The sequence below is a fragment of the Cuculus canorus genome, chromosome 4 (assembly GCF_017976375.1).
Source record: "Cuculus canorus isolate bCucCan1 chromosome 4, bCucCan1.pri, whole genome shotgun sequence".
Taxonomy (NCBI): domain Eukaryota; kingdom Metazoa; phylum Chordata; class Aves; order Cuculiformes; family Cuculidae; genus Cuculus; species Cuculus canorus.
Genome location: NC_071404.1, coordinates 19529586 through 19601674, shown reverse-complemented (window position 1 = coordinate 19601674; position 72089 = coordinate 19529586). Strand labels below are relative to the sequence as shown.

Genomic DNA, 72089 nt, shown 5'->3' with positions numbered 1-72089 from the left:
ATTCTAGTGTGAAAAGCAGGAAAGCCTGGCAAAATTAGACCACTGAGTTACAATGATGTCATTGCATTTTGAGGCCTGAGTGAAATACAGATGAGTGTACCTATGTTAGTGCACTGCTAGTTTATGCAAACAAGGAATGCTATTTTTAAAATGTATGCTTAGATCCTAGCATACTAGTATCAGACAATTTAAGTTTTTATAAGCTGAAGTGTGTTTAGGCACTTTCATGTGGTGGATGCACTCAACCACCCTTAACCAAATCATAAGCAGTTTGGCACAGGCTCCAAAGGAGGTAAAGACTTGAGCCAAGAACTCTTCTAGGAAGCACACAGGGAGCAGAGAAACACGGTGAACTCTGATAAATTGTGGGTACAAGGAGCCCCGTGCATACCTCTCTTATTGTATGCAATTTGACTATAAGCCAACCACTTTTATGCCATAAATATGATAGCCTAAAGTGGGCTGCCTTTGAGCTCTCTCTGCTGGGGAATGTGGGTGCATGGTGATGCTCCCCTCATGCTGGGACGCCTCTCCAGCGTGCTCCTCAAAGCAATAAGATCTCTAATCAACGACAGAACTCACTGGTGAGCTGCATTTGAATCCTCCCTGAATGGCAGCTGGACTGCAGGACCAGGCAGTTCTTGTCTTTAACGGGGATTAGTTGTTTAGCCTAAATAAGTAACATTTGAAATAGAATATATCGCTTAGAGTTATAACGTTGTGTGATTTAGTATGCTCTTTGCTTAGCTTTGCTTACTTAGCATGAATAGCTAGACTTGCTGAAGCACTAGGTCACAAGCTGTAAATTTCCACTTAAAACTTTCTCAAGATGTACAGCTTGCTTAGTCAAAACCAGGCCTCCAGAATCATCAAAAAACAGAAGATACAGAGGCATCAAGGACACAGATCATCAACACCAGCTGCAATGTGACAAAACAACAACCTGTCTGAAAGACAGGGAAGGAACTCAACGAGGAACACAAAGACTCTGAACCCAGATATTACTACTGGAACTAACCATCGTGTGAGGGGCAGCTAAATAATCTGAAGGGGTATAATTACCCAGAGATTTCTTTGATCCTTTCAGCTCCTCTCTCTGGAGCTGACCATACTAAATTACTTATTTTATAAAATCTGATGCCTAAGACCCTTTGTGAAACCTCAGATTCCTACTTCAGAGTGAATGCTAGATGCCCATATGGAAAGTAAGTGAATTAGGGGTAAGCATGATGAAACCTTAAGCCAAGTTACATAGAGGACTGGGTATAGACATACAATCCTTTAGTTATACATACATACAAACCTTTACATATCAACACACATAACTAGATTTTCCCTTCATATGCTTCCTCCATGTATTAAATAATAGTGTGATTGACATCAAACTGTTAAGTCACACTTTTATCTAAATATGGATTTTATCAAACCCCCTCATTTGCAACACTTTACTACTCTTTTTTTTTTTTTCTGCCTCATGAATAAACTAACTGTAATTCATGCAGCTTTGCCTCCCTATGCCTGCTGCTGTGGCCTGAAAAGGCCACCTCAACTCCTCATTTCTCTTAGGTTTTTCACCACTATTACTTTTTCACTGGGGTCTATGAGCTAGGATCATAAGTGGTGACATATTGCATTGGATCTAGTGCATTTGCCTACATGAGTTTTCTGTGTGTAGCAGTGATCAGCACAAGATGCTTCAGAAGAAGGCATACGAAGTGAGCAAATGAACTTTTTCTGTCTGAACTAATGGTTGGATAAGGCTTAGGTCCTGCGGATCAAAGCTGAAAATTTAATGTAATTAAATCTGTTCTCTCTATGCAAAATTAGGCAAAGACAGTAACTGAACAATCTCATGAGGTTCAATAAGGCCAAATGCAAGGTCCTACACCTGCAACAGGAAAATCTGCGGTTTCAATACAGGACGGGGGATGACATGATTGAGAGCAGCCCTGCAGAGAAAGACTTGGGGATTCTGATTGATGTGAAACTGAACATGAGCCGGCAATGAGCGCTTGCAGCCCAGAAGGCCAACTGTATACTGGGCTGCATCGAAAGAAGCATGGCCAGCAGGTCCAGGGAGGTAATTCTGTCCCTCTATTTCACTCTTGTGAGACCCCACTTGGAGTATCATGTCTAGTTCTGGAATCCTCAACATAAGAAGGATGTGGAACTGTTGGAATGGGTCCACAGAAGGGCTACAAAGATGATCAGATGGCTGGAGCACCTCCCGTATGAGGACAGGCTAAGAGAGTTGGGGTTGTCCAACCTGGAGAAGAGGAGGCTCAGAGGACACCTTATAGCAAACTTCCAGTACCTGAAGGGGGCCTACAAGAAAGCTGGAGAGGGACTGTTTACAAAGGCTTGTAGTGATAGGACTAAGGGGCAATGGCTATAAACTGGAGAGGGGCAGATTTAGACTAGACATAAGGAGGAAATTCTTCATGATGAGGGTGGTGAGGCACTTGCACAGGTTGCCCAGGGAAGTTGTAGATGCCCCATCCCTGGAGGTGGTCAAGGCCAGGTTGGATGGGGCCTTGGACAGCATGATCCAGTGGGAGGTGTCCCTGCCCATGGCAGGGAGAGTGGAATTAGATGATCTTTTAGGTCCCTTCCAACTCAAATCATTCTATGATTCTATGATTCTTTAACATGAAGCCATTTCGAGGAAACAGAGTCTCAACAGCAAGTCAGGAGTGATACTCTTCCTTCTGGCAGTAAATTTATGCTACAATGAAGGCTGCGATTATCTCTGTGCATTTACAGAGGTTAGAGTTCTAGCTAACTAGTTTAAGTGCTGTTAGCGGAGTTGTGCTAGCAATTGTGCTTAGCAATCTACTGAAGGTTCACATAAATATTTGCTGATAAAAAAAACTGCAGATAGAGGTTTGTTAGAAGTATCTCTCTGAAAGTAAATTATGCTGACAGTTCATTTAAAAATCTTCCAACTTTTGGCCTTTCTACTTCTCATTTTAAACTGGCGCTTGGAGAATAGTAATTATGAACAATAAGCATCTGAGCCTGAAATTTCATATACATATATATATGTAATTCAAATTTCTTCAACTTCATGGTATCACACAACCCCCATCAACTTATGCAGTCATTTTGGTGTTTTGATTTTTTTTTTGAGCAGGAGGCATTCAGAGAGGACTGTATAATTACCTTAACAGTTGTCATCTTGTTTTCCTTTCTTACTTATGTTCATGTGCTCAAATGTATTTCTACTAGGTATATCTGAAAAACACTGTAACACTCTTAGGGAACTACTTATCTGTGTATGTTTGTACATACATTCTTATACTTCAGCTTCTCAGATGAAAAAAGATTACTCTTCTACATCTTCTAGGAAATGTTCCTTATATTTTGGGCCTTCCTAAATTAAGTACTGCAGGGTTACTTTAAGACAAAATATTGTACTGCTACTTATGAATAAATCTGTTAAGTTGTGCTGTAACAAATGGGTTTAGTTCATGAGTAGAAACTTAAGTATTTATATTCATTATAATTTACAAAGAAAATGGTAAACTTTAGAGCCCGTGTATCCTTCACTGTTTGTGGCTTCAAAACACCAGTGTCTCAAACAGGCTGTCAATTTGTTGGAATGTAAAAACTGGGACATCAGTGTACCCTTCCCAAAAATTTTTTGTAGAAAGTGCCTGGCACATTAATTCCTCAGAAAGAGGTACTGGTACATATGGGCCTCCTAAGTCACAAAGTATTCAGAAATCATGGTAGATTCTGAATTGGAAGTTGAAGTTTTACACTACCCTTAACTGCCTGGTGAGGCTAATTTAACATATTTCATGCCTTCTGTTTTGACATTGCAGCATCAACTCTAACCACGGGGGTTTCTAGGAACAGCAACTTCGGAGTAATTCTTGTTTACTGTCTGATCTGCTCATTGCAAACAAAATTTCCCCTTTGTAATTTGCCTGTATTCTTCATATTGTTCTTAGCAAGCAGTATTTGCAATCTAATATATACTTGGTTTTGTAGGCTATTAAATGTTGCTTTCATTTTTTTTGCTGAAGTGAACGTGACTACCTAGAAACTGAGTTATAAGGGAAAAAAACTAAATCTATTCAATTTTATTATGTTTTGAATTCTTAAATTTATCTTAAGAGAATACTGGAATTGTACTAGTATGCATGTAACGTTCATTAAGGAGGAGAACAGAGTTACTTTATTCTTTGCATCTTTACATGAGATACTTCCTCTGAAAAAAACCTCAATGTAGTATTTTTCTATTGTTTTAAATATAAGCTCCCATTTTTGCAACCCCAATTTATCTAATGATACTTTACCCTTGACCTTTTTAAAATTAATTATTCAAGTCATATGGTACTTTGCTGAAATTAGAAGGCGCACTGCTTATGAGTGCAAAGCCATTCCTGGTGAAGTCAGAAGCTATTTTGCATTTAGTTCAACTTTAATGCAACCTGGACTATATTAAGGGTGCCAAATTGACAGTGGCAAAAGTTTTACTGTCTAGGATTTTATTTGCTGCCTATATCTTACCAGTTCTATTCATTATACTTTAAAATAAACACTACTGCAATCTATTTGGGCAGACAAAACCAACTGTTCAACAATAAATGGTATTTGCTTTTTCTTGTGCAAAACACCTTTTTACTTGCATCTGCTTATTTTCTGCACTCCACCTTTCAATATTTTTCTACAACTGATGTCTCCTTTCAACACAACATTTTTATTCTAATATCTGAAATACATTTGTTATGTTTTATGGTCAGATTTGATCAGCTCACTTTATGTTCAGGTATGTGCTACCCTTCTTAGTTGGGAAGACTGGCTTATAAGAATCAGCAAAACTAACCTGATAATCCTCCTTTAAGACTCTAAAAAACATTTCTTTCCCCTAATAGTTACAAAAAATCTTGAAAATGATGAGGCATCTGATAATAATAGCATGCATACGTGCTGTGGTAAAAACAAATGAGTAATTAAAAGAATATTTATTAGCTTTTAGAAAGGAAACAGAGCAAAATTTCCCAGAGACATGTGATGCCACTAGACATCTTTTCTCACTCAGTCACAACAAAAAACATTTCACGAATCATGCGATTTTTAGATGAATGGACAGAAATATCAGTCAACAGAAGCAATGTCAATAAATAAATTTGAGATACTCCTGCAGTAATCAAAGCTCTATTTAGATATGCTCTGGAGTATTTAACACATCTAAATAAAGAAACTCAGCTGTGTAGCAGAAAAATGATGCTGATGTCAGCTGTTCTAGTGCTGGCACAGAGCCAAAATTTCTGGCATTTTCGCTGGTCTGCTCAGTTTCTTTATTTAGGTATTTCTTACACTAGATGCTGTCTTACGAGTTTTGGGGGGTCTTTTACAAAAAAAGCAAACAAACTCTTTTCATGCCTAATCTGAGCTATGCAAGATATTTGATCATCTAAAGTGGTTTTCATCTCCTCCCAGTTTCCAGCTGAGCCGTTCATAAAACTTCTGTTTATTTACCTGTGTATTCATTTTATGCTGGTACTATCTAATCCACCTTTACTAGCTTCTTTCTGAGAATGCCATGTGCAACTAGTACCAATGTCTTACTAATATTAAGAAATTCTGTGTCTACCACTTTTTCTTTACACATTCATTATTCCATCAAAAGAAACCAATTAGCTTGGTTTCCCTTGATTTGTGCATTTTACAAATGTGTTACTGATAATTCACTGCATTTTTTTTAGGCTGTTTACATACTGATTTCTCTTGCTTTACTAATTGTTCTAGTTATTTGTCAGGTATTGAAGTTAAATTTAGTGGCCTATAATTATTCTTCATCTTTCCTCAACCCTCACTTATTCTCTTCTTTTAAACTGTAATATAATTTTAGCCTCCACTTGGTTTCCAGATGCAAAGAGATTGAAGAAGTATTAAACTAAGCAATAAACACTTGACTACTAAAATCTAGTTCAATTAACAGATGACTTTAGTGGGCAAAGGAGAATGTTCTGCTTAAAGTGTATTAGAGAAGTGCTCTCCATCTTTGGCTCACAAGACCAAGCCCTCTCTTGTTGCCTGTACTTCTTATTTCCCACAAATCTGTATTTCTTCTGAGCGAGTGGATCAGTAAGGTAAAACACTAGCACTGTTGTTTGCTTAGTAATTTTGGATTATGAATCAGCTGACATTAAAGATCATTGCTCCAGCCAAACTAGAGCTAGTGCTACAACATTAGTGTTATGGCAGTACAGTAAGAAATAGATGGCAGGAACCAGAAATTATGTAATCTCTGGCTTTATACAAGAAACAAAAACTGAGTTCTATGAAGACAAGGGCATTATTTGAAAATTGCAGAGAAACATAAAATATCTAGTTCTTAAGTAGCAGAGGACTCATCCACGAAGACATCTATTACTTAAATCTCATAAAAACTTGTATCTCAATGGTCAGCCAGAAACAGCTAAAAAAGGACAGTAAATCTGTCCATGTTACTTCTTTAGCTAATACAATTTCACTCTTTTTAAACACTTTCTATTTTATCAAACTGGAAAAGATCATTAGGTTTGCACTCTTTCATGGCAGTGACTACTATCAGATCCCTCAATAGTCAATGTGTATAGGAGAGAGGGCACAGGATGATCAAGACCCCAGAAGGAGTTGTGGAAGAGTCCCCATCAACACCATTTTATCTATGTAGAAAACACAGACTAAATTCTAATAAGATTTTAGGCAACGAACATGAAGCTAGTCAGAGAGGCTCAATGCTAGCCTGCACTTCAGGAATGTGATTTTAACAGCAATCCTTTGATTGCTCACCTGATGTGACATATCGTGGAATCATAGAATCATTAAGGTTGGAGAAGACCTCTAAGATCATCAAGTCCAACTGTGGGTCCAACATCATTAACCATATCCCAAAGTGCCACGTCTACATGTTTTTTGAACACCTCCACAGGTGGTGACTCCAGCACTTCCCTGGGCAGCCTGTTCCAGTGCTTCACCACTCTTTCAGAAAAGAAATTTTTCCTACTATCCAGTCTAAATCTCCTCTGACACAACTTGAGGCCATTAAGTCTCATCCTATCGCTAGTTACTTGAGAAAAGAGACCAACTCCTACCTTACTACAGCCTCCTTTCAGGAAGTTGTAGAGAGCGATAAGGTCTCCCAGGTCTCCCCTCATCCTCCTCGAGGCTAAACAATCCCAGTTCCCTCAGCTGCTCCTCATAAGACTTGTTCTCCAGACCCTTCACCAGCTTCACTGCCCTTCTCTGGACGTGCTCCAGCACCTCAATGTCCTTCATGTAGTGAAGGGCCCAAAACTGAACACAGCCTCATCAGCACCGAATATAGCGGCACAATCACTTCCCTACTCCTGCAGACCACACCTGATACAAGTCAAGGTGCTGTTGGCCTTCTTGGTCACTTGGACACAGTCCTGGCTCATGTTCAGCTGGATGTTAACCAACACACCCAGGTCCTTTTTTGCTGTGCAGCCTTCCAGCCACTCATCCCCAAACCTCTAGCATTGCATGGGGTTGTTGTGACCAAAGTGCAGGGTCCAGAACTTGTCCTTGATAGACCTTACACAACTGACCTTGGGCCATTTCTCCAGCCTGTCCAAGTCCCTCCATAGAACTTTCCCACCCTCAAGCAGATTGACATTCCCACCCAGTCTGGTGTCATCTGCAGACTTACTGAGGGAGCACTCAATCCCCTCATCTAGATCGTTGATAAAGATATTAAACAAGACTGGCCCTGAAACTAAGCTCTGGGGAACACCACTTGTGACCGGCTGCCAACTGAGTTTAACTCCATTCACCACAGCCCTCTGGGCTCAGATATCCATCCAGGTTTTTTACCTTGCAAAGGGTACACCTGTCTAAACCAGCCTTCACTCTGTTCTGTGACTTTGCCTGCCAATAGCAGAAAGGCAGCTGATACATCTAGCATGCAGTGCTATAGAGTGGGAGAAAAATTACAACTCGACATTGAAAACGTATGAGAACACATCCATGCTGCAAGATGCTAATCAACAAACTTAACAGCTCTGCACATGTACAGAGAAAATGCAGTTGAAAACTGCATATTTCATGTTTGGAAGTCCTGTTTCTTGTAAAAATAGCACATTTGATTTAGTCACTTCTCTGTGGCCATAGAGAATGTCATACAACAGCTATAAAGGTTGCTATTTTTGTTTTTCAGTGGTCAATTAGCTTGCAGCTGAGACTCCAAGGAGAGTCTGCTAAGCATCTCTCTTACTCAGAGACATTCAATTTAATATGTCTTGTAAAGCAGAATGAATTCCAGAGACCAGAAACATTATTACAGTTCTGCCAGTATACAAAGCATAATGACCTGTGTAAACTTTTAATCTGGAAAAGTATAGCAAAAGTCAATGCAGGATTGAATTGATCAACAGGGAAAAATTATAAATTAACATCTTTTTTTAAGTACACCTTTTAAATATATTTGAGCTCATTATTTCTTGACACAAAGTTTGAATGATTGAGGTAACTTTATATATATGATTTCTCTGAATGTTAAAAAAAAAAATACCAAACAGCATTCTGGTTTAAAGAAATCAGTGCTATCTGTTAATAATAAGACAGAAGTTCTTCAGGTTAAGCCTTAAATAGATAATACATTTAAAGACTCCTTATACTGAGATGTATGTAGTGTGTCTCATGAGAATCTCAGTTCTGGTATTATTCAACACTTTAATTTCTATTCTGGAAATAAATAATGCCACACGACAGTGATGGATAATACATACAGGGTAATAATACTGATCCTTTCAGACTGTAGCATGGCAATGTGCATGGAACTTTGTTAAGAACTTGCACAGAACCAGGTAAGGCCCGGAGCAACCTGATCTAACATAGAAGCTGGCTCTGCTTGAGCTGAACCAGATCACGTAAATTCATTCCTTTCAGTCCAAATTATACCACAATCCTAATTTGAAAATTGAAGGTTTCATTGTGGGAATGGTTTTGGGAATAAGGGCCAGAACACTGCTCTGCTGTGCTTGTGGTTTGGATGTTGGATGTTATCATAGCATCAGTATAATAGGTCTGTCAGTGGAACATCTAAAGTTTGATTTTAGAAACACGGAGTCTTTCATCCAAAACTAACATGGAATACTTGCAGCAGTCTTCTGTACTGCTTGTATTTAAAAAATTATATGCATTTTCATAATGCCACATACATAGATATATGTAGGCATGGTATCTAGATAGGACAAAGAACTCAAGGTAGATTACACACCAACAGACTGCTCCATGGGCTCCTGAGCACTGATTCTCAATGTGCAATGGCAGAAAAACAAAACATAATCAATGGAAATAAAAAAGTTATACGTCCTTGATGAGACTAGTATTGGAATACTGTATACAGTTTTGCTGACTATTTATTAGGGATACTGAGAAACTGGAGGAAGTGTAGTAGAGATCCATCAAAGGGCTGGGAAGACTTCTGTGTGACAGAGATTGTTTGGCTTTGAAAAGATTGAGAGGTGAGATGATTAGAGTGTATGGATACAATCATGAGAGTTAGATACAGGGTACTGAATAATGCTTTTACACTAAGTTTTAAAAACAACATAACTGAAGGCAAAAAAAGTTCAAACTGGTGTGCTTATTTTTAAAACTAAAGGTGAACAGTAATTGGAAATATATTACTGAAAGAAGTAATGAATTATCTAGTGCTGAATGTTCACAGAAATATCTTTCTATAGAGCTTGAATCAGATACAATTTATGGAGTCAATACAGGCTTTTGATGGTGGCTTACGGTTATATTAGATTCTATCATTCAACAGATTCTTCTGGCATTATTTTCAAGGAAACTTCCTTTCTCCAGTGAAACATCTCAGTTGTCAGATGATGTCAGTAATTGCTCATGGGTGTGTAGTCTTTATCAAATAAGAGAATCCAAGATCTTAAATTCTGTATTACTGCAGCTTCTCACACTTGTTATGCAGAGGCCTGCAGGGGATACAGTAATTTTTATTTCTTTGGTGTTCCTGATTAATTTAAAGAAGAAAAATATTTCAAAAATTTCCAATCTTACATCACACCTTGAGAACTGGTCATTTCGTAAACTCAAAACACACAAATCCCACAGCCAAATTTTGACTCACAGATTTTAATGGACCAATGGATGTCAGTTCCTTTAATCAACAAGGGTTGCTTTTCCTAAACAAATATGTGATAATTTACTATCTCCAGGTAATGCCAATTACACTGGAAGAAAATGTTAAGACACTCTTTAATATTGCCATTAGCAGAGAAGCTTGGCAGAATACCTGACTCACAGGTATTCAGAGCACCTAGTCAGTCACTACATTCTAAATGAAACAAATTTACACTGTCTTTAACACTAATATTAATAGAAAAATATGAAACAAAGATCAGATCTGCTGGGAAAATAGGTAACCTTTTAAATTAATGATCCCTGAGCCACAATTAATTTAGATTTAATAGAACAGTGAATGTATGCTATTTGAATACTGATTACTAAACATTCACCAAGGATTAAAAGTTATGTAATAGGTTGATAATTATGAAATTGATATGAACCTATTGCATGGCCCTAATACTCTGCAAATATGTTTTAGTATGAAGCTGCTATTTGTTTAATATATATTAACTGCTTAATGAAGTCTAATTTAAATGCTTAAATCTCAATTGAAATAATGTCTGGGAAGTACAAACCACAATGTGGAATACACTTACTGTGCTGTGTTTATCAAGATAAAATCATGTTGTTTTGAAAACAACAAAAGAAATAGTGAGTAGCCTGTGAGGCCTGCTTAAACAAAAAGATTTCCCTGGATAGTTTCACTGCCCAAATTTCAGTGGAAGTGCCTCAATGTCAGGATGATTAAGCACTCAGAAAGCAGGATCCAGAAATTTTGCTGATGACATCAAAACGCATTGTTTTCCCCATTTCCTTCCACCTTGAGATGCAAATCTATAATGATGTATTAATTGTTATTTATTATTACGCTTCCTATTGCTCCATTTTTTATGGCTTGTGGATGTTTACCAGACCTAAAAGTAATCCTTTGGATAAAGTGTACTGGGAGAAAAGACCACTACAAGTCGTACTACAGATTGTTTGGACCACGGTTTTATTGAGTAATTGAGGGTGACAAAGATCACTTCTTTAATGACAGGAGTGCTAGCTCTGCAACCAGACAGGCATGCTATAACCTACTGCTGTGGCTCCACCTGCTGAAAGGTATGGATTTGAGTTAGGAAGGAGCAACACAGCAAGACACTGCTTCTCCTATCCACTTACTTATCTTTATCTAGCTCTGCATGATACTGGTTATGCCTTGCGTCTACAAGCCACACAGGGTGTAGATGCATCTTGGTTGCTTAACAGCAAAGACACCAGCCTCTGTCTCAAGAGAAACCTGTTACTTGTTGTCATCAACATGTCTGTAATTCCTGCTCCATTGTCTGGCTGCAGGTAGACTGCTTGAGCCCAGATGCGCTTCTTATCACCGTCCCCTCTTGTCTGACTATTTCCCAGGCCTGGCTCTGTCCTGTAGGGTACTGTCTGAGCTATGGTCCCGTGCAGTGTGGGACTGCCGTTTGCCTCTGGCCAGTGTAGCCTTTTTTATTTTCATTAACAATCACAATAGCCTTTTCCCTTCTGAATTTTCTGCCATAGATCGAGGTACTGTGCAGGGAAGACAAAGAGAATATCTGGCTTCAGATGCCATTACACAGCCAATAAAATTGGGTCTTTTCTAGAGTTAATGTTCTGTAAAATATAGGGTTATAAGATTGGGGAGTGAAGGAAATTCTTCAAAGTACTAATGTTAAGGAAGTTTAACTTCTGAACCACTCGAATTGTTTAAGCATCAGATAGCTTTTCTTTCATATGCATTGTTCACACAACAGTGCAAATCCCCATCTATCTACGTAGACACAATCACTATCATCTTTGAATACCATCGCCTCCTTTTCAGCTATAAGCAGTGATGGGTTAGGAATGAAGTAGTTCAGCTTTTGTTTTCCCTACCAAATTTTCTCCACAACTCTATGTTTGGATCCTACTTACATTATAACATCTATTAAAGTATTTAACAAAGCATAACAAGGAGTAGAAGGAAAACTACTTTATTTCCATTTTTATTAGTAGATTATTGCTTAGAAGCCTGTGAGCTTATTAATGCTGAGTAATGCGCCTGACTGATGACAATCTTTTCAAAAGGGGATGAAAAGACAGTTACACATTTGAGCAAATATTTTAATGCAAGGTTGTATGAAAACTATATTTATCTTTTCCTCTTCCATGCAAACACATATTTCTATAGCTTTTATTTTTATTTTATAGAAAATTCACATCAGATATAGAGAAAGCCAAGCAGTTTCAAAATCATATGAAATGACTATTTGGGGGCCAAGCACTGAAAAATTTCTGATGGAATTGCAAGTCAAAAAGAAACCTTGCACAACATATTTTACATATTTTTGAGCTGTGTACACTGCTTTCTAAAATTTAGCAGTGAGACCATATTTCAAACTCAAGTGTTCCATCTACAATAATAGACTAGAACAGCAGAAGAGGAGCAAGATCCCTGTATGAGTCTGCTGAATCCACAGATTAAGTTTTTTTACCCTTCACTCATAATGAAGATAATGAAATTAAAGCATGAAAATCTTCAGGGCCTGACTGTTCTTTCTGCAGAAGTGCATTTGGTCATATTTCAAGTTGTAATATACAACATTTGAGTGTTTAATTCTGGCTTAAGTTGGGATTTTTTGATAACCAAACCTTCTAAATAAACAGCTTTCAGAGCATTCTCCTTTTAAGCGTTTCCAAAAGGCTTTCCATAAGAAGTATAAAAACTAAGCCAAGTAATGTTTGGTAATCAGCCAAAGCATTCTTGAAATATGTTTTCTTAAAGGAACAACGATGTAAAGGGAAATAGTTTTTCTACTCAGACTCCCAACTCCCAGTTACACCACTGACACGGAAAATCTCTGACCCTTGACTACAGCAGACCAGGGAGGGGGGCTTGTAGAGAACATCTCTGTGTCTGAGAACAAATGGAGGATGTCTGACATGACAAACATCAGCAAAGCACCTGGTAATACCTGTGTTTGTTACAAGCAATAGCAAAGTTTGGGGTGACTCAATGAATTACCTGATAGAGACAGGGATGTAACACAACAACATGCAATTGTGTAAGAAGCAGTTGTTGTAGAAAGATGACTCTGTGACTGCTTGGATTTAGTAGTTACCAAGAGCAAGCCAGCATGTGCCAGCAGTTATCATCACCTCCCTGTACTTGAAATAGCAAATAAACCGCAGTATTGCAGACATAGCTGAGGGCAACCAAATGCCTCCTCTTCCTTCACAATTGCTGCAGCAAACAAAGTATAACAGATGATATCCCAATCCATTAAGGGAAGAGATGAAATGTGGTAGGTAGAAGACTCTGTGGCAGAAAGGAAAAACTAAGAGAAGATATGAGGGTAGTGGCAACCCCAGGAGTCTCTTGAGAAGAGAATTAGGGAGCAATCATTTCAGTGAAAGTGATGATAGCTGAGAAAAATATGCAGGGATGTGAAACCTGAACTGATAAAGGCAAAGGACAGGACTAAGCACAGAAAAGAATCAGATTGAAAGACAGACCAAAAAAAAAAAAAAAAAAATCATTTAAAAGTTCCTATTTATCTCTCTGTCCTGAGGATATATCAAGGATTTGAAGTGCTGCCAAAGCTACTTTTGTTTACACACAAATACTGATAAGAATTTCTTTGCATTCCCTTCTTAGCCACACCTTTAACACCTTGGATACAAGAAGTCAGTAATTAGTAGACTAGAAGAGAGGAAAAAATAATTTTCAAAACTGAATGAACTAGTGGCAGATTTTATGAAGGGAAGGGAAAGAACAGTAAAGGATGAAGTATACTTGTTTGCAATCTGGAAGCAAGCACATTGAAAAAAGTTCAAGTTTCATGATTCACCTTAAGTAAAGCACCAACAAGATTACCAATACTGACAAAGAACAAAGAAATTAAGGGAAAGAAAGACTGGGTTACTTCTATTCAAAAAAAAAGAAACAAAAATTGCAGAAAGAGATAATAATTTAGAGTAGCTGCTACCTCAGCTATAGCCAGTAAGTTTTGGGAACAGCTTGCTTTCCTTTTTGCAGCTGTATCAGCTACTATAATAAAAGATATTGCTTCCCCTTACAAACCTCGTCTTTCTTGAAGTTATGTAGGATGTCTTACTTTGCTGCCCAGGTGGGAAGTTCTTTTCCCCAGCTCTTGGGCTCTTTTAACCCTTCCCTGAGTTGATTCAACCCAATAACCTGGCAGAAAACTAAACTCTAAAAAAGGTTAGTGTAGTTGTTGAGTTGAATTTGTTTACTGAACAATCAGACAACTACCACAGGAGGAGCAAGAGTGAGGGCACATAATCTAAAAGCAGGGGGGTTGTTGGAAAGCTGAGAGGAACAGGACTTTCTGGTTTTTTAAAGCAGAACAATGTAACTTTACCTTTATATCCTTAGACCACTACAACTACAATAAAGCTAGTGATCTAATAAACTTGACAAAGGCATATTGCAATTCAAAAAAACCAACAGACCGACATGACATTTTTTATGTGACTCCTGTGGGACACATGTTTTGGATTATGAGCTTTCCTGAGTCAATGTAAGAAAACACATTTTCAAATCTTTGGCACAGAACGGAAGTGGCAGCATGAAAGAGAAAAGATGTGTGAAGTGTTAAAGCGCAAGTCTTCGTGAAGAACCTTTAGCTTGAAGCCTTCAAGCGGGTGAGGAACAATAGGCCCTGTAATTAGATTCACTGCAGAAGCAGGCAAACTAAGAGAATATAAAACAACAGAAAATAACACTTCAGAGTTTCAATAGTAGCAGTTTAAATGGAGGTATAATTTAAAATTGTAGAAGCTATGCAACTGGGATCCATACTTAGACATCAGTAGGGATGGTCTCAGTGAAGAGGAAATAACAGAGCAGACAGCTCTGAAACATCAAGGACAAGTAACATACTTGAATTTATAATTCAGAAGAAAAGGAACCGGACATGACATTAAGATGAAAAGCAGTGGCACTAAATTAGTCTTGAGGATTATGGGAAAACTGAAAGTTAAGATGGTCTGTGATCACAGTCACCAGAAGCAACAGTTCACCATTTCCATCATCATCTTTAGATTGTGTAACCAGCTGGATCATGTATCTGATACAACTAGAGACTAGTGGGGTCAAAACAAATGCACTGCCACAAATGCAAGACAAAGGAGAGGAGCTAGTAGCTTCAGAAAATATGGGAATGACCCCTTCTGTAACACTCAATTGCAATCTTGATTTGGTACACTAAAACTTTGGTGATGCCAAGCTAAAATTCTGGTGGGATCAATGGTTTAAACTGCCATAAACTGTCTCCACTGCCAGAAGAGACAACTGTATGCTGTACCTCCATGTTGATCCTTAACCCAGCAGAAACTTTTTATGTAGCTGTGCAGTGAATCATATGATGTTACTGGTGTAATTGAAGGTTATGGAAAGAAAATATCAAAACAGAAGAACTGTTTAACCCAGCATTACTTGTAGAAGTATCTTGGGCCGCAATTTGATAGTCAATCTAGCTTTGAAGCTCTTGGTGCCAAATCAAAAATGATGGGGCTCCATGATACAAAGCACTGATGTAACACAAATTCACTCTGCAGTTTGAATTTGTTTAAAACAAAGCCCAAAACACAAGTATTAAAATCACTTTGATAAGCTTTACATTAATTAGATCTCTCCTCTCTTATGGTTGGCACAACAGCAACATAAGAGCACAGATGCACTGTCAACTTTGTATTTTGTGTCCAGACATAATTTAATTGAAGAGTAATAGTGGTTTCGTATTTCATGCAGACCCGGTTGGTCCTGCTGAGTAACTCAGTGACGCAACCACAATACTAAAGTTCAAGGACCTGTGTCCTCTTTGTACTCTGGTCAACAACTTCAGTATGTGGTACAGATTCCATCTTCATTTGTAAGAGGTCATCCAATTGAGGAGGGAAAACGTGATGGGGGGTAAAGAGTATCTACAGCATTCTCAGCTAATTGTGACGTTCTTACTGTAACCTTGTTCCACTTGCCCCAATCTACAATTCCTAGTATTTGCCGGTATCATTCATTAGGTCACATTTAAAACCGGGTCGCAACCTGAGTGTTCAACATTATTCAAAGACACATGAGGTTAAAGACTTTGCAAGACTCACTTAGGCAGCTGTTATTGCCAATGTGTAACACTGCATTTCTGTGTAATAACAGGTATTTTGCACAAGGTTGCCAGTGCTCTTCTGTAAGGATGAAGCATTGTGAGTGTTTGGTTAGGGACCAGAACTTCCTGCAGGTTCTGCAAAGTCTCTGTTAAAATTTTTAAAGTATGTGCTGCCAGCTCTTGTAATATGATTGCAAGTTAGGTCACAGTTATGTTATTACCCTCACACCTACCAAAGGCAAAGAATGTACTGAGAATTTCAGCTGTCATTGGCACAAAGGCTTTAGTGCCTAGCTGTCCTGGCTACAGAGAAATGCACGAAAATCACCTAACTACACCCAGAAAAGCAGTCCCAAGTGTGCAATGAAAAGACACGCTATAGGTAGTTGTTTTAGTTAACATTCAAGATGGATGATACTGAAGTAACTTTTTCCACCTTTTGGCTCTTTTGGCTGTCAAATGGGAATAACAGAGTTACTTCATTTTACTTCATTTACAAGTGATGACTTGAGGTCAAATATCTTATGAGCAAAAGATGCTTGACATTAAGAATACCAAAAGCTGTTTAGCACCTAGGCAGGTGATTATCCCCTCTCCAGGAAGCATGAATGGCAATAGTTTCTCTTGCAAGACCAAGGACTTGGACCTGGAGGCAAGAGGCAAGGCATGGAAGCATAGGACAGGGAAACAGGATAAGAAACTGATTGGATGGTTGTATTCAGAGAGTAGTGGTCAATGGCTCAATGTCTAGATGGAGATCCATGACAAGTGGTGTCCCTCAGGGGTCTGTACTGGGACCGGTGCTGTTTAATATCTTCATCAATGATATAGACAGCAAGATCAAGTGCACCCTCAGCAAGTTGGCAGATGACACCAAGCTGAGTGGTGCAGCTGCCACACCGGAAGGTTGGGATGTCATCCAGAGGGACCTAGACAAGTTGGAGAAGTGGGCCTCTGAGAACTTCATGAGGTTCAACAAGGCCAATTACAAAGTCCTACACCTGGGTCAGGACTATCTGCGGTTTCAATACAAGATGGGGGATGACATGATTCAGAGCAGCCCTACAGAGAAGGACTTGCAGATGCTGATTGATGAGAAGCTCCACATAAGCCGGCAATGTGAGCTCACAGACCAGAAGGCCAACCACATTGTGGCCAGCCGGTCAAAGGCAGTGATTCTGCCCCTCTATTCCTCTCCTGTGAGACCTTAGCTGGAGTATTGCATCCAGTTCCGGAATCCTCAACACAAGAAGGATATGGAGCTGTTGGAACGGGTTCAGAGGAGGGACACAAAGATGACTGGAGGGCTGGAGCATCTTACATACCAGGACAGGCTGAGGAAGCTGGGGTTGTTCAGCCTGGAGAAGAGAAGGCTCCGAGGAGACCTCATAGTGACCCACCAACACCTGAAGGGGCTACAGGAAAGCTGGGGAGGGACTGTTTAGAAAGCCTTGTAGTGACAGGACTTGGGACAATGGGTATAAACTGGAGAGGGACAGATCTAAACTACACATAAAGAAGAACATCTCCCCTTCCCCGCCTGCCCCTCGCCCTCTGCCCCGCCCTTCGCCCCTCTCCCCCTCGCGCAGTCGCGGATGTCGGCCCCCTCCCACGCGCATGCGCGGAGCGGTCGAGGCCCGGCGGAGGCGTTCGCTCTACGGGGCTTGGGCAGCGGCGAGAGGCGGCGCTGCTGCCGCCGCCGCGCGAAGCCCGCCCGCCCCGACACAAAGGCGAGGGCGGGAGCGCGGCGGCTGCGGCTCCCGCTCCCCCGCCCGCATGGCGGCAGCGCCGCGGGCGCACCCGGCGCCGGTCGCACGGAGCTAGGCCGGCGCGGCCCTCCCGCGCCTCAACATGGGGCCCCGCCGCCCGCTCCGGCCCGCGTTGCTGCCGCCGCTGCTGCTGCTCGCGGCGCTGGGCGGCGGCGCCGCGCTGCCCCCGGGCTGCAAGTACGACGGTCGCCCCAGGAGCGGCGGCAGAGCGGCGGGCGGCCCCGTGGACGGCAAGGTGGTGTGCAGCAATCTGGAGCTCGATCGGGTCTTGCCTCCCGAGGCGCTGCCCAACAGGACGGTCACCCTGTGAGTACCGGGGGGAGCGGGCGGGGCGGCACCGGGAGCGTAAAACGTGGAATGTTTTTGGTTTAAGCGGAGGTAAAAGTTTCGTCGAAGTGATTGTATTGTTATGAAAGTTGGGCAGAACCTCCCTCTGTGAGCGTGATTTCTTTCGAGCAGTGTTTTTCCAGACACTGCTTATTCTTTGAAATATGTGGACTATTTTTTATTTACGCTGAAGTGAAGTTTCATCGAAGTACTTGTAGTGTTTTGAAGGTTAAACAAAGCGTCCCTCTGTCCGCGTGTTTTCTTTCAGCTCTTTTTCCAGACACCGCTTATTCTTTGAACCATAGAATCATAGAATAGTTTGGGTTGGAAGGAACCTTAAAGATCATCTAGTTCCAACCCTTCTGCCATGGGTAGGGGCATCCCGCTAGATCAGGCTGGAGGTTATAGCGTCTTGTGTTCAGTCTGATCTGTGCTGAACTATTCTATGAACAGAGAGCTTTTCTTCTGTGATCCCCTGTCTGCTGCCTGTCCCTGTTTCAGATGCAGGGTCAGGCAGAGCTGGTGCCAGCTCCAAATTAGCAACTTCTGACTGTTGTGAAGTTCATAATAACGTTAAAATTAGTTCTTGCGAAGTAATAGAATATGCATAAGATTTGTGGGAAGACTTAGACATACGCCTGTAAGTGGGAAATGTATTCTGTTCCCAGCTCTTGTCTGGCTGCACGCGATTGATGGAGATCGCTCCCTCGTGTTGCTCAGGCCCGAGAAAGGAGTCTCGCTTTCTAAAACTCCAGAACGAGTCTTGGGAAGTTTATTTGCCAGCATTTTCGGTGTCGGGCAGGCGGGCGGCCTTGGTGCGACGTTGGCGGCCGGGAAGGGGGGGAAGCGCAGGCCTGAAGTAAAATGGGATCAGGCGGTGGGGAGCGGGCGGGATCCCCTCTGCTGCTACGGAAAGCCCCTGGGAGATTTTTTTTTTTTCTTTTTGACTGTGCTTTTCATGTTTTCCTTTAGCTTCCTGGGCTGATGATTTGGAGGCGGGGGGAGCATCCCGTTATTTGCAGTCTCCGGCCCCGCCAGCATCCCTTCCCCTTGTTCCTTCTGTCCTTTTGGAACTGCTCCCCATCAAAGGGTTCTGGAAAGCTCAGGTGTTTCTTTGTTACAAGTAATTCCCCATTTTTACTTTATTTTTTTTTAAAAAAAAAACTTTGCTGAATTTATTATTTCTTTTTTGCACCTCAGAAGAAAATCAGCTACTCAGTGCAGTACTTTGAGGCAGTTTTAACAACCGAGCACTAACAGAGAGCGTGAGTCGCTCAGTGTGCGGTAGGCTGGGTGGGCCTGAAGTTTCACAGTAGCAAGAGCAACTTGTTCATTGTAGTTCTCCATAAAACTAGCCAAAAGGACTTATTTTGTTTCTTCTTTGGAAAAAAAAAAAGGCCAGTTTACTTCCATGAAGCAGTAGGCGTCTTCTTTTTATGTGGAGGCAGTCCTAGCTCATCCATTTGAATAACAAGTTTCAAACAGGATGTGCAACTTATTCCAAAGTAAGACATAAGTTGCTATTTATTTAGACATGAGTGTGCACATGTTAAGAGAGGATTTGCAAGTTGTTTTTCTTTTGGAGGCTTTTAACTGGTCACTCTAGCAAAGAAGGTCATAGTAACGTAGACTGGGTTGGAAGGGGCCCATGAAGATCAGTGAGTCTACAGGTAGGGAAATCAACAACACTAGTTTTCATAGGTGTAGGGCCCTAAAACGCCCTAGTGAGGACCCTGTCCCCACTTTAGAGAGCTTTAAAGTTCATGTGCTGCTCAAGTGCAACCAAGTAGCATGCAAGAAAATAAATTTCAAGAAGCTGAATTATGAGTTCTAGATGTATATCCACTTAAGTGGGAATCACAGATTTGAATGATTGACCAATAATATAACTTCAATAAGCATAAAATATGTATAGTTCTGTCATGAGAACAATAATCCACTGCTTTTGTGAACTTCGACAGCACTGAAACACCAAGGAAGGGCTTCTTACAGGAAGTTTCAGTGAGGTGTGGGCCCAGTCATCGGCACATGCATGGATCTGGACATATGAGAAAAGGGAAAGCCAAAAAAAGCAAAGTGGTTAAGGCTAAACTAGTTGTTCTTGCCTTGCAATCTGTAAAAGTTCAGAGACTGTTTCTAAATGACCTGTGAGAAGTAACAAAAAGTATTCATATATGAAGTTTCTGAAGTAGAAAAAGAAGGCAAAAAGTAGAACGTGACAGCTGTTTAATCAACAAATTCATTTTTCTCTCAGCGTCAAATGCTTTGCTGGTGATTAACTGTTAAAAATATAGTATTATCCATTAAAATTTTGATAGACATACATGTTAGTATAGTTGATATACTGAAATTGACTCTGAAGATGTTTTGGTTCAGGGAGTCACAGTTCTGATTGCTGTGAAAGAAGAGAAGATACCAAACACAGCAGCCTTACTTTGAATGGACCTTTGTTCATAATTGTAGTGACAGAAATATTTGGAAGAATGATTCATCTTTCATACTCCTTCATTATCTAGTATGTATTTAGAGCATATATACATTAATTGGTTGCTTTGAGTTTTAACTGGCCCTTGAAGTTCATGATAACTTCCAAAGCATTTATTTTTCCTTTTAAAACTTTTTTGTAGATATAGCAAGAAACAATGTGATCTTTTAATTGCTATTTGTAGTAAGTATCATAACTGTGTTGATAGAATTAATATGAAAAGGCACTTTGAAATTTTACTGAAATATAAGGCAAAGATTATTAAACCAGTCCTGTTTTTTTCTGAGAGAGTGGACACAATAATTGTGGTTCAGTGCGTTCAATCTGTTGACTCTTGAAGCATAACTTTCCATATCTCTGAGAGATTGACTTTTTTGTTTTTGGTTGTTTTTTATTTTACTGAATCCATATTAACCTGTCTAGAAAGTTTTGGTGATTTATGAGGTGTGTTGCCAAGTGCCATTTCATTAACATGTTGATTAGTAGTGGCTGGGTTAATTGTTATCTAATCTTTTGCCAAAAATTACTTTTTTCTTCTAAGCTGATACATAGAATTACAGCACTCAGATAGTGGAAGGTTGTCTGATTAGAGTGAAACTGCCCTGAGTTATCTTCAATCTTGATTCTTGTGGGATTCTTCTATTAAGATAAGTACTAGTTCTATTATAGCTTTTTGGATTAGTGGATCACTGCAGAGATAAGTAGCTGAAAATAGATCACTGTTGTGTAGATCAGCTGCATTTTAATTCAGTCAATTTTCTTTTATGTTGGCTCTTATTTTGCACGAACCAATTCTAAATATGAGAACGTATATAATTTTATATAACTTTTTGGGTTTTGAGTAAGCTAAGAAAGATCAAAATGAAGTGTTTATATTCATTTTGGAAATCTTGATTCTGTCCTCTTGGACTTTCAGTAGATGAGCTGCTCTATTTCTTCTTTCCAGTGAAATATTTTTTGAGGACAAAAGTCTCAAAAAGCTGAGGAAATAACAGAAACAGTGGAAATGAGGATAAATGAGTAGCAGCATTTGAGCATGCTGGCCAGGTTCTTTCATTCTTGCACACGATTGTATTTAGTGGTTAACAATGATAATGGTAAGTTGGGCAAAGTCACTTGTGTTACAAAATGCTTTGGCATTTGTTTGCCACAAAATGTTTTATTGTCCTAGTAATTTAGGTCAACATTATTCCAATCTCTAGTTACAATGCAGAAAAAAATATTATAGCTTGGTTTCAATTGATAAGAGACAAAGTAAGTTTGTTTAATGGTTAAGGAGGGAAAGCAAACACTGAGAAGAGAATGTTAAAGTATAGAGAGATGTCTGTGGGAGGATAAGTAATGTTTGGTATTTCTGGCAGTACTGTAAATTGAGGTTCCTTTTAGAATCTAGGTGGAATTAGCTGGTGCTTTAGTGAGCAGTTCGGTCAAATTCCAAGGTAAATTCAAATTTAGTTATAGCTAAGGAAGGTATTTTTCTGTAGCCTTATATAATAAAAACTGATTGGGATGCAAATGAAGGGTGTATCTACTTGAACTCTGTAGATTCCTTTGGCCTTTGTCATTGAATGAGACAGATGAGATGCTTTTGGAATGAAGATAACAAAACTTGCTAAATGTAACTCGGTGCTTTTCTGACCTGCTCTGTATTTCAGTAGGTACTGAAGCCATTGCCATGATTCGCATTTAAGTAGAGAATGCACTGTACTCTTGTAACAGAATTCTGAGACAAGATATCTGTTGCTGTTGTGTTGTTTGATGCAAGCTAAAGTGATGATGTCATAACTTGTTGGATATTAGCCAGTACTTCGTAATTCAGAAGAGAACGTGTAATCCTGCTGAAGACAAGGCCCTGAATTTGTAATCCTTGTCCTTTGTTGAGAATTTTAGTTACTTGTTAAACATAGATTCCTATACCCACAGAATAACCTAAATAAACAGAGGATAAGCATATATATTCAGGGAAGAACTGTATTTCTGATTCAGGACCCTTACTGGTCTGAACGCTTTTCTTACCCATACAGCCTGATAGGAATATACGACATGTTAGAATTTACAAGCCAAAGCGATAGCCTGGATTTATGTTCAAAACCATTCAAGGATATGCTTAATTGGGTTGCTGTTGAACAGCATCTTAAAATGTCACAGGCTTTGTCCAGCTCCTAAATGTAATCATGACAAACTGCATGCATTAAGCAGCTGAAATGTGTTTGGGAAAAAAAGTGTCCTTTACTGAAACATTGGCAGACGGGAAATATAGGCATTGTAAATTCTTCTGTGGAACTTTAACTCTTCTTTTAAAGTACTTTTCCATTATTAACTTGAAGGTACTCTTGACAGCTGATTCCATTAAAATAGTTAAACCAGTCCATTTTAGACTGTTGTAAGTGCTCAATATTAATAACGTGGGCAGTGATAACATTTTTCGAAGACATGAAGGGCTAGTAACTTCCATTAAAACTTATCTTAAAATTTTCCTCAGTCAGTGGATATGTGGGCTATGCAAAATATATTTTACTTGTGTACACATGACAGTACAGAGACAGTACTTGTCATATCCACAACTTAGGAATTCAAGACTACTTGTGCATGCCTTTTTACCAGTGGCTTCTGGCCCTGAAAATCATTAGTGATGTTTCATTTTCTCTTTGGCTTGTGTTCTGGTAGACTTATTCAATATATATCTATCAGAGTTTGTGTATGTCTTTTACTTTGTTGGGAAGATAGAAATCCATCTTCTGAATCAGATTCGTGCTTTGCTGTATGCCCTATTCAAAACTGATTTGTTGTAGGGTTACATAGTGTATTCTTTTATGATTACATATACTTTTGTGTCTATTTGAGTATTGCAGGGAAATTGAGGTTGCAATTTGAACAGTATTTTCTTTTAAATTGCAGTGTTTTTTTCTACCTGAAGAACTCTTCCATTTGTCATGTCATGTTGTTAATGTGCATCCACTAGTATACCCACTCAAAATTGAAGAGTGTTCTCTTGTTTCTTTCAGTGTCACATTAATGGCTTTAACATAAGAGATGGCTTGTAACTGCTAGTAGTCTTCATGCAATAATGATTGTATCAATGCATAGTGATTTTTTTAAGCTAATTCTTATATAAGCATTCTTAAATTGCTTTATGTGCCTTTTACAATGAGGCCATTATGCTTTTGATTTAATATATGAAGTAATTAGAAACATGGCTTCTGAGCCATAGATACAACTGTTGCAGTTGTCACAAGCCTGGGGCTCAGATTTTGAATGAGTGCTATGTATTGATTACTGTTGAGTTAAAAATAAAACTGGAGGATGGAAGTTGCTCAAAATTCTGGAGATCAAATCTAATTTTTTTGTCAGGAGGACAAATTATTTTTTTTAATTCTCTGAGCCAGAATATTAATGTAGAATTGCTCAATACTTTTGCTCCCATGATCTCCATATAAACAGTGCCGTTTATGTGTTCATTAGCCCTTCAGTGAGTATTAAACATTTAGTGCATTATGCCATATCTAGCCTCAGAAAGAGATATTGTCGTCTTCAGGACTAATAACTTTCTCCTTTTATTATTCAGTATTACTGCTATTTTGTTTCAGTTTGGCAATGCTGCAAAATATTGAAATTTGAAATTAATGCCCAGAATTAAAGAAATAGAATTAGGATTTGTTCTGCAGTGATGAAGAATGAACAATGACTTGGCTCCTTCATTTTTGCTTGCTGACACAAGTAGTTAGCCCATGCTGTAGAATAGGTTTTACCTTGAATCTTAGTATCAGGAATTTAAACTGGTTCTGAAAAATTGTGTTGGTGGGCTCATTAAATTTCTGTGGGTTGCAGTGAGCTGACCTAACAGGTCTGAGGTGCAGAAGAGAGTTCTCCTTCCACTCTTTCTTCCTTCATCTTACACAAAGATGATCATGAGCAAGGGTAGGGGAAAGGAGATTTCTCCCTCTCAGTGCGGCAAGTTACATCAGCATCCGGCTGCCTATAAAACTGTAGCTTGAACTAGAGCTGGCACATTTGCACCTTCACCTCCCAGTCTCTCACTGTGTGGGTGTTATATCTTTTCCCCTCCCTTGGCTGTCTGGCTCCACGCATAGTCAGTTCAGGGAGCTAAACTGTCCAAAAAACTGTTTACTTCTGTAGGATTAGAATATAATTTTTTTTGTGAAGTGGTATCTTCATGTGCCAGCAGTTGATAGGAAGTGCTTGCTAACATGTCTAGACGAAGTACTTTCTAGAGAGCACATATACCTGATAGGAAATGTAAATACACGTGAGACTGGGCATGACAGCATATGTTATAATTAATACTGCTGTGGTGTGTGACACATGGAATGTATTTTCCATAGCAGCTTTGCTTAGGAGAGTCTGGCTAGGCGTCTACTTGTGTGCAGCGTTTCTTGCGAAGAAAGTTAACTGTCTTGCATGTAGGTATGGAGGATGGAGGTGTAGAGTAAACATGCACTGAATTGCAAGTCAGGGAGAATCCCCAAAAGTGTACATCTACTGGATAATAATTGAGAAACTTGGGATGGAGCAGAAGGGAAAGGAGTAAGAAAAGAGGGTTACCGCAGAAAAAGTCAGTCGTTACCTGTTGAACTTATACACATGCTAGAGATAATAAGAGGGAGGGATGGAGGGAGAGAGAACTTGAAGGAAGCTTCCTAGAAGGTAATGATCACAAAGTTTAGATTACCAGTGAGTTTGGCAACTCAGAGTTAGTGTTCGAAAAAATTGGATGTTGCTGTGTCCTCTTAATATTCTCTTTGGAAGGCTTTCCAACTTGGGATAAGTACTAGGAAAAGAGGTTTAGTTGGTATGGTGGTAATGTCACAATAATTTCTTTTGATAGTATCTTTTTTGGTGACATTGCTACTCATTCTTACATTCTGTTGTGTCTGCCCATTCTGTCCTTTTTCTAGGATGATTCTTGTTTAGTACTTTTACACGGACAATTCACTGAGGTACTCCAGTGGTTGGCACCATTTCACTGGAAATAAAAGATTCTGTCCTTAAAGAATGGTTTGTCCTTAAAGACAATAAACAAAGCATGTGGCTGCATACTGAGCGCCACACAAAAAAAAAAATATCTTGCGTAGCAGTGCACAAAGTGAGCATCATTGCTTGAATGATGCAGGAATTGTATAGGAAAAAAAGGTCCCTCATGAATTAATCATGTAAAGTTAGCACAATCCCAGTTAAATGTGGAGTCATATAAATAGACACAGTTTTCTATAATTTCTGAGTGTTTTAGTTTACAATCTTAATATTGTTTAACGTGTGCAAAAATGAAATAGCCTAGGAAATCTTTTATCTGCTGCAAACTTCTGTTTTGCAAGTTTTTCATTACTAAGCTTCCTCAGTTGTAATGCTTTTGTTAAATTGGAAAACACTGTCTCCTTTTGTTAGGAGCTTTGGCAAGATGTATAATTCTATCTCTGTATATAGCTTGTAGAGTGTTTTCATTTCAGGGTTTTTACTACTTTTAAGCATGTAGTGTTCATGTTCTTCTCATTACTTACGTTTCTTTCCTTTTGACACCAGTAACTTACTAGAAGGCAAAATATGAACTTTTGAAAAATATTTCGTTTATATCCTTGTTAAATCGCAGCTTCTACAAGATAAACTTAAAAAACAAATCTTTTTGCATGTTCATGGATTTCAGCAGAAAGCATTTTTCTTGATTGTACAGATGGTTATTTTAGTTCAGTTTTTGCTGGTGCCTGGTTTCCCAGTCCTTTGTGTATGCAGCCATCATTAAATGATCTGATTTATTTTCTATTTCCTGGTTCTCTATTTGGGTCTCTTAAAATGTGTTCTGGAAGCTATTTCAGCATTCAGATGCAAGTTACACTTTCTCTCAGTCTTCCTACAGGCTTCTTGGAGGCCATTTAGACTATTTTGTAATAGTACTAATGGGTAGGTGTGTGTTTTAATAATATCTTATGAACAGATTCATTTGTCAGATTTGGAGATGCATTTTTAAATTCCTGTCAGTTGAGTGCTGTCTTAGTAATGGTTGTTTTATACTTGGCAAGCCAAAATTACATCATAGGAGAATTTTTTTTTCACTTAGTGCTTGTTACCTTATTCTAATGTTAAAAACAAATCAAGTCTTGATTTTCTTTTTCTCTGCTATATGAAAAAGGAAAAGTATGATTATATCATTTTTTTAGTATCTGTTGCTAAAACTCTTTATAGTACTAAGGACAGACTTTGGTGGGTTTGACTGTGTAGTTACATTTTGTATGCTAGCAACTGGGCAACTATTCCTAAAGGTGTCACCACTAAGTTAGAGCCAGAGTGGAGTTTCTTTGCAGAGTTTTGCCACATTTTTCCCTTTAAACTTCTTAATGATGAAAAAGTTTGCATATTTTCAGAATTACTTGCCTCGTAGGAAAAAATTAAGGTCTTAAACTAGTAACTTAGAATTATTATTGATCACAAATATTTTTTTGTGTCTAAGTGGTCCATAATAGTCCATCATTTCACTGAACGTTAATGCATAGAAACTGTGAAAGTGACTATAAAACTTGTGCTTTGAAGTGAATGCTTTATCGTGTTTTTTCGGGTTATATCACATCCTCAACACTTCAAATAACGTATAGACTGAATATATTAATAGCAAGTTTTAAACTGCATTTTTTTAAAGATTACACTTATAACATTAAGTGTGATGAAATGTCTTAGGTTATATGAAGTGTTGTAAAATTTATCATTTATTGTACTAAACCTTTATGGTTGAGCAACTAACAGCCTCTGCAGAGAAAATACTAAATCAGGCTGACTATAATTTGTACATCACACTCTAGAGAGAAATTTACCTAGTGCACAGATATTCAAAGGCTTCTACTTTAGGTCTATTATTTTATAGGCAATGTCAGAAAACTTAATTTTTTTTTTTTACAGAACTATAATTTTTATTTAGTCTAAATTTAGTTTGGTCAGTTATAGCCACTTGTGAAGTGGATTCTGCTCCTTTTCGAATAGCCCCTTTTTCTGGGGAAAATACAGGTAAAATCAATAAACCTTAAGATGAAGCCAACTATAACTAAACCAGAAATTATTTCTGTGCTGCCAAAGATTATAGTTTGCTTGCTTGATCATGTTGACTTGGATATTTTCTGAACCTCATGTTTTTTATTTTATCCATAGGTCTGAAATTGGTCTGGTTTTTTCTTTCTGATGCTGTTACGCCTTATGTTCAGTTTGCATTAACTATTAATGAGGTTTTTTATAAATTCCTTCATTGTTTTATTTGGTTTACCGAATGAATCTTGTACCTAACACTTCTACGAATATTATTGAGGTTGAAACCTTTTTCTCTTTTGAGTAGAAGTGAAAGTAGTTTCAAAGACTTTAGGATGGATGCGTTTAAGGCTTCAATTGAATTTTCCTTGTTTTGTAGGCATTTCAAGTTGTTTACTATTACACTAGTTACCAAACTTGCAGTCTTGCAAATATGTATTCTGGTTTTCTGTTACATGTTGAGTCTTTTCTTGATGCAATGATTCCTTGAAATACACGTAGCCTGGGCCTCCTTTTTATGTACATTTATTTTTAAAAATACTCTGTTTTCTTTGTTCTGTCATCTAGATTATCACAGCTGTAGCCAAGTGGCAATTTTCCTTCTTTTCTTCCTGTAAGGTAGCTTAATGTATTTGACCTAAGAACTGTATTTTCACAAGAGCAAGTTTTCTTCTTGGCTGACACTTTAGTGGATGTTACAGCCACTCTAGGCACATACAACAGCAAATTCTCAGTATACTTTTAAATATTTCTTTCTTGTCCTTTCCACTATTCCTGTGAATAGTCTTCACCTGGGATTCACTGACTGGGTAGTATAATATGGTGATCACACTTTTGCTATTGATGTATAAATTAATCTCTTGGAAGATGCGTTGTGTAAGTGTGTAGTTTAATGTTTTTTGTTTGTGGAGCAGTGGGCACCAGGGATGGCTTGAGATGAGTTGCAGAAATACCTGGTATGACTGCAAGGGGAGGAGAAGGAATGGGATTTCCTTTTAGCATCAGAACTGTAACCTTGGCTGAGTGATTTAACTTCAAGAATTTTCAAACCTTCTGCCTGTCATAGTGGGAATGGAAAGATTTTTTTAAAAAAGTTTAGCTATCTTGATTCTCTGTGTGTGAGATTGAGAGGGTTGACTCAGAGCCAAAGGCAGAGCTATGAGACAAAAGAATAGCCTGCCCTGTGTTTGTCTAAATCGCAGAGGCTCGAGGCAGTCTTTGAGAAACCTGGAGAAGAAAATGACTTGGCATAATATATGATTGCGTCAAAATTATGCTATTTCCATAGGTGTTTCTGTGTTTTAGTTTTATCTTATTGATGACTTGTTTTGAAGTTCTAATCCTTGTCATTAGATAGTAAATTTTATGCATCTGAGCAAAGAGGGTTGTGTGTATGTGTGTACTTTGGTTTATGGCTATTTTAAAGGATATCTGGAAGATGTAATAGCCTGGAAAGAAATCTCCTAATGGCATTTGTTAAATGTGGAAGTAGTTATCCACCCTGAAGATGTAATTGGTGTAAGTAAACGGACACGTTGGATCTGCAGGATGCATTTGATAGAGGACCTGTCTGAAATTGGAGTGACTGTAACAGAAGCTATAGAACAAGCTAACAGAGTGAATAAATTTCCAGGACTAGATGGTGTCCATCAGAGAGTTTTGGAAGAACTCTGTGATTAAAAAGTTATGATGGATGGTTGAACTCTTGCTTAGAATTAACTTTGAGGACTTGAGGGGGTGGCAAATGCTGATATTTATAAAAAGTACATTAGGAGTTTAGGGGTACTATATGGTTCCAAGTCTGATGATTTGTGTTGAACAAATCAGTCAAATTTTATTATAAATGTATTAGATATCTGGGTAAATAGAGAGGTGTGCTTTAGAAAATGTACATCACCTGTGATGGCAAGCACTTCCCCACAAATTTCTGGGGTTCTTTAGAATCAGCCAAAAGGCATCTCTCACTCCCTCACTAAAGTGATGTCATATTTGATAAAAATAGTATGTCAGCCTAAGATGGAAAATCATTGTATCAGCTTAGTTGCTGTGGGATAAGAAAGGGTTGCGGAAGTAAATGTTTAGCTGTCTCAATGTGCTGGAGTTCTAGAGACCTGTAACGCACAACATATTTCTTAGTGACCTGTAAAACCATATGAGTAGGGGATTGACAGAATTTGAGTTGCTTGGTATAGTAAAGCTGAGGCTAAAGTGAATTTTGGAAGATTATGAAACTAGTAACTGGGCAATTAAATGGCAGAAGCAGCATGTTGTAGAAAAATCATATTTGTGATGACAACAATTCTGTCTTCATACATAAGATGATGAGCTGACCAGAAATCTTCAAGTCTTAAGTACAAGTAGCAAAGGCAGATCAAATATTAGAAATTGCAGGTAAAACAGTAGGAGACGAAAATGGAACATGGTTGTCCCAGTATGTAAATTTGTGACTTGTCCGTGTGTTGTATACTATTTCATTTTTGGTGGTCTTATCACAGAACTTTTTGAGTGTAATAAAACTAGAATATACTCAGAAATTAAGGTCGCACAAAGTGACTTTCATGTGAAGAGTGATTAAGTAAAATATGAGTATTCCATCTGGCAAGAGACCGTTTAGGTTTCTACATAATTACAGGTAGTAAGAGGAGGGTAAGTGGGGATTGATCATTGCTTGTTTCAGTATAAGAAATGGAAGCATCAAATGAAGCTAGCAGAAGCTGTATTCAAAATGAATGAGATGAGAGGTCTTTTATGGAATGGAGCTTTGTACTGGAAACCTTTTGTAAAGAGTGTTGTGGATGCCAAAATACTATGTGGTTCAAAAGGAAAATAGGCATTTTTGTGACAGAAATATGAAACTGCATGGGGAGCAGGTCCTTCTAAGTAAAGAATCATTCAGCTATACGAAGAGTTTTCTAACTCAAGGATAGTTGGCATCTGTAGTTGACCTTGACTGGAGAATAGAGTACTTAACTAGACGGGACTGATCCAGTTATTTCTGTGAAAGAGGGAACTTGCAGTTGGTATGGTTCTTTAAGAGAAGAAGGAATAGATAGACATAAAGGGCTGTTTGCTGAGCTTATTTGCAGATGTCTTAAAAAGATTGCATTGAGGAGAAGGATGAATGTGTGAAGGATGGCTTGGAAATGTGGCACAACTTGGTGGAAGTGAGCATGTGCAGGCGGCTGAGAGTGGCAGCAGAGGAAATGGGAAATTAGCAATAGGCTGTATGGTTTTGAAATCCAAAACAAGTATGGGAGAACAGAATGTTGAATGTGTAGATTGATTGTTTAATACCTTTTCTATTGTGCCAATTCTGGTGGTTTATTCTGATAATCCTATATGGGTGTACTTTCTTTCATATGTTAATTATGTATGTTTGCATAGTACTTAGGACACATAACATAGAAAATCCTAATTTTTCCTTCTTTATACTTGTCTATAACAGCATTGCTTAAATATTTACCTCAGACAATGAACTAGTTATTATAGTTTGATATAAAGGCTGTTAGACAAAGATTTAGACCAGGAATGCAAGATACAGCAAATAATTTTGTTACCAAATTTATAATATATTATTCTCTGTTTTTGTTTACAGGATTCTGAGTAACAATAAAATAACAGAGTTGAAGAATGGTTCCTTTTCAGGATTAAACCTTCTTGAAAGATTGTAAGCACTTCTTAAAAGCTATTTTCACTTTAAAAATTGTGATATACTAATATGTTTCATTAATAATTCTAAAACCAAAATATCTTATTTAAGAAATATGCTTTTACGTTGTTTTGATGTATTTTTTCATGTGATTGCAGAGTTAATATAGTTAAGCGTTCTTCTCATGAATATGAGTGTTGTGTAACAGCACAAAGAGATTATCTCACCTGAGGGTGAGAGTGGGGCAGTTCAGTGGGAAGTTCACTGGGATGCCATGATGACTGCATTTGTTTTGTTGTTGGTCTCGTAATATCAAAATTTATGTTGTAAAGAAAATGATTTCTTTAATTTCTTTGTGTGAAGTGTCAAACCCTGTATCAAACAATTGTGAAGCATATTTGTAGGGGAAGCAGATGTATTAGAGCCTCTGAAAGAGGCTAGATGCATTGCAACTTTCTTGTTGACATTTATTTTAATAATTTTGCTGCTTACTTTGCAACTAAAGTATATACCGAATGTATAGGGGAAAAATGGGAGTGGGTCTGATGGGAGTAACTTTTTTTGACACCTTTCGCTTCAGGTTTTCACATTCCCTTTCAGGTGATCTTTCCCCTATGGGATAAGAAGCAACATTGTAGCTTCTGTTACAGTCAGCTTTTTTCCAGCTGGTAGAAGGTCAGGATTGGCAGGTTGATCTACCTGGGAGCAAGCAGAAACTTTAGAGATAAGGATTTTTCTAGGCCATTTGACTGGGAAAGTAGCCAGTTTCATAATCATCTTGCAACATCTAGGAAGAGTTCCAAGGGACTTCTGGCTTCAGGAGATTAAAAGTATTTTATTCTTCCTTAAAACTTGAAGGCTGCAGTCCTGGTCACCTGGTCTAAATAAAGTCAAACACTTCCAGCATTCCATCCCCTACATGCCAGAAGAAAGATTTGTCTTCTGTACTGGTAGATGAGCTTTATTGTAGAAATAAGACATTGTGCCAAAGAAGCAAGGTTACCAGCAGTGATAGTGTTCTAGATCTTTACAGAGTATTTTGGCATCCTTCTCTAGGTAATGAAGGCATCTGCTGACAGATGTTATTTGTTGTAACTCCTTACAATTTTCAGACAGGAAGTACTTGAAATTCTAATTAGTTTGAGGTGATGATTTACATTTGCTTTATGAATACAAGTGTTAATTTTCTTCAAAATTCTAAGAGCCCAGTTTTCTTCCATTTAGCTCCTGTCATTTGTGAGGATTTTTTATATTATTTTAATATCTTCCATGAAAAGGAAAAGAAAGCAGTAAATAAGGCATCATGTTTTGAGCATTTAAAGTGATCTGGGATAGCAGTGTTTTAGATGTCACAGTGGTCTCATTTGCGTGAGATATAATGTCATGTGTGCTGGTGTAAGAGTTAATACGTCAACAAATGATTGTTAATGATCAGGGGTCTTCATCGTAGAGGAAGCAATAACTAGCATGATACCAGTCATTAATGACTGTGTCTTATTGTGTTTGTGCAAGACATGTTTAAAAATATCTATGTAACAGCTGTAAAAGTAAACTTTTCTGCTTTAAATGCTCTTGTGACCTTGGACAGAAGCTGCTGTTGTAGTTAAAATAATTTAACTATTCTGAACATTAACATTATGTTTAGCAGTTTTAAATTCTATTCCTTAATGTTCATTATGATGTGTGTCTTTAAAATTGCACTTTTCTGACAGTTTCCTGCTTATTTTTATTTTCTCTTGTTAGTCATACTCCTCCTTGTTTCCTTAAGAGAGTTTTCTTTGTAAAAAACCTCTTTTTCCTGCTTTTAATTTAAGATAGGAAGTGGAGACAAAAGAAAAATTCAGTCAGTATATGTACCTGCATGATAATTTCTTTAATTGCATTTTGATCAATGCTTCGAGTCCTGAAATAGAGTCATAACTTCATAATTCATCTGTTAACACAAGGAAATTGTTTTCTCCTGTTTTGTTCTTGGCCATCTTAATGAAAATTTATATATTTTTAAATGTCTTCTGTTATATTTTCAGTTCTTCAGATAAACTTGGTCAAATAGTAAATACAACAGGCAAATTGTTGCCCTATGGGTTATCAATTTGCTCAAATGCTTTATCTCTTGACCTCATCCCCATCTGGCATTCTTCCCTTTAAATAGTAACAGTGCGAGATTGTTTTATTTGCTGCTTGTTATAGCCCCAAACTGTGGGGATATACATTAAAAATGCTGATTCCAAGTAGCGATTTCAAATCTGTTTAATTATTTTGTGCAGGTATGTTAATATATGAAAACGTAGAATTTGGTAATGCATTATTTTGTAAACAAGGTGATGACATTACCAAAATGAGAGTTATGTTTTGCCGAAGGGTGAACTATTTGTTAATTATAGTGGAAAATACTGTGCTATGAACTCATCTACACTTATAGAAAAAAACGAATGCAAATAATAGCTGAATAACAGTAAGCAGGTCAAATATTTTTGCTGCCATGAGTGGTAAAGTGTCTGTATAATAAGATGTTAAATATCTCCACTGGCTTTGTTAATGTTACATTTTGCTATGAATTTCCTGCAGTTTAAATTTTGAAGTTACTTCCTGGACAAGTAATTTGTTACAGATAATTTTTCATCTAGTAGATACTTGACTTTATATAGCATTACTCAAACTCCAGCAACTTGAAACTGCTGTCTTCCATCTGAAAGCCAGCTAATGCTGCCTGTTGATTTTTGCAAGGATAAGGAAGATTACTTTATACATTTATGAAGTACTATTTTTCATTTTACATAGGGGAGAGAGGAGGAAGAGACAGGCATGGAATTAAAGAAGATATTTAGATAGCAAAAGAAGGGTTTGTTATTTATTGAACTATAAATAATGACAAGGGTTTACCAATGTATTTTCAGGACATGCTAATATACCTTTGAAAAGGGAAGATATGCAGTGTGAAGGGAGTATTATTTGTAGACAGTCTCATTTCTGTTTTCTCCTGTTTTCACTGCACCAATCTACAGATATATGGATGCCTTAAATAAAAATAGGAGCATCTAATACTTTTTCGATTTCTGATTTTAATTCTTGTTGTGATAGTGCAGCAGAGCATGTGAAAAGATGGACCTGAGTTTTCCTAGTGGAGTTATCTGAACTTCTATTTTTCCAGAAGTCATTAGAAGTGATTGGAACGTGTCAGTATTTCTTATTTGAATATTACTGAGCAGAGAAACAGTTTTAGCTATATTAAGGAACTTGTTTTCTGCTCTAGCTTTAGTTCTGATTTTCGTTCTGGAAACGCCATCTCTGTTAGCCGTGGCTCTTTCGGGAGAAGATTGAGAGTGTCAGGCTAACAAAATATTTTTTTTTCCCCCTCATCCTAGCCTGCTTCTTGCATAATTTCTCAAAGATGAGTGCTGGAGGGGGCAATATTTTTCTAGTCTATGCTGAAAAATCTAAAATTGTATGTTTTGGAGTATTCTGAACTATTGGAAGTATAAAAATTATTTGAAGGAAACAAGGAGGTTTTCTGGTCTAGTTTCTACCTTTGGCTTAGATTACAGAAGCATGGTAGTCTCAAGCATATTTTTATTTTAACTTTTTTCTATTACATCTTAAAAAAATTGGCCGGCTTTTACAAGTATTTTTGTTTGTTGGTAAATTGGATACCCCAAACAGCAATTCCTCAACTATTGTAGTTGCAGGAAAATGCAGAAACTTTGGGCGTTCAGGGTGTTGTTTAAAAATTACTTTGTTACAGTAATTTATTAATGCTTTGCTGTCTTATTTACAAAATACAGAATATACATTGAATTGGCTTTATGAAAACATGAAAGTTGTTGGTATTTCTTTTTAAAAAGAATTTAATTCCAGTGTAATTATCCTTCTGGAACTGCAAATCCTGTTGAAAGGAAGGAAAAAACAAAAAAAATCATGTAACTAACAGACTAGTCAGTTTCTGTCAACTAATCTGAGAAACCTATAGACAGGTCATGGAAATCGTAAAACTTTTTGCTTTTAATTTTAATACTATACTGTTTTTTCCACTGAAGCAATGAGTTTAAGAAAGAAGTGTATGAGGGAGTATGCTTTGAATTTAAGTAACAAAATTAAAAGTTAAGGGATATTCTAGACTAGCGGATTTCTAAGGTTTTACTTCCCAAGTGTTTTCCCCAGTGAGATTTTAAGCTTAAGGGAGAGTTACATGATTTTAATTGTAATTTAACAGTAAGTCTCATTTTTCTTTCTTGTCACGGAGACCGATGGTATTATAAATAACTGAAGTTTAACATTTAGTATTCTCCCATCTGTTGTGGTCTTGGTAGTGGATTTGTAAGCCTGCTGAAAGAGACTTAAAAATACTACAATTCTTCAGGCCTTTGATACTGCTTTGGAAGTGCTTGATAGTCCCCAGCCTGTACAGTGGCAAGAAAACGGAGACTTCCATTTCAACTATTTAAAATGTTTATTAGGTATGCCATTGAAGCATTATCCGTGTGCTATGATACTTGTCTGTTGTACCATGATGTGTTAATCTGCTTGCAGGAAATGTTATTGTGAAATGTTGGAATGAATTTATATTTTCATTCCTGCATATCTGTGTGTTGGTAGATGTGATCCTCTTGTATTGTTCTCTTTTGGACAGAGTTATTAGTGTTGTGGTAGATTTAAGGGATTTTTTTTTTTCTACACTTGCTTACTAGAATATTGCTTTTAACTGAAATTACTCGTTTTGTTTTCAAATGCCGAACATTGACATATTACCGATGAATGAGAAATTTTCCTTGTAGTGACAAGTGCCTGTGAAGTTTCAGATAATAGTGTAGTAAAAATCTTTGATGAACAAAGGAGGTAGAAATAATTCTAGCATTCATGCAGTGATAGTTTGTTCAAAACTGTGTAGATGCTAGCAGATACTTTCTGTGACCTTTCAAATTAATCTGTATCTGCAAAATGTTTTGAGTTAAACCTCCTCTATCACTTGTACAATTAATAAAGCAGTTTAAAGACATAGTTACTTTACTTTTCTTCTTTTCTGGTAACTTAAGATTTAAAAATTTGTATTTGGAGTCTTTTCACCTGCTTTATTTGAGATTCTCAGCCAGGACTTTGCCTTTGTGCCAGTAACATTAGTGGAAAATTTCAGTGTCACGTCTTTAGTGTATTTTTAGGATCTTGCTGTTTGGTAGGTGTTGGACACTATTAAAGTATTTAAAACTGGCTTCACTAAAGAAGACAGCACTGTGCTAAACAGTATTGTACTCTATAATGAGCAAATGCTACACCCTGAGCAGCTGTAATTTATTCAGTCACTGTGGCAAAGTATCTTTGACTTTATACACTTTCATATGATAGGTGCTGATGAAATATTTAAAGGAATACACATGCTGTTTATATTCCTCTTTCTAATTACGATGCAGATTTTCAAATTTTGAAAGATACTATGTCAGAGAAAGTAGAGATGTGTCATGTGAGTTTTTGGCCCATTTTCAAACCACTTGAGACAAGTTAAGTGTATCTTCATGCATGTCTAACTGGTTTAAAGGGTCGTTTGTGATAAATATAATGTCTTCATTTTTCTCCACAGGGACCTTAAGAACAATCTTATTAGTACTATAGATCCAGGAGCTTTTCTGGGACTTTCATCTCTGAAGAGACTGTAAGTAGTATATCTAACTAGTTAGTTTAAACAAAACAAACAAGAAAACCCTCTGAATGTAGAGTAAGTTTTAGGGTCTGGAAATTTAGACAGCAAAGCTATTACATGTTAAAAGTTGAATATGTATATGCTGTCTATACACTTGGACATATGTGCATGCATAAAACAAAGTCTGCTTTCAGTCTTATGACTGAAGAACATCCACTGCTTGTGGCTTGGCAGTCTTGCTGGTTCTTACTGACAGTCTCTTGTATTATTCCTCCCTTTTTGCATTTCGGTAATTTGAAACATCACTAAGTGAACATTCATTCAGAGCTTTGATGCCATCAAGTCTTCCTTTGTTAAATGTTAAACTCCTCCTGATTTTTTTCTGATTCAAAGGTCATAGTGGAACACAGAGTCCCTCACTATTAATACTACACTGAAGTTACAGTACTGTTAATGCTGCTTTATTGAAGGTTGTGCCAACGTTTCCATTAATGCATGTTTTTGGGTTCATACCTTGGCTGAAAAATTCTATCCCGGATGAGACTTGAAAAATAAGACCTCAGCATTATGGCCTCTCTTCTCTTTTTTTCTTTTTTTCTTTTTTTTTTTCCTATTTTAAAAAATGCCTCAGATTATTTTAATATCTGGGACAGATTTAAGTCTCAGTGATTTTGTGTGCACACACCCCCACCCTGCATTTACTCAGCATACAGTTTTCCTTCTTAAATTTTTGCAGTATATATATTTATCACTGATCAAATGATCTGGCTCACTTAAAAGAAAATATTTTTGGTAGTTGCACTTTTGAAAACCTTAAAATAAAGCTGAAGGACCAATTCTGGACCATTACTACATGCAGTCTTAGTTTTTATTCCTTTAAGAATTTTTGACAATTTGATTAAAGACCTATGTTGTACAGTAATAAATAATGAAATATTTTTTAAGTATAAATATAGAATTGGTCCTATTTGTGTACAATAAATGTGCTAGAACAAGTCTCTGGAATGTAAACAAATTAAGTAATGAAGCATGTGATGAATATACTGTACAAATACAAAAATTTACTTTGTAGTGATATAAGCCAAGCCTCTTCTAAAGAGATTTGCTGGAAAGGCTATAGGCTTATTTAACTGTATGTGGGCAAATCATTATTACTTTAGAAATGGAATAAGATCTCTGTGTGCATGTTTGTACACCCATACAGCAGTATATTTTTTGCTGAAAAAGACTAAATTTATATATGGTGCAATCTGTTACTTATGAAGTTTAGTTGAAATACTACTGTTTGCAGACTGTATGTAATTTGGAAATAAAAGTTTATTCCAGTTTTTCTTTTTCGTGTTTATAGGGACTTGACTAATAACAGAATAGGCTGCCTGAACGCAGATATTTTTAGAGGACTTGCAAATCTTATTAGATTGTAAGTATAATTTTATTGTATATGACTTAAGTTTTTAACATTTCTTAAGTATTAGTCTTATGTAAGTCAACATTCTTTGTTTCAGTGAGAGTAGTGTGTTTGAAAGACATTAGTGTGGCTATGATTGTGGTTTGTCACTCAGTAACAAGCTTAAAAAAACCCAAATGGCAGTGGGGGGTAACCAAAACCATATTTCTCAGTGCTCTGTCTGCTTTGCAACCATTTTCCAGTTTCTTAGAAGGTATAGTGTGATGAGAGAGACTAGCAGAGTGTACGAAATGTTTTCCCTAGAGAACTATTTCAGAGTTACAGAATCTTTTACTGTCTGTGCCTTCTATCATGGCATCAGAATGGTTGTGTTTTTCTGTCTTTCATCCATGTTTTGCAGTTCTTCATTTATGTTAAGAAAATACCATGCAAGATCATAGTGTTTGTTTGCCCTGGTTTTTAGCTTCTTAGTGCTTTTGCTGATCTAGAGAAAGTGGGACGTATATTTTTAACAAATATTCTGCTAGCTCAAACAAGCTTCAGTTCACTATGAACAATGAAGTTAATTCTAAACTTGAAATGTATGCTCACCATGTGCTAATTGAAGCTTTAAATAAAAATAAAGCATTTACTTTCAGTACTTGTTCCCAATCTTAAGATTCTTCAGCTAAAAAGGTATTGGGGAACAGTTTGTTTTGGGATTTTTGCTAGGCTATCAGACCCAATTTTTATTCTTGCAGTTGTCTGAACTATGACAGTGTGTGGTAACAATATTTTATAGGTTTTAAAATAATGTTCAGATTATGATACTTTTATTTCTTAGGAATCTTTCTGGAAATCTGTTTTCTACACTTACACAGGGAACATTTGATCATCTTGGTTCACTAAAGTCTCTGTAAGTACTTTTACATCTAATCTTAACTTGCACGATCATTTGTGTTGTTAATAAAAAACATTTCATATGTGCTTGTCTAGTCTACAGGCTGGCATTTTTATTTTCAAACGTAGCAGCAGTTTACTGATCTGAATAAGTTCATGGGAAATGTACATACAGATATTTGTGTGTATATAACTTCCTCCTTTCAAACACAAGCCATTTTATGATTCTATGGTTCTATGACTCCTTTCGTAGTTCTGAGAGAACAAAGCTATACCAGCGTCTGGGCTTCTGAAAATTTTATTCTTTATGCATTATTTTTTACTTTTATACTAAATAAATAGCACTTTACCCTTTTTTTTTTTTACAAATGGAACAAATGCTTCTGAGGAAGATCTTAGTCCTTGAAGAATAGTATGGGTTTATTTTCTTCTCCTTTAATTTCATGAGATTTGTAACCTTGTGTAAGGAAGAAAGTAAATGAAAAAAAGATTATCAGCGCTGATTGTATTTTCCCCTGGTAATCATGACAGTTGGCTTACTGTACTGAGATGTTCTGACTTGTGTCTTTGACACTGAGTTAATTTCTTGTTTATAAAGGCAAATGTCCCACCTTATCGTCTTTTAATTGTTCACAAGTTATTGTTCCTGGTGTTTTAATTCTGTACATAAAGATTGCTGTCCAAGAACATTGCAGCTCTGACAAGACAACTTGGATATAACTGTTGCTATTATAAATGTCTGTGTCTGGAGGAAGTCTTGTGAAGAAAGACTAAATGGAGTTTCACAGGAATGTTAGTTTGGAATTCTGCCTATGATATTGTGTTATCCTCTAGACATTTGCAAAAAGAAAAATAAATTGTGTTTTCACTAGAGGCAAAAAAACAGTGTAGACACAGCAGCATGTTTTGCTACATTTTTAACTGTTTCTAAACAAATAAAATATTTGTTCTCTTTTAATTTAGCTGACAACAGACAACTATGGGGGGATTTGGTATGTCTTTTTGGTAGAAAGTATTGAATTATAAAGAAAAGACTTTATGAATCAATGAAAAGCCTTAAAGGATTTTCATATAAAGTAGAATAAAGCTATCATTAAAATTGTATGAAGAGTGGTTCTGACAAGAAAAATGGAGGATTGAAAAAGAGGAGAGGCTATTTTTATATTTCTGTTGATTTTACTGTTAAAGCATTTGGTTGCTAAAATGAAGCAATGAAGTGTGTTTTTAAGTTATGGTGATGCATAATTGAGCGACTCCTTGTTATTTCTCACTTAAATAAGATCAAATCCTTCCGTGAAAGAAATTGCTAAGATTTCTTTCATGTGCAGGCAGTACATCCTCCTCATATTTATGGAGAGGATTCCTGTTCTTGAGGACTGTGTTCTCAGCCCACACCTTGCAGAAGATTAGCGTGTCTTCCGATACATAGTGCTGGGCAACTCTACTGTATTCAGGGATTTGACTGCTTGTTGTCTGTATGTCTGTGACAATGAGGCACTGTACAGCTGTTGATGTCAAACTTTCAGACATTTGAGTGTTGTGTTTTGTCAGTGTGAATATTGATTTTGTATTGCAGAGAATTTCAAACTGATTATCTTCTTTGTGATTGCAACATACTGTGGATGCATCAGTGGTTAAAAGAAAGAAATATAACTGTACGTGAAACTAAATGTGTCTATCCCAAGTCACTTCAGTCACAGACAGTGACTGGTGTAAAGCAAGAGCTTCTGACCTGTGGTAAGCTCTCCTAACAACTGATACTTATTCTCTAACAAATTTCATATTCTGTTAATATTCGTGAACAGACTGGCTTTTGCTTTGTTTTGATTCCCTGAAATGCAACACTTATGATAATGGTATTAGTAATTCTTTTTTGAAGGCTAATTTTTATTTGTGATTCAGTATTTTTTGTTCTTGGAAATAAATAATATGCGATACAATATTGGGAGGAGAAGCTGGTACACTGGGAACCTGTGCTGCCATTCAGCGAGACCTGGACAGGCTGGAGAGTTGGGCAGAGCAGAGTGTAATGAAGTTCAACAAAGGGAAGTGTAGGGTTCTGCACCTGGGAAGGAATAAGCCCCTACACCAGTACAGGTTAGGGGTTGATCTGCTGGAAAGTAGTTCTGTGGAGGAGGACGTGGCCATGCTGGTAGACAACAAGTTGACAATGAGCCAGCAATGTGCCTTTGTGGCCAAGATGCCTAGTGGTATCCTGTGGTGCATTAAGAAGAGTATGGCTAGCAAGTTCATCCTTAGTGAGGCCATATCTGCAGTATTGTGTTCAGTTCTGGGCTTCCCAGTTCAAGAGAGACAAGGAGTCCAATAGAGCACCACAAAGGTGTTTAGGGAAATGGAGCATCTCTCTTATGAGGGGAAGCTGAGGGACCTCAGTCTTCTTAGCCTGGAAAAGAGGAGACTGAGAGGAGTTCATGTAAATGCTTATAAATGTCTAAAGGATGGGTGTCAAGAGAGTGGGGCCAGACTGTTCTCAGTGGTGCCCAGTGACAGGACAAGAGGCAGCAGGTGCAAACTGGGAAGTTCTACCTGAACATGAGGAAAAACCTCTTTACTGTGATGGTGACAGAGTACTGGAACAGGCTGCCTAGGGAGGTGTGGAATCTCCTCTGGGATACTCAGAACCCACTTGGATGTGTTCCTGTGCAACCTGCTGTAGGTGAACCTGCTATAGCCACAGGGTTTGGACTGGATGATGTCCACAGGTCCCTTCCAACCCTGACCATCCTGTGATTGTGTGTAGTTGATGATTGTGGAAGTTACTCTGTAGAAACTAAGGGTGAGTAACACTGTGAAGATAAACTACATTTTCCTGCTAATCCATGTCTTTTCAGGGATTTTTACTGAAACTGCACAAGAGGAATCAGAAACTGATATTTTTTTTCAAAGTCTAGCTCTCTGGCTTGATATATATAAATCATTCCAAGCCCAAATTTCTGTAGCTAAGAAGGTCTTTATTTTATGACTTACTTTCCTGCATGGTGCTTCTGTTGTTGATGTGCCTTCCTGTTGTGATGAAGCCATTGCCAACTTGCTTAACTTTTGTTTTATTAGAGTTATTCTGTCTGTCAAAATAGTTAAGACACACATTTGTGATGTTGAGATACTAATTGTGAGAAATTATGAAGAATTAAAATGCATAAATATATAATTTTATTCAAGTTAATATTTTTCCCTTTTGGATATGGGCTAGAAAAAGATTTTTGAAATGTATTACATCAAAGAAATACACATTTGGAAGGAGAATATGGTGAGAATTTGTATTTCTCAATATCTAAAGCATCAAAATGTAGTTTTATATGAATCTTGCAAGATGCAGCTTACAAGGGGGTTGTGTCAATAATTGATATTCAGTTAGTTCATTTTTATCTTTTGAAAATTATGTGTATAACAGGTTCTTGCTATTAATTGTGCTTTTTTTCTTGCATTCTAGAACCACCACTTGAATTACCATCTTTTTATATGACTCCATCTCACCGCCAGGTTGTCTTTGAAGGAGATAGTCTACCCTTCCAATGTATGGCTTCCTATATTGATCAAGACATGCAAGTCTTGTGGTATCAGGATGGAAAGATAGTGGAAACTGATGAGTCTCAGGGTATTTTTGTTGAAAAAAACATGATTCATAACTGCTCACTGATTGCAAGGTGAATCCATAAAGAGAAAATATATTTTCTGCTATCAATTAGTAACTATTTCCATAACCCGTAAGGCCTCCACATATTTTTGCTGAGTGAACATCTGTAGACAGAAACTTCCCAGGTAGGGAAGCAGTCTGTAACTTCACATATCTCTTAAATTACCTGGGGTAGGTCACTGTTGTTAATTATCAGGTTTGAGAAGCAGTCTAGAGATACGATTGTTCAAATCCAGCTGCTTAAAACAGGATTAGCGAGAACAGGTTGCCAGGACTTTCGTAGCTGAGTTTTAATTATCTCCAAGGATTACCCAATACAGTTTGTGTAGAATGTTTGTGGTAGGATACATTTCTTCTCTTGGAACATTAAAATTATGAAAGCTAGGCATTTAAGTGGAGTCCTCATTGATTCTTTCCTCTTCCATCTGAGCACACCAGAATTTGTAATATTGAAGTTCTCCAGCAGAGACCTGTAAGTGTAATTTATTCTGCCTGCAGCAGATTTTTGACTCATTCAGCATCTACAGAATGGTTGTACAACCTATAATTGTATTAGTAAATTAGGACTTCTACCTTCATCACAAATTATGCAATTGGGAAATTATTTTAGTTTGGCCTTTCTGGAACAACAACTATAAAAATTTTGTGTTGAAGAGCTGTGATAACACTTGAGGAATTTGGACTTCTCAGCTCCTCTTTGTGGAGTCAAGGAATTTTTTCCCATGGCTCTTCTGAGAACTAGAGAAATAGTAAATATTTCTCTTTTAGTTACAGGATATTGATTCATAGATAGCTCTGGTTTTGTAAGATCACCGAGAGTTGTTTCTCCCATTGTCTTTCTGAACTTTATTCATGTTTTGGTAAAAGCTTTTATGAATTTTATTGCAATATTGTTCACTTTTGTTTCTTTATTTTGTCTTCCTAGTGCACTGACAATCTCAAACATCCAGGCTGGCTCCACAGGAAACTGGGGCTGCCATGTGCAAACCAGACGTGGGAATAACACAAGGACAGTAGACATTGTAGTGTTAGAAAGTTCTGCACAATACTGCCCTCCAGAGAGAGTTGTGAACAATAAAGGGGACTTCAGGTTGGTAACCTCAATTTTATTTTTTTTTCTCTTTATAGAAAAGGAAAATCTATTTAATTTTACTTTTAACTAAGGTATTATGCTTTAAAGGCAGCTGTTTGGATGTTCATTTGTAAATGGTGTGGAATAGATATTTAACTGTTCTAATTAGTATACGTTGAAAGAAGTATATTAGTATATATGAAAAGTGCACACAACTACACCATGAAATGTTAAACTTTGAGCCTGTTAACTCACAGCTTTGGAAGAGATGAAGAAATAAACTATGATATTTGAAATATATGAATGGAATTATTGGAATAGATAGATTTTTTTAGATGATCTTTAAATTAGAGTTTGACCACTTACTTATGGGATGGGGAGGGCATCATTGCTTGTGTACAACATAATCACTACATAAACCATGTAATATAGAGGATTTTTTCCCCCACTCTCTACTAGAGTAAATAATGTGAATAGGTCTTCCTTTTAATGATTTTTGGGACTATAGTGGTAGCTTTGATTTTCCACTTTGTAGGATATTACAGACTATTTTATCTTCTGTTCTTACCTCTTCACCTGTTTTCCCTTTTCTGATCTTTCTGCTTCTGGTCACTCTTAACAACATGTTACTTCTGGAGGTGCCAGCTGTAACAGGTAGCTTCTGTATAGAGTCTCTGTGTAAGGTAATTCCCTTTGTAACAACTGTGTTGTACCTCCCTGCAGTAGTTCCTGTTGAACATTAGTGTATGTCATAGCATATGTTTTCACTAGAGTTTATAGGATTTCTTAATGTTGTAATAACTGTTTTTACCCACTCATTTATTTTCACTTTTCCTATGCTGCTTGGCTATGCTGATCTTCTGTTTGACCTTTTGTTTACATTTATTAACTTCCATTCCTTTACCTGTCTGCATTAGAGTTCTTTAAAGTTGTCTTTTTCTGTACAGCTAATCTAATATCCAAAATCTTTTATTTTAAGAATTTTAAAGTTAAAGCATATAGTTTTTTGTAGGGGGAGAGAAGACAACCTTTCAAATGCAGAAGGCTACCTCCAATTGTAGCAAAAATTCAGATGAAGTCCTGGCTGAGAGCATTTCTTTGGAGATTATCTTCTTGTTAATCAGCTGGACAATTCAAGAAGAAAGGTAGCTGGTGTCTGGCTGTGAGGAACTATTAGTAAGGGAAGTAGTGGTAAGATCACTGCTGCATGGAGACAATTTGGAACTACTGATGAGCTTCACTTGCACATTGTGACGAATTATTTATACAAGAAACCTTGTGCATATCCACTTCTTATACTGTGATGGTTTCAACTGCAGGGATGAGCTTTGTGTTAGAAAATGAGAACTTCCCGCTTAAGATAAAAGGTGAAAAAAGTCAAACAGATGCATGCTGTATTCATCAAAGAACACATCTATTTAAATCACTTATGCATTTTTTTAATGATACAAGTGTGAATCGTTCTTTGATTTGCCATTAGAGGTGAAAACAGATGGTAAGGGCCTATTTCAAAGTGTTTTCCGTTAAATTAACCTGTGCTGTTCACTGACTGTTCAGTGTAATAGGATTTTACCCTCTTTGGAATTCAGTAGAAAGAAATAAGATTTCACAAACGTTCAGCTTATCAAAAAGTTCACTCTGTCTGGGTCTACTATAACAGACTTCCATTTGTTGTTTAGGTAGAGTAATAATAAAGAGTAATTTTTCACCTTTGAGACCATATGGAAATAAGGCTTTGACTAGTGAGAAAATGGTTCTGAGCAGATGGCTCTAAATGATCCTAGGTGAATTTGATTTTATAGTTTTTTAGTTGGAAGTGGTTAGTCATTTCAGCTTGGAAGCTGTTTCAAAACTGGCATCTAGGTTTTTATCCCTTCAGAAATGGAATAGCAAGACTTAGCAAAGGAGGATGTTTGTCTTCAGTGCCTTTGGCTCAGTAATAGTAGTTTAGGATGAGTTTATATAGATAGGCAAAATGTCTTTTTTAAGGACTGTTTTTTTAATTTAGGTATTTTTTTAAGTTTTACTCAGATAATCTCACTAAATGTTCTACAGTCCATGATTAAACTGAAAATAGTTTGAATGTTAAAATGTAACCAAATGTTTCTGCTTCAGTAAGTTCTTCAGCTGATGTGTTTAGAATAATTTTATGCTTGTAGCTGATAGATTTTCTTTCTTAAAAATGAGAAATATCTTTTTGAAAACTGTTACTCACTGAAGGTAATTAATCTTAAAACTGCAATTGTCATGCTGAATTTAAAGAGTTACTAAGATGTAATAGGGAAAAATATTAGACTACCTGTGAGCTAATGAAATTATGATATAAAAACTCATTGTAACTGAAAGTAATTGTTGGTTTTAAGACATGAATGCTTTCAAAACAGAATTAATATGCATGAAGGAAAGGATTCTTTTGTAATCTTATGGTCTGGCGTTTTTTTTCCTGAAATGAAATTACAGTACTTAAATGTAAATGAACCATCTTTTCCCTCACAGCTGTCTACTTTCATGCATATGTGATAAATTCTGAGCACCTAATTATAAACAGTGATGCAATAAGAGTGTTAATACAGTCCAAATTTGCACTTCTCCTAGCAGTTGGTTAAACTGTGAAAGATATTTAAGCTCAGGCTCACATGAAATTATGAAAGCAGCCAAAATTATGTAGCCTTTGTTTGCATGATGTGAATTTCTTCTCATTAGTCACCTTTGGAGGGATGTCCTCTCCAGCTTCATGGAAAGTGGAGAGTGTCTCATCACACGCAGGTACCAGGAGGGTATGATTCATGGCCTAGAACTGTCCAGGTTAACAGTCACTTATCCAAAATAGGGAATAAGAGAAGTGTAGTTACAGCTGGAATCAGTTCCCTTATCTCATTCACCACTGGGCTGTAAAGAAACTTGTACTGGTGCAAGGGGTATTATGAATGAGAGAGGAAATAGGATAAGGGACACTGTTGCCCACAAAGTGCTTGTCTTAGTGGCACTGTGTGTTTGTGTTGATTTTGTGTATGTGAAATTATGGCAGAAAGGTAGGAGCTTTAAATTGCCCACCTTTTATTTGCAGTTTAGTGGAAAGCTTTTCTAAATCATTAGATGACTAATGTATTAGTTTTATTAGAAAAATATTTCTGTAGCTATCTAACTCTTTTATAAAGGTAGCACACACTATGTGACTATCTGGTGTTGCTGGTATTCTTTTGAAATAAAAAGATGATAAAATCGTTTGTAGAGAGATGAATGAAAAGGAAATGCAGTAGGAATAAAGGGGCAGTAACAAAAGAGAGAGACAAGGATGAAAAAATAGGGAAAGTGGAGAGAAGGCAAATAAACTTGTGATAACCTAGTAATCTTTGAAGTAATGTTAAACACTGAAACTCACTTTTTTCCATTTGATGGTTACAGGAGTTCCAGAAGATACATATATGTATATATAGCTTAGAAATCATATTTGTTTAAAAACATAGTAATTAAAGCTCTCATGTGAGTCCTAGCATTTCACTGTGGTTTCTGTTTTTCTGGTTCTTTAGAGTTGGATGTGAATAGTGAGGAAAGGAACGGCACATGCCATTTTATGGTCAAAATATTTGTCTTGGAGATTGTGTCATACAACATCTGTCAGGACTGCAGAGTTTTCCTAAGGCCTTGTGGCACTCAGCCTGTAAGGCAATACATTCAGTCAAAACTGAGCCAACCACTCTTTAACTTAAAATGCTTTGGAAGAAGACAACTTCTAGAAAATTCTGTGAAGACAGAGACATGTATTCCTTTCGAAGTGCCATCTTTGATGTAGAAACACAATAAAAAAATGCCAGTGTTGATAAAATTATTTTGGAAATGATGTTCTGACACTCCAGTTGTCAGCATTTCTGGAAACCTGACTCTGCATTCTGGAAGCTGAGGTCTGGGTTTGTTATGCAAGGTATTTGTGGGCCTGCATGTCTTCTAACAGCTGTGCCAGCTGATTTATTAGTTGTCCTCATCTGCCTGTTTTCCTTTTGGCTTCATTCTCTAAAGGCTCATTATATATCTGTAAGAAGTGGGAGCATAGAAGTAGCTCATCTTTATATTTGTTTTTTGTCAGTCTGTGTTGATCAGACCTGTTTTTTAATTTGTCCATACAGAAATTTCAGAGGCTTAGTTAAGTTTATGTATTATATCTCCTTATGCATTCCTCCCTTCCTAACAGGTCTGTAACTTGCTCTGTCCATGATCACAGTTGACCAGACATAATCCAAAGTGATATTTTTGTTAGCTAGCAAGGTTGCATGTAGTTTTGCACTAGTGTCACTATTGGGACTACAGTAATTCACCAAGGCCATTGTGGCTTTTCTAACGAAGATTTTTGTCCTTTCTGCTGGCTTTGGTAAATACTTTGCCATTGCAGGATCTGCACCTGTTCTTTGAATAAATTTTTATTCTCTTAAATTCCTGGGATATTCCTATATAATTCCTGGGATTGGAAAAAATATGCTGATTTTTTTTGTTTGTTTGTTCTTTTAATCACATCCATGACCACCAGCACTGGTATAACTTTTCGTTTCTGATAAAGGTTGAATGGCGACACTTCTGTTAATCTCTTGAAGTGGCTGCTGAGGCTCTGAATATAAGTAACATGTTTAGTAGGCTGGATTATACCAGTACAATATCCAAATAATCTTCTGTTTCTCCTAGTATTCAGATACTATAGTGATGGTCCTAATAATACATCTCCATTTCTTAACTAAATGATGTCACGACAATATGGAGAACTGATTTGTAATGCCAAACCTGTTATAAAAGGTAGTAAAATTCAAATCTTTGTTTTCTGTTCTGATTTGTTGTAATTATCATCAAGTCTTCTCCATTAGATTTCTTACTGACTGTGAATTATTTTGTGGTTGTTGCCATGACTTGTGCATTTTAAGGATGCCACCAGTAGCTTTCTTTGAGTTGCTTGTTGCCCAAACCTAAGTAGTCTTTGCCAAAATGGTGTGAAGTAAAAATCTTTCTTCCATTACTAAACATGTCAGAATTGTTCTGTTGGAGCTGATTAGGAATAAATGGGAATTTGAGATAGAGAAGACTTTCAGTATACTTCAAAAGGTTAATCTCTTGCATTGTTTAATATAATTGAAAAGTGTAGCCTTTTGCATTGGTCCATTCCTGGACTTTTTTTTGAGAAAGAACTGTGGTAAATCCCAGCATCTTCAGTGAAAGAAGTTACTTTGCTGATGAATAAGGAAGGAAAATGGAGCTCACTTGCTCAGTTTCTCTGCTTTGGCAATAGTACCTAGATTTTAATTTTCTGAAATGGAATGTTCTTCAAGTTGTTTACTCCATCCTTCTGCAAACACAGATTTTATTTTTATTATTTATTTCAAATATAGATAGGTTCTGAGCATCTCTTATTTTAGATGATAGTAGTGACTAAATGGCCACTCTGGTTATGAGAGCAAACTTTAAGTCACAGTGTAATCTAAGAACTTTTTGTTTTATTTCAGTTTTTGGAGACAAGTGCTTTGTGCAAGGCCTTTTGGAATACTTAAAACTGAGAATAAAAATGTTAGCTCTTTAGGCTGTTGACGAAGCTTGACTTAATTATGGTACAGAAAGCTTGGGATAATCAAATGAAGCTCTCTTGCTTTCTGTTTCAGTTAAACCTTATATGTTGGGTTGTTGGATTTGAGATACTTAGCATTCTGTAATTTGGGAATGTATGCCTGTTTTGCTTTTATACTTTTAAGGATTAGTGTTCTGAATGATAAGTACTGCTAATGCATGTCTTAACAGGGAAAGGGCCAGAAGCAGGGGCAGGCACACTCGCTGGCATTCCTTGTCCCTGTCCTCTCAGCATTGCAGTTTAATTCAGGCATGGTTTCATTCTTTTCTTACATTTCCTTTGAATCAGTTCAGATCTTGTGAATCAATGCACTAAAGGTGTATTGCAGTTTAATTTTATGTATTTATTCTTTATTTCATTTTTATGTCTACTTATACAGATAAAAAATACACTAAAATTAAGGAGGAAGTTAAGAGGATGTCAGAAGTTTTCTTAAGAAGTCCTTAATTCCACATACCTTGCTCATATCTTCAGTTTAGTATTGATATGCATGCAGTCATTTGAAAATTATGTTGGTGCATGTGAACAGGATGAGTTGAAAGCTTGCCTGGCTTTCTACTCTGTGTTTAACTGTGTTTCATAACCTTTTGTTAAGTAGGTAAGGGGTTTTTATAAAAAAATTGTTAACTACTTATAGTCGTTTTATAAGCACCTTTTTCTCTCCACCTGCAACCTCATGAAAGAATTCAAAAAAACATGCTAGCATTAGACCCCCTTCTGTTAATAGTACACAAATATGAACAGCTTGAAAACACTGAAGATGAGCCAAGGTGGCCCTTTAAATAGTTTAGAGATGCTTAGTTTTGAGTGTCTCTTTATTTCATGTTGTAGTGCTTAATCCTTTTATTTACTTGTCATGTAAATTTGTCTGATTTTTTTTTTTTTTTTTTGCTTTTGCCTCCCCAGGTGGCCTAGAACATTGGCAGGCATCACAGCATACCTGCTGTGTACACGTTATTCTGCTGGCAGTGGGATATATCCTGGCAGCTCACAAGATGAGAGAAGAGCCTGGCGCAGATGTGACAGGGGAGGGTACTGGGCAGAAGAGGACTACTCCAGGTGCCAGTATGCAAATGATGTGACTAGAGTTCTTTATATGTTCAATCAGGTAATTTGTGCATTTCTATTAAATCAAATTCTTTAATGAAAATCAAAACTCGGAAATCTGTTGATAAATTTATTTTAAGCTGGTGATACTGGTAGATTAGATGAATTACGATGAACACATGCCTCGTAGTACCATGCGAAACTTGTAAGTCTATGTGAAGAGTTTAATATGTTTTGAGTACCCCCAGACTGAAAGTGCAAGGAAAATTGTATTCTTTGGTGTACTTGTGTAAAGCATAAGAGAATTGTACTTATCGTGATTGGTTTTGTCATCTAGATGCCCTGTCCTGCCCATGTGGAATGGGCTGAAGTTGTAATGGTGAACAGCTATTTTCATTATCATAAGGGAGAGCAGTCAAACTCTGCTTTGGTTCTTGGGAGGGTCGTGTTTAGTGACTGGTTCGCAGATGAGAGATCATGCTGGGGGTCCCTTCACTGTCCTTTTGTGAGACACAACAAGGTTGAGTGTTTGCTTGTTGAGAGTTTTGATGTGCGTGGTTTGTTTTTCCTTTACCTGGGAATTCACATTTTCCTGCAAGGCCTATAACAGCTCAATGCCAGTCTTGCATACGTATAGCCCAGCTGTAAAGTTGCAACTGCTCAAGAGCCTAGATGATTTCAGCCTGTTATAACTGCTTTTGGTTAGCCAACTTTTATCAGATTGAGGAAGAATGTTGTCAACGTTAATAAGTTGAAAATGTGCAGGTCAGATTTGTGTCTTCAGAAAAGCAGAAGTATAATTTCTGTGTGTGAAGTAGATAGCTTCCTATTGCCTGCTTAAAAATACACACACACAGGTATGCTACTCCAAAACAGAGGTTTCAGATTTTTTTTTTTTTTTTCCAGAAGTGGCATGTTTTGGGTTTGGGAATTGGTTTTACTCATTAGCATTAGAGTCTTCTTTTTATGCATGGTAGGCTTGGAATTTTTAGCATTATTCTACACAGGAGTTTATTGTCTTGGAGACTAGTATTAAGTGCAATAGTATTCTAAGCATCTTTAGAGCCTTTGAACACAAAGGTTGGTGAGCCATTTTGAACGTTAGAACTCTGCCAAGCAATTTAAATGAAGTAGAGGTCTAAGTTTAAAATGGAGTGAAATTTTTATATTTATACAAGAACATTTATATTTCACTGTTCTTATTTGTGTATTGTACAGGTATAGTTTTAGGTGAAAATTAATTAATGTTTAAAGAAAAATTTCAAAGAAATTATACAGAATATCTGTATTTGACTTTGTTCAGTATGTGTCATGACTTTGAACTGAATTTACACTTCAAATGCATGACTGTCAGTGTTTTGGAAAAAATTGTCTTCCATTAATTGCATGCAAAATTATGTACCGGTGCCAAGACCAGCATGGACATATATATATAGTTGTTAGTTGTGCTTATGTGGCACGCTGCAAATTGAGTAATGGAAACTAGATATCTGTACACCAAAAGAAGAGAGATGGAACATCTCTGGTTTGGATTATCATGGATAAACAGCGTCTAAACATGAACTGATAGCATTTGCACAGCTTTCCACTGTACTAGATGAAATTTCCCATTTTTGGTTTCTGCTAGCTCAGGGATGTTGCATACTGTTTAGCAAAGAATTTTCCAGCCTGATCCTTGTTTCAGGAATGAAGTCATGAGCTTTGTAGTAGAGAGGATCTGTCTTGGGTTTTTTTGTGTTCCATTCCAAATGCTTTCTGTAATTAGTGTCAAGAGTGAATGCTACAGCAGTGGTGTGCTTAAATTTCTTTTGGCTCTCTTGCTATAAAATGCCGTATTTTTTGAGCTTTGTGTTGTCATGTGTATGCTCTGGTGAAAAGGAAAATAAGCTTTTAACAGTATTGCCTCAGTAGGACATGATCTGATTTCTGACTGCAAGTACAAATGCTGGTTTTCTTTTTTGTAGGAAATATTTTTGCTAACAGATAAGGTGATAGTCCCTTGCTACTTAAAACATTGCGATCCTTGTGGGGATTGTTATCCTCTTAGGGAAAATGCTTGTTTGTTAATTGCTGAAGTGTTGCCTCTGTCTTGTACTTTATTTTCTCTTCAAAATGCTTACATATGTTCTCTATGTAGATGCCGCTGAACCTCACTAATGCAGTGGCAACAGCAAGACAGCTCTTGGCTTACACTGTGGAAGCAGCAAATTTTTCTGATAAGATGGATGTGATTTTTGTGGCTGAAATGATAGAGAAATTCGGAAGATTTGCTGAAAAATATAAAGAGGTAACTGGATAATTTGCCATCACTTAATCAAAGTGTTTGTCCTTAAGTATTCTGAGCAGTGAAACCTCAACATTAGATGCAGGCGCTGAGTTAGTGGATTATCAGATTCTCTTCCATGTTTTTGTTTGTTTAGTAGGTCCCTGAAGTTGCTGACCCATGGTCACAGACTTCGCATTCGCGCTGAGATGATCCAGCATTCACTGGACCTGTAATGTGAGTAACACCTCTGGTCAGCACTGGAGCAGGGAGATAGGTACAGTAAGTCTGTTTTTATTTAATATGGAGTGGGTCACACAGGTTTTCATTTATATGTTCTTACCTAAAAATACAAATAATGAAAGCCTCAGAGATCCTCTCAATAGTGAATAAAACAAGACTTATCTTCTCCCCTCCCACCACGGTAGGCTGTCTTTATTCAGTATTGAGCTGTATCTCTAAGGTTTTCAGTATTCCTATATCTTGAGGATATAAGACATTAAAATAGAATCTTAGAGAACGCTCATGTTGGGGAGAAAAATCAGTCCCGCCAATGGGTAGGAACTCTCTGTTTCACTGCTGAACAGAGGTTATATTGATCTCACTGTACAGTGCATGTTGGGAAGTTGGAGACCACAATGACTCAGTTTTAAACATGTGCAAAAAAAGTGCCAAATTTCTCCATCCACCCTCAGCAAACCATAAATACTGGTTGTAAATTCTTTGCAGAACTCCTTGGAGAATTTTCAGGCTAAACCTCCTTTTTACAATTATAGCTTGGATTTTTTTGTCTGTATTTTGGAATGATATAAGCAGTTCATTGAATGGATTATTTTGTACCCATCTGAAAATAAAAACATGTTTTGGATTGCTGCGTGATTTATTACATTATAAGGATATTCTTTTCTCAGCTGTGATTAATTGTCTGTAGAGTGACACAATCTGGCATTACTTTGCCATGTTTGAAAGTAATAGATGATATGAAGGAATCTAATTTAAATTTATAGGTAGTTTTGGTGTTAGGTGATGTATTTTTTATCATCGTTGGTTTGATTTGAAGTCAACCTTTGATTTGTTGATATATTCAAGGAACATGAGTGCAATTTCATTTTTCTTTTTTAGTAGCTATTAGCAAGACAGTTATTTCTTATTAGGGTATTACTCTACAAACTTTTTCTTGACACTGTATTCACTTATACCATGTTATTGTTAGTGTTTAGTTTTTGTCGCAGTGACTATTCTGAAAAATAAATTCCGTAAAATACAAAGAGCTTCCAATAATAGCTTTTTTGTGACAAGAAACAAACTGAAGACAAATATTAAGGAAGTTTTTAGATTGTCTTATTAGAATGCAGTTAGAAAACCTTGTGCATACGAGTTAAACAGGGGAAAAAATATGTAATATTTTTTAAAAGTATGCAACATTAAGCAACTCGAGTCCTGTCACTTCAGGATCATAATCCTGATAATATATCGTAAAACTAACATTTGTTGTTGTGTAAGATGTTACTAGTTTTCAAGTAGTGAAAAGTCATAGTAAGCACCTTCAATTAAATTAAAATTTAATTTGTTATTGAGAATTAAATTAAAAAGGCTACAGCCTGCAAATGCTGCTGTAGGCTCTGTGTTAGCTGTTGAGAATCTTTGCCAATTGTAGCTTCTGTACCTAAAAGAGAGAGTTTTTAAAAAGTAAATGCTTTTATATTCAGATTCTTGGCTTTATTTTTAAAGATTTTTAAAAACCCCAACAAACTACTGTGTTCTTTCCTTAGTAGTAGTACTCTGAAAAAAAATGAGGAAGCCTGGGTGGTAAAGGAGATATCTTCTCCACCCTGTCTCTCTTTACACAGAAAATTCCAGTCTCTAAATTTAGGCACCGAGTGTTGCATTTCATTCAAATCAACTGGGAAATACATATACCTTCACTTCTGGTCCAGTATTTGTCACTGTTTCTTAAATGCTGTGAAACTTGCAACATTGTAATTGGTGGTTTGAAAGCAGCTCTGATACCTGTGGGTATTTGATGTCTCTCTCACCTATAACCTGCAACCTAAAACAGTTCGTGCAAAATTCAAGGTGGGCATAGAGGAACAAAGAAAAAGTAGGCATAGCAGAAGAAAGAGAAACAGAGGAGGTGTATGCTAGCTTTTGCCTGTATTACTCTTTTCTTATTATCTTCCCCCATATATGAAAGTGTATTATTGCTGATTTTTATATGTATAGTTTATTCTGGTTTTATTTATTATAGGTTTAAAGTCGATTGTAAACAGTCCTTTTAAGTACTACAGTAAAACATCGAGTATTATGCTCATTGCTTTTAATGAAATATCTGTATTTCTTATGTTTTTATGTTCTAAGTGTAATGTAAAAAGCCAAATTACATTGACATAGCACTTTTTCCTGGATGGAAATAAATATCCAAATCAAAGTGTTTCAGTATCTCAACTTGACAAGTGATGATTGAGATAGAAACAATCTATTTCCTTTTGATTTTCATGCTGACAAGTTGCTTTGTATGTTCTGATAATAGTCTAACTTGATGAACACTATCAAGGATATCAAATAGTTTTATTTCTGTTCCCTATTAGCTTGGTGACGTGATGGTAGACATAGCAAGTAACATCATGTCAGCTGATGAGCGTGTTCTGTGGATGGCACAAAGGGAAGCCAAAGCTTGCACTAGAATTGTACAGTGTTTACAGAAAATTGCTGTGTATCGGCTTGCAAATGGAGCTCAAGTTTATTCTACAGTAAGTATAAATTTATTTATTTAGAAGACATTTTGTTGGCTCTTGAGTTTCAATAGCTTTTTATTTTTCTTAATAGATGCTGGCATTATATGAAATGCCTACTATTTCTGTAGGGAGAAGATATAATCGGAACAGATTTATCCCTGCCGTATAAACAGAAACATATTTCTGGGTGTGTTTGTTGTGGTAGAGGATCCCTCTAAGATTATTTATTATTCTTCCTGTGGTGTGTAAAATTATTTAATGTTTGATTTTTTTTGTTGTCACAGTATTCTCCAAATATTGCTCTTGAGGCTTATGTAATAAAGGCTGCTGGTTTCACCGGGATGACGTGCACCGTATTTCAGAAAGTGGCTACATCAGACCGTACAGGACTCAGTGATTACGGGAGAAGAGATCCAGATGGAAATCTAGATAAACAATTAAGTTTTAAGTGCAATGTTTCAAATACACTGTCAAGTCTGGCTTTAAAGGTCAGATACATATTGTTTCCCTGCTGACTTCGTAATAATACCTTAAATATGAATTATTTGGAAAGCAAGCTTGTATTGTTATTAATTCCTAATGTTAAAGTACCATGTTTACATAATGCAGAATGAATGTGATGAGATAATTAAAGTGACAAAGGGTGATAAATTTGATTATAGAATAATTTTTTAATGAGTAGAAGTGGTTTTCTTTATAGAAACATATTAAGTTGAAAGAAACTTTCAGACCTTTTCACAGCTATGGAAATTAAAATGCTCTAGTTCACAATAATACTTGGTTTTATTTTGCTTCATTTTCACCTTCATTACATATTAAGTCAGATCTTACCAGTCTCCTTAAATATCTGAAATATTCTGCTTAGTGATACTGTAACTAAGCATGAAGTAGATGATGGACCCGAAATGTTAATTTTATTTGTGTGTGTGTGCATGTACAGCGTTTAATTTTGAATGGTACAAATGCACAATTGCAGCATTTCTCTTTGTCTGCTTGTCTTGGTTGCTGCTTTTAGTTGCCAAGGGTCTAATCTGGAGAACTCCTGTAATAGTTACTGATAAACTTCAACTTTAGTCTTAACAAGTAAGGTAACTACAGACTATTAAGGTTTTTTTCCTTTTTAAAAAAGTGTTAAGAATTTAATACCCTGATTCAACAATTTTATCATTAATTACTTGGAAACACTGTCAAACAGGTTTGACACAATACATAGTCTACTAAATGCATTCATCTCTCACACTGTTCAGTTTTATCCCTGTAAACAATTTAATTTTCTCTGTAAGACTGTAAAAATCTTCTTATTTCTAGAACACAATTGTAGAGGCGTCTATCCAGTTGCCAGCTTCCCTTTTCAACCAAAAGCAAAAGAGAGAAATCAGACCCGCAGATGAATCTGTCTACAAGCTTCAGCTTATAGCGTTTCGCAATGGAAAGCTTTTTCCAGCAACAGGAAATTCAACAAATCTGGCTGATGATGGGAAACGTCGTACAGTTGTAACACCAGTTATTCTTACCAAGATAGGTTTGTTTTTTATTATTACTTTTTTATGATACTTAGAAATAAGAAACATTTTTGGCTCCTTTGTTTTGACTAGTGTGTATATATAATGTGTCTAAAGTGTTTAACATTATATGTTATGAAAAATTCATGTGAAAATACATTTCTTTTGTAACAGATGGTTTAAACCTAGCCAGTCACCACGTTCCTATAAATGTGACACTGCGGCGCATTGCGCATGGAGCAGATGCTGTTGCAGCTCAGTGGGACTTTGATCTACTGAATGGACAAGGAGGCTGGAAATCTGATGGTTGTCGCATTCTTCTGTCCGATGAAAATATTACTACCATTCAGTGCTACTCCCTCAGCAACTATGCTGTGTTAATGGTATGACAATTATAATGTCTTCCTGGAATTAAAAATATTCAAAATACAATTCTGGATGTGAGGGGGTGTTTGTGTAAAGAGAATGAGTATTCTCCCATTCCACTTCACATAAAACTAGACATAAGAAATAAATATTCAGGGTTTTTTTGTGTTGATATAAATGTTGATGGTGGTGTTGATGAGGTTTAAGTAGAAGTCCATGAAAATGGAATTAATTGCTGAATATACTAGACAGGAAAGAATTTTCATATGTAAAGTACTGTACTATAGGAAGCCGTTTTAATTAACTAATTATTCAAATGGTCTTTCATGAACTTCAGTCTAATAAAGATAGTTTAAAATAAAAGTCACCGCCAACCCCCAACCCCCCCATTTTTTTCCATGCTAGATTAAATTTATTAGCTTTGTCTGACAGGAGTGTTTTCCCGATGTGTTTCTCCCACATGTGTTAACCTATAACCAGAAACAGCTTTTTCACTGCAAATCAGCTGTTCATTCAGTAGTATGTCGATCTCTTCATAGAAGACATTGATTGAAAAAGGAGGGGAAAAAAAAACAACTGTTACTATCCAAAATACTTTTAAAGTGTTGCTTTAAAAAATAGCATCTGAACTGTAGTCTTAGCATATTGATGTCCATATAATTGTTAACCAGTTCTAAAACGTAGTGGTACTTGAAGGGAGTGAGACAACTTCTTTTAGTGCTCTTCACTTATGAAGTAGGATTTCTTCTTTGCCTGTCCTAGAGTTCTTAATTTCAGAATTTGGCCTAGGAAGCCTCCCTTTTTACAGATGGTGTAACCTTGCTCGTCAGTCATCACCACAGATGCTAAATGATAAAATGTGATACATAAAAATGTTAGGTAGTTGGAAGCTGAGTGAGATAGTAAAGAGGCTTAAGAAATAATGTTAAGTATAAATCTGGTATGGGTTTTGTTGTAGTCAATGTGCTCTGTATTGAATTGAGCATATATATTTATGTAATCGTACGTGGAAGAAAAAGGATTCCTTTCTGATGATCAGTGCATGAGAAGTTGCTGTGTTTGTTTCGCAACTCAGATTTTCAAAGATCTTCCTCTTCAGAAAATTTAATGGTAACACCAGGAAGCTAAACATAGATAAAATTAAGATTTGCCTGTCAAGCTTTTTAAAAGAGCTTAGCAAGCAACTTTCCACTTTACTTTTGAATGTATGTTTTTAATATTTCAAACTTTTATAATCCTATAGTTCCCTTCTTTAATATTTTTTTAATATATAATCCTTTCCTAAACCATAAGTGTACTTTAAAATGGTGTTAAACTTCATTTGTATGTGTAATATGCATGTTGAGAGAGATGCTTTAAATTGGTCACATTCCTGCCATCTGGAGGAAGAAAAATGAAGCGCATATTCAATCTGCTGCTTTAAATGGCTATTTCTCAGTTAATATGTGCTAAGGTTATAATCAATATCTCATTGTCAGTTGTGTAGAAAGCTGTTGACAAGCAGGAATAAAAAAATTAGAGGAAGAGGCAGCTTTTTTTCCTTTTCTGCCAGTGGTTTTTACTGTATGCTTGCTCAAAACTGTTATTCCTTAAATATTTAGTTACTTCCCAAAATGTTAGTCTGCGGGTACTGGAGAGGAGGGTAGGTGGAAGAGGACAAAGTAATGGTCATCTATTAGACGTTCCTTGCGCAGACTTAATACGTTATAAAAGGTCTGGATGTCTAACTGGCAGCCAAAAAAAGATTTTCATAATTCCTATCCACATATTAACTACAAAAAGCCATGGTAGTCTATTTTATTTCTGGAGTGTCATAGCGTTCTGAAATTCTGGGTTCTGGTCCGAAGTTCATAGGAAATCCTTTTGGATTCAGTTTTAGAAGTTTGGCTTTTAATTCAGTAGTTATCATTGACATTGAATACATGAACAATAGTGGCAGGAGGGACCTGAACACAGCATTCCATCATCCTGACTGGATAGCAAATGACTTAGCCAAGGTTATTTTATTCTTTTTTTTTTCTTTTAAGTCTACTTTTTGTTACTACATGTGTGTAGAAGAAAGCAGGTATTAATGTACTGAGCTGTCTTTACAGTTATAAAATTTTATTTCTTTGGAAATCATTTTAGACACTCTTCAATAATGGAAGAGATAACCCGGAGACTCAGCTGAAATGTCATTATTATTGGCCTACAGTAAAAAGAAAACAGCAAAGGTAGTTGAGAAGAAACAGAGTTCTGCTTGTTGGCTATAAACACCCCCATGTTCTTCTTAATGTCATCTCTACTGTTATTTTGCTGTCATTCTTTTTTATTAAATTGTTATTTAGGATCAATTTAGCTCAGAAATAGCTATTACCTCTCCTCACTCTTCTTAGGAGGTCTGACTAAAAAGTGCAGTCGTTGAGAATTCCATTGACTTAGTGGGTCAAGGCCTTTGCTAGCTAGGCTGGGCATACTGAGTTTTCTTAGGTGTTTTAGAAGATTATTGCAAATCTTGTGATTCTGTATCTCTTGTTCTTTCATTTCACTCCGATACACCTGTAACATCTTGTTACCTGTCACCAATCTCGAAGCAGAAAACAGAATTCTCCTACAGTTTCTGGTCTCCGATACTCACCAGCGATGTATGACAATACATTTGGTCATGTTTTTAACAGCTGTGAGTTCCTAGGGATCTCTAGCTGGATATCAACCAGGCCACAGATACTGTTGAAATCAAATGAGGCTGACTGCCTGAGGGATAATACCTTCTGATCTTTCCCAAAGTGTGTTTTCCAGGTGCCAAAGAAAGCCAAATACATAAAAATCAAACTGACAATCTGATTAAAGTAGTTTAAAATGAGGTGAGTGAGTTTGGTACGAATCACAAATTTATTTTCTGATGAAAGAACAGTTGAAGGAGTGGTGAAGAGACTGCTGACCCTTAATTTAATTGTAAGCCTCAATTCAAGAATGCTTCTGCTGTCCATGAAATCAGATTACCCATCTTAACCTTAAAAACACTGTAATTTTTCTCAAAATAAACTGAAGCTTCCTCCTATGTTCTGCTGTTCTTTTTGAATGTCAGGTTTGTTCTCCTTTCCCCCAGCACTCTTTTGAACTTTGCCAGCTCTAGAGGTTTGAATGACTCACTCAATTATAGGCGAGGCAAGTTTCTGCACCCTGTCTATTCTGAAAATTTATTTGTAATAGATTTTTTTCCACTGATCTTAGTTAAGTGAATTTGCTTTATTTTGTGCTGGAAGAGACTGAAGGGTTTTTTTTAGAGTGTTCACTATCATTATGGAAATGGAACCCTAGTAACTTACAACTGCACCCAAACAGAATTACTTCTTGCTTTTCTTGCTAGTAAATGAAAATGCCACTCCTTAGATGTTGTTTGAAATACTACTATGCTTTAACAGTCCATGGTTCCATTTTATGCTTACTCATTGACTAATATTTTGACAAACCAGTTCAAGAAACTTAAACAGTGATAAAGAGCTGTTGAATTCTATTTGAGTTATGAACTATATTCCAGTAAAGCAATAATATTAGAATAGCATTCCAGTAGGAACATCTGGGTGTCATTTGAGTTATTTAAAGTTTGACCAGCTTCAAAGTCAGGTGATATTCTCCAGGTCATGTTCAGTCAAGCTTTAAGTATCTCCAAGCTCTTCTTACACCATCTGTCTGGGCAGTATGTGACCACGTTCATCAGAATTCTTTTTCCTGTATCTATTCAGAATTTCTATCTTGCTGATCATGTCCAGCGTGTCTCATCATTTCATGGTTCAGCTTCAAGAAGAGTTTAACTTAGTCTTCTTCATGCTATCCGAATAGATAGTTCAATATAATAATGAAATCTCCCATCTTTCTTTTTTAATTCAAGGTGAAAAACCCCATCTTTTTCATCCTCAGTCACTGTGTGTTTCAGTCTGCTTGTCGTCTCAGTGATACATGAGACTTGCTCCAGTCTGTCGGTGCATTTCTTGTACTGGGGAGCCTCCAACAGTTCTGCAGAGGTCGTCTCACAATGCTGTACAAGTGGAGTGATCAATTGACCCACTTGCTGTGCTTTTGCTAGTTAGTACAGTGAAATGTGGCCTTGGGCTGCAAGCTAAACTGCTGACTTGTGGTTGACTTTTGTCTACCACTACTGTCAAATGGTTCTTTTGGCTTCCTACTCAGTCCGGTTTCCAGCCTGTGTTGTTGCACACATAGGGTTGTGCCATCCTAGATGCAGATATTTTCACATTTTCCTTTGCTAAATTTCATGACATTTTGTTAGCCCATTTATCTGGCTCACCGGTATCTCTCTGAATATCCTCCAATCAGTCTCCCCAGTCTATAGCATCATCTGCAAACTTGCTGAGGGCACTTTCTGTAACATTCTTTGGTTTGTTGCAGAAGATCATAATCATAACAGAAACACTCAGTTCTATGTGCTATACATGTAAATATTTTAAAAAGAAGAAAATGGTGTGTGACTATGAGCTACTAACTTCCCTGTATATTCAAGCGTATATGAAGTGTAAATGTCTGTAAGATGTGCGACTGCATTTATAGAGATCAGCCAGAATAGCAGGTAATCCTGGAAGAAAGCCAGGAACACCAAATAATAAATAATTGGAGGGGCAGGAGAAGGGGTTTCGTCTAGAAGGTTCCTGTTACTAATTTATTTTGTTTCCTCTGCCCTCACAAAAAGAAGAGATAAGGTGGACTAATGTTATTTTTGGTTTTGCTGTCAGGACTTGACGGGAGCTGAATTATATACACAGCCAGCTGATCTTTTGCATCCAGTAATTTATGCTACTGCCATGGTTTTGCTAATGTGCCTCTTGATGATTATAGTCAGTTACGTATATCATCACAGGTAAGAATCAAAAAAGACTAAAAAAATTTAGTTTCATAGTGCTTATGAATTATTTTCTTTTTTGATAGGAACAAGATATAATAATCTTCATTTGGTTTTGCCTATAAAATTTTGTTGATGCGAACTAAAAGTTAAGCCAGTAGCTATTTCATCTTCAGTATGACAACTTAGCTCTCATAACTCTCTCTCTCTTCAGTTCTTCACTTTTGTTTCATCATGAAAGAAGATAACACTCAAGATTGATGGTAGAATTTAACAAACTGTTCAGCCTTTCCCGTTGTTGTGGATAATGAAAGCTTGAAGCCTACAATTTTTTAATCAAGCCCCAAATATTTGTATAATGCTAGTTAATAGCAGGGTGTTTTAATTTCTTGTAATGAAGACCAGAGATTATATTTGATTACAAAGGACATGGTAGTCAAACAATCATTAACAGTAATTCTGTCTCATTTATCATAAATGTATCTTCTAGTTTCTAAAAGACAATAAATGCAGCTGTGTTTTATGTGGTCTAATTTGTTTCCTTTAACAGTGTGATCAGGATCAGTGTAAAAAGCTGGCATATGCTTGTTAACCTGAGCTTTCATATTTTCCTGACATGTGTGATGTTTATTGGAGGCATAACTCAGACCAGGAATGCCAGCATTTGCCAAGCAGTAAGTAAACATGCAAACACTTGAAAAAATCACATAGTCTTATATACATGTACACCCACCTTGCCTCCTATGGAGTAGTAGTAGTAGTAGTATACAGGCATTTTCATAAAAATGTACAATTTAGACCCCCCCAAAAAATTTCTTTTTTAATATTAAAGATATCTCTTGATATCTTGTTAAGGCTATTTCTTGATGATAAGGATATCTCTTTCATCCAGCTATAAAGTTAAAACTAATTCATTATTTGAAAACTGGAGAAGTATTTCAGAAGTGCAGCAGAATTTTTTTTGCCCAAAGTGCTATCAGAAAAAAGGTTTTTACCTGTTAGTTTTATTTTTGAGACTTGCTTATAAAATTGTTTTATAGGCCTGTATGTACCCTTTAGAGCCTATGTGAAAATGATTTCCACAGGTATTAAAATATTTATTTCCATTTGCTCAGTGTAACCTAAAGGGAGTGAGAGAGAAGTGTTTCAAGTCAAAGACCCATGCTTTCTCTGAACAAGCATCATTAATTTTATTAAGACTCTTCTTTTATAATAATGTGTGCTTCTAAGATTTGACCATCTCAATTCATTTGCACTGTTTCAGTATAGTAACAGTTGCTGCTTTGGGATGATAGCAGTGACTTCTTCAGTGTTTTTGGTTCTGGGTTTTTTTTCCATCTAGTGATTTATAAAAGCTTCTAATCCCTCACTCTAACATTGTGTAATGCTTTTTGTTTGAATTTACAGTAGTTATTAGGTTGATGATTCATAATATTGCAATAAAATAAGTCCTTGGTCTTTCTCCTACAAATATAAAGAGAATAGTAATCTGTACATGTATGTGTGTACACATTTACATGTGTATATGTGGAGATTGGGAAATGGCTAACTGTACTTAACATTACTAATACTATTAACAGTGTCCAGCCAGTCTGTGAGCATGACTTTCCAGTAATGTTTTGGGCTGATCAAATATTTAAAGTATAATACTTCCTTTTTTGCATTGTTAAAATCTGAGTTTGTTAGCTGTCTGTATTTTGCTGCCTGCTGCGTAGTTACCACAATATCATTGGTTTATTTCAATTTGAATATCTGCAACACAACATATTTTAAAGTTGTTTTTCATGAAATACAGTTTCTAAAGGGTGTGATTGATGTGTAACATTAAAAATGTTGGCCAGCAGAGTTCTTGCTACTTTATTAGTTTTCCTTTCACTCGAAGTAACTGCAGCTATGTGCACTTTCCAGAAGCAACTGGAACGATGGGTTTGTATAACACATTTTGCTTTTTTGAAAATCACATTTTAGAAGAGGCATAGTAAAATAAGAGAGGTTTTTTTCTTCTCTTTGAACTGTGCTTTTGAAACCTCCAGGTTTTATGTGAGTTGCATGTTAAAAGATAAATATTTTTTTCTTTTTTTAACTTGGTAAAAAAGAGAATGTTTGGGGATTCATTTTTATTTATTTTTTTTAAGGTTGGAATAATTCTGCATTATTCGACTCTAGCAACAGTATTGTGGCTGGGAGTGACATCTCGTAATATTTACAAGCAAGTAACCAAAAAAGCAAAGAGATGTCAAGATCCTGATGAGCCACCTCCTCCACCCAGACCAATGCTGAGGTGAGCCTGTCTGTGTCTGCAGCTCATTATTTTCCAGGTTGCTATGGTCATATTCTGACAAGAGAGTGTAACAGGTCACTACTGGTTTTCCACAAGTGCCTTTCATAGAAGATTTTTCTTTCTGAGTCCGTAAATTCTCTTCCAAATTGTTCTGTTTGTCAGCATTAAGTGAAGGAGCATTGGTCCTGGAATGCTACTGTTTCAATGCTGTGTTCCTGATTTGTAAATAAAGAAATTGGTAGTATTTCAGCATCACCACTGGGGTTTGATACGGACTTTAGATACTTGGCATTAATTTATCGTGGAAGAAAGAATGTGGAGAACTGTTATCATACAATTAACAAACACTGCAATTTAAGAAAAGCTTAATATGTTTTCCAAAGATAGTTTGAAAAATAGGTATCAGTCATTACCAAATGAAAATAGTGTTCTTTCTGAATTGTTCTGCTTAGAATTTTTATTTCTGAAATCACTGAAATGGAACAAACTAATTATCTGTGAAATTCACCCTATTTGAAATATTTTGGTAGGAAACTTTAACATACTTCATTCATACAGCTTATAGAACTCCTGGGTATTAATTAAGAACTGTTAAGCTGAAATTCTCCACAAGGTGGCAGAAGTAGATTAACTTTGATTAGTTATAGACAACTATTTAGAAAGCTTTTTTTAAAGTACAGAGACTGCAAAAAATCAGAAATGCTTTTCTGAATATAAACTAAAATTTGCAGTACTGTATAAAAGCATGAAGAAATATTTCATTGATAAATTAGAAGCTAGAAGGTGAATATTTATGCCACTGAAGCGCTGTCTTTGCTCTCCTTGACATTTCCGTTTTTAAGAAAAAGTAAATTTGTATTCACTGTAGGCTGTCATGCCTATCACCAACTGTGTGCCTTCCAGCAGGGTGCTGAGTAGCCTTTTTAACATCTGTTGTGATTTTTATTATTTTTTTTCATACCTTATTATTTCTCATGGAGTTTTGCTTTGGAAAGTGTTACAGTAAAATTACCACCTCACAGGCTCAGTTCTGCATAGAATTAAACATGTACATACCACTTCAGATCTGGACATCTCATCTGCAACGATGGCAGTAACTCTGGAGACGAGTATCAGAACAGAGCAAACATGCTTTGTGGTTTTCAGATTTTTGAAGTTTCTAGCTACTCGCAGATCAGGAGTTTCCTCAGTCCAATGTGTAATGTTTTTGCATGGAACAGCCATAGAAGGATTTCCTTCCTCCCCGAGCCGTTCACTTGTCTCTTAAATTTGTGTTCAAAACAAAACTACCCATGGTAGGTACCCTTTTTCATAGGGCAAAGAGGTTCTTGCTTGTTTGGAACCAGTCATCTGCTGTTATCAGTAGGAACCCCCTGTTCCTTCAGTTTAAAGAGACAATCAGTATTCTGTCTCTACCCTACTTATATTTTTATTCTGCCTTGTGTTTTTTGGGTTTAAAGATGTCCACCTTGCAAGTGATGGTAGACATGATGTTGACACTGATCTCAATTTCTGTAGGTATTTTCTGAAGGTGGACTTTCGTACCTTGTAAGTTTCCTTCCCCTATAGCACAGATCAGCTTTGTTCTTTATTTTGGGAAATCATTGCGTGTAAGACAACTTTTTGTTGGTGATGATATTCATTCGGTGTTTAAGGGGCTTTGTCATAGATCGTGAACAAGGTGGAAAAAGACGTGAAATGGGTCTGGTGTTTTGCAGAAAGACACTGTAGACAGCAGAGAAGAGATTTGCTGTGGCTTACACTAGCCGCGTTGAGAAGGTGTTGTAACACTTAACGCTTGTTTCCATTCCTTGACTTTAAAAAACTTTATGCCAAGTACATTGCCATGGCAGGCAAGGGGGTATAAAAATAACTGAGGTCCTCTATTGCCAGTCGCAAAAAGGAAATGGATTTTGTCCTGCAGAAACTCAAGTGAGACAGCAGTGACTTATGGTGAATAATGTGAGATACAGAGGAAGGGTCCAGGACCATCAGAATAGATGTCTCCTTGTTGACAAAACAAACTACCCATCTGTATGTCATAGTAGTAATTTTCACTGTGAGTTTTGATCTGAATTTGGACTGGATTAACATGAGATGCAGATTAATTCACATTAATCTGAATGATAGTCAGTAATTATTGATCTGCCACTAATGAATTCAGTGTGAATTCGCAGAGATTGGAATGGAAAGCTCCAACATTAGTTAGATACTCTAACAATGTAAGCCCTCATCCTTGTGAAACCATAGTTTTTAATTAACGCCACTACAGGGAAGCAGGAGGTGTATATTATGAAATTATAGAGTACGTCAAAAATAAATATACAAAACCAACACACTCAGCCTCTTCACACAAAACAACCTAAGCAACAAGAATTCTTGTGGCTTATATTCTGAATATAGCAGCCATGATATTGGGCAAGTTCATCTCTAGAACGGGAGACATAGCACTGTTTTCCTTCCAAGTTCCCGTAGTCTCTTTCAGCTGTTTGCCACTTTTGACTGCCAGCTTTTGCTTCTTCCTTCTAACTGTGTGTGTCTTCGTTCAGTGCCTGTGAGGGTGGCGAGCAGCTAGGAGAGAGAGAGGTGGTTTGCAATAGAAGGACAAAATTATAGTGAGGAAACCTTAGAAAAAAATGTTATTGCCAAAACCCAAATCTGATTCACCCTGTTTATTTTCTTAAAGATATTGTGTATTTCCAGAATCCTGGAACGCTCTCATTTCCTTCATGGTGACTGAATAAAATCCATTGCCATCAAGCGGCCACTTGATGTACTGGCTTTACTTTTCAGGTTCTACCTTATTGGTGGAGGGATCCCTATCATAGTTTGTGGAATAACAGCAGCAGCAAACATCCGAAATTACGGCAGCAGACCTAATGCTCCTTAGTAAGTACTGTGCTACTGAGAGCTCTGTCATAAGATTTCATGGATTTACTTTTCTAAGTACTCATTGCAATAATTTATAAGTACCATTATGAACTCAGTAACAGTAAGTGACTTTGTGAGAAGATGGTATTTTTGATTTTTTTTGGTTTCTTTCTTTTCCAGTTGCTGGATGACTTGGGAACCAAGCTTAGGAGCATTTTATGGACCAGCTAGCTTTATAATTTTCATAAACTGTATGTATTTTCTCAGCATATTCATACAACTAAAGCGTCACCCTGAACGTAAATATGAACTCAAGGAACCCATTGAGGAACAGCAGCGTCTGGCCACCAATGAACACGGGGAAATGGCACATCAAGATTCATTGTCAGTGTCATTAGTATCCACATCTGCTTTGGAGAACGAGCATAGCTTTCAAGCACAACTGCTGGGAGTAGGCCTTACTTTGCTTTTGTATGTCGTGCTGTGGATTTTTGGAGCTCTATCAGTCTCCCTGTATTATCCTATGGACGTGATCTTCAGCTGTTTTTTTGGGGCAACGTGTTTAAGCCTCGGTGCCTTTCTTATGGTTCACCATTGTATTAACAGGGAAGATGTCAAGCATGCTTGGATAACGACTTGCTGTCCCGGAAGGAGTACATATTCAGTGCAAGTAAATGTTCAGCCCTCCAGTTCCAGTGGAACAAATGGAGAGACCCCCAAGTGCACCAACAGTAGCGCAGAATCTTCATGTACAAATAAAAGTGCATCAAGCCTAAAAAATTCTTCTCAAGGTTGTAAGCTAACTAACTTACAAGCTGCAGCAGCTCAGTGCCACCCTACTTCTCTGCCGTTGAACACAGGTCTGCAGCTTGATAACAGTCTCACTGAACATTCAGTGGATAATGATATCAAAATGCATGTAGCTCCCTTAGAGGTACAGTTTCGGACAAATGGACACCCAAGTCGTCATCATAAGAACCGAAGCAAGGGACATCGTGCTAGCAGGCTTGCAGTATTGAGGGAATATGCATATGATGTTCCCACGAGCGTGGAAGGAAGCGTGCAAAATGGCTTAACTAAAAGTCGACAAAGCAACAGCGAAGGGCATTCAAGAAGCCGAAGAGCCTATTTGGCATACAGAGAGCGTCAGTATAACCAGTCCCAACAGGACAGCAGTGATGCTTGCAGTACACTTCCAAAAAGTAGCAGAAATACCGAAAAAACAATAACTACCAACAACAAAAAAGATATTCTAAGGAAACCAATAGCAGTTGAACTTGAAAACCAACAGAAATCTTATGGCTTAAATTTAGCCGTTCAGAATGGATCGCTTAAAAGCAGTGGACAGGATGGACCCTTGCTCACTGCAGACAGTACTGGTAATATTAGAACTGGGTTGTGGAAACACGAAACTACTGTGTAGCATTATAATTCATTGTGAGACGAATCCATATGAACTGTGATTATACATTCCTTAAAGCTATTAACACTTTCAAAGGCGGTTTACAAACTCTAGGTACTTTATGCAAGGAGGGAACAAAGATAATCTGCCAAGCAAAGATTGTATGCATTATTATCCTTGCTGTTCTTACACAGACGAACATTTGGTATTCTGTGAAATTTTTGAAGCATCAGTCTTGAGAGATGCAGAGCATAACTTTTACATTTTTATATTTTACCTGTAACTCTGCAGATATGTCCACAACACATTTCAAATTTGTATTTAAATGTATAATAAATAGTATTTTCCCCAGCAGCCTGATGTTGCACTTATTTGTTTGCTTGTTTTAAAGATTATTGCACTGAGTTTCATCTTAATTTTACTGCTTCAGTAACTGAAACTTTCGAGTTTGGTGTCTGAAATAGACAATGCTGAATTGCATAAGGCTTAGAATTTGTTTGAAATGAAGAAGCTACATTCTAAAGAAGCTACATTTTTAGTGTACAGGCAACTTGTTTGCTCCAAAATCATTGTCTTGTACGTGCTGCAGAAGTTACTTGTATTTTTAGATGGCTGAGGCACAGCGGTTTAGTTTCCTTGGTAATACTTTTGGTTAATACTCTATTTTGTTCTCATAATTACTTGAGAATTTTTTTTCATTTTTTTTAATCATCTGTAATCGAAGATTTTCAGTGTTCACAGGCAGTAGGGGCTAATTTACAAAGTTCATCAGTACATACCAATGAAAATGCCTTCAGTAATAATAGTGTGGAAGAATTTTAGCATGGGTGTTTTGAGAGGTCGTAAAGGGATACCTGTTCAGACTTCGATTAGTAGGCAAAGCCAGGGTCTTTGGGTTCAGTGTCACTATACAAGCTGACTCTTGAGAGAGCATTTTGATTTGCAAGTCCACTTTTACTCACCTGTATGTGACTACTGGCAGAATAATCTTCTCTTCTCCGATACTATGCAGCATCTGTGTTTAAAAGAAAAGTTTCAGTAACCGAGCTATATTAAGATTGCCAGTTTTAAAATGTAAATCCTTGCAGTAGAAAGAGTTAAACCATGCAATCTTTTACAATAATGTAAATCCTGAATAATAAAAAGTTTTATATAAATGTTGAATAATAAAAGTTGTAGTTGAATTAAACTCAAATTTAAATTTAATTGCAGTGTAATTCCAAAAATTGGTGTCAAGGTCAAAATACTTTGTGAAATGTAATACTATAGAATAGATTGTCAATTATGAATATAGCTTTCTATAGTTAAATTGGACATTAGCTCAGTGTTAACAGGATCGTATTTTGTGTCATCCTGCTGCTGATATGCATTTAAGATAGTTGCAGAGTAATGCTTGGGGTTATACCTGTTTCCAGTACTGATACCTGTTTTACTAAAATCATGCGTATTAATAATAGCAAAAAATAGTTTGTATAATCTAGTACTGACATCACAACTCAACTTCTAAGCAACAAATAGAATTGGATTCTGTATATACTTGACTACTTGGTTACCTACTTCAGACTTGTCACTAGTGGGTATTTTAGTTAAGTCTACCTGTTTGAATACAGAAACAAGTCTGTTCTAATGTTCTCAGTACTCAAATGTTGTGTTAAATTGTTTATAAAGTGAGAACTCATTCATACATGTTTAATATTGCTTGCCTGGTTTACTGCACCCTATACTAATTGGTCTGAACTAATCTTGGATTCAATGTACAAACCTCTCCAGTAGGACAGGGTTGTTAGGATCTGAGTTCTATTTTTGCTTCTTGTAAGTAGCTGCCATTTAAGAATACTTAGAGCAACATTTTGACAAGTGTATGACTCAGTTTTGGTTGCTATTCTATTTTACTGGCTTCAAGAGAGGTAGCTTTTAGCTTGTAACCAGGCTTACAGCTACCATATGGATAAGCGCTCACATAAATGAATTTACAGGTATTACTAAAGAAAAGAATTTAAACTCTGTGTCCAAATACATGTGAAGTATTTACATTTTAAGTTGTTTGACAAGATGGTCATTGCTAAAAAAGCTGTTTGTGGGTTCTTTGTTGTAGGGAGTGTTCCCCTTGGTGGCAGAAATATATTTTGGACCTGGAAGTCAAAACCAGTTACTTGATCTCTTTCTATTCCAAATGCAACAGGTCTGTTTGTCTTGATTTAGTAATGGATTGAATGAAAACCGAATTTCAGACACTAAGTGTAAGGGCGTGTGCTAAAAAAAGCACTTATCTCTGATCTGAATTTGTATATTGCACAACTAGCAGCAATATAATAATTGGAGTTGCTTCATACTGAGTTTGTAACCCTAAACCTAGATACTTCTAGATTATATTTCATCACGAATGTATACCGTCCTGGTATTTTTACAGTAACAGATGTATGTACTAATGCAAAAGATTTAAACCTAGTTTGTGTTTTCTTTAAAACCGTAGATCTAGAAAAGTATATTCCACATATATAATGGAAAAATGTCAAAACACCCTGGAGATTTTCTCATTATCTGAGCAAGGTATGATACAGACTCAGGATAAGATCAGTTATCCTTTAAAATCTGCTTGCCCTTTCCTTTTAGTACTTGACACTTTTTTCACAGCTTTGGAGTGGAGCATCAGTTTAGTCTTTCTTGAACCCGACCTTAAAAATGCCTTTAAAATTAATTCTGTGTGTAATGCTTCTGCATAGCTTGCCTTAAGTTTTGATGAGATAAAAAAAAAATAAACTCTTTGCAAAATACCTAATAAATTGAGGATAGCCTTGGTACCTATAGGGGTTGTTAATGTAAAAATATTCTCAAATCATCACACTAATAAACACACTTCAGTTAGAGCTGTGCTCATAGCTGTACTTGCTTTTAATCTAACAAGGGCTTTCGCTTAGATAATGGCATTAAATCGTTCTCACTCAGTCTTGACAAATACTGAAGAATGCACTCATCTCCTGTATTGCTCATGAAGAATCTTAATTGGACGAATTTATGTAACTAAAAGTTGGAAGGCAGGTTATTAGAC

The 72089-nt window shown here is 36.8% G+C and overlaps 1 protein-coding gene across 1 annotated transcript; it reads left to right on the top strand.

Moving 5' to 3' along the window:
• Positions 1-17876: 17876 nt before the first annotated feature.
• ADGRA3 (adhesion G protein-coupled receptor A3) lies at positions 17877-71729 on the top strand. The gene is made up of 19 exons (XM_054065214.1): positions 17877-18313; positions 31438-31509; positions 37061-37132; positions 38469-38540; positions 39352-39423; positions 40984-41144; positions 42859-43072; positions 43988-44152; positions 50643-50844; positions 52921-53070; positions 55635-55796; positions 56066-56269; positions 57090-57303; positions 57458-57666; positions 62380-62504; positions 63037-63160; positions 64622-64767; positions 67561-67656; positions 67819-71729. The coding sequence occupies exons 1-19, from the start codon at positions 18090-18092 to the stop codon at positions 69059-69061; spliced, it is 3927 nt and encodes a 1308-aa protein (XP_053921189.1). The 5' UTR covers positions 17877-18089; the 3' UTR covers positions 69062-71729.
• Positions 71730-72089: the final 360 nt, after the last annotated feature.

Excerpts from the sequence above, each read along its gene's own strand:
- ADGRA3 (XM_054065214.1), top strand. The coding sequence starts at position 18,090 with ATGGGGCCCCGCCGCCCGCTCCGGCCCGCGTTGCTGCCGCCGCTGCTG. Across the intron at positions 50,845-52,920 it reads TTCTTTATATGTTCAATCAG|ATGCCGCTGAACCTCACTAA; the intron begins GTAATTTGTGCA and ends TTCTCTATGTAG. Across the intron at positions 67,657-67,818 it reads AGCAGACCTAATGCTCCTTA|TTGCTGGATGACTTGGGAAC; the intron begins GTAAGTACTGTG and ends TTTCTTTTCCAG.